This window comes from Nothoprocta perdicaria, unplaced genomic scaffold, assembly GCF_003342845.1.
Source record: "Nothoprocta perdicaria isolate Ctin4 unplaced genomic scaffold, notPer1 scaffold_170, whole genome shotgun sequence".
NCBI classification, from domain to species: Eukaryota; Metazoa; Chordata; class Aves; order Tinamiformes; family Tinamidae; genus Nothoprocta; species Nothoprocta perdicaria.
Genome location: NW_020454872.1, coordinates 859,709 through 919,855, shown reverse-complemented (window position 1 = coordinate 919,855; position 60,147 = coordinate 859,709). Strand labels below are relative to the sequence as shown.

Genomic DNA, 60,147 nt, shown 5'->3' with positions numbered 1-60,147 from the left:
CGCCCCTTTTCTGAACAGTGATTTACCACTATTACAATTAACAGAATTATTCTAAGTTTCTAAACTGATTCAGCAAGGGGATTTTCTCTTTTTCTTTTTTTGTAAACATCTTTCGTAATCTATCCTGATGTAATATTTATATACACACACACACACACATATAAGCAAACACACACACCTACATGTATAGATAAATAGCTGCACACGCTGACTTAAACATGAGCTAGCAATACGCTTTGTTAGCATTCCTAATCTAGTAGTCTATAAAATAGACTCAGTGCTGATGTATTAACTCAATACCCTCCTTAGAAACCTACAGCGTTCTAGGAATATTAGGGCTATGGCTAAAACTTCGATAGCTGCATTAGCTTATGGTCATTTATTGCAAAGCTATACTATGTTATCCAAAACTATGTTTAGTCCTGTTTTAAATGACTAAAATATTCTGCCTTTGCTGCTTCCTGTAGGAGGTTATTCTGCAGTTGATCTTGCCATTATTGATTTATTCCTGGTGTTTTAGTCTTTCCTTTGCTTTAACTTCATTACTTGTCATGATATCTGCTGTCCCTTTGAACACCCTCAGCCTTATAGATCAGAGACCTTGTTCTCCACTTCTACCCTCCCTTATAGTAGCACAGAACGAGGGGTAAACGCTAGCAAGCTGCACTCTGCTGTGCTCCTTCCAGGGCACAGGATCAAGTGATTAGAGCGCCAGGGACACAACAGGGACTCGGTGCTGCCCTTCTTTTCCCTGATTTACTATGGAGTGGTAGACGCCACTGTCATCCTCGTTCATAAATGAGCAGCTTGCCTCTTCGGCCATTAACTTAGCAGGTATTGCCCCATGCAGTCACTAGTTCAGCAGAGACTTTCAAAAAAGTGTCAGACAAAATTAAGGAAGTCTGAGCCTAGAGCAATGAGGCTAGGAATATTTTTAATGGAGATATTACCTCCTTTAAAGGCTGTTTTGAAATAGWCTTTGAAATTCCCAGACCAGGACTCTCATTGAACGATCATTTTCTCCAGTAGTCTTCACTAGTTTTGCCCAGTCCAACCAACATCCCCATCACTACTGAGATGATACCTGCACTGTTAGGAGCACACACACACACAAAAAAAAAAAAAAAAAAAAAAAAAAAAATCCACCAAGGAGATGCCCCTGCAGCCTCAGTCATACCTGGTGCAGAAGGAAGGGAGCTGCTTCAGATATGCTGCACCCAGGAGGAGAGGCAAGCAGAAAGACGGGTAGGTTCTGCTCCTGAGGAGTTTCTGAAAGGCAGACAGTGCAAAAAAAAAAAAAAAAGATTAGTAAGACTGCTCCAACAATAABGGTAACTGTGCATAACAATTCATTTCAAAAGCCTTGCTCTTCCTCCCAGGTCCTTGCAACATTTTGTAATCTTTCTTCATAAGATAAAAATGGATTGTTTGTACAAAAAGCAAGTAGAAGGGGCTTTTTCATATAACAATGTTAAATACCAAAGGAGTAACACCTTTTTCTGAGCATTTTGTTTTCTCTGAAAAATCCTTCTTGAGAGAATAGTCTCTTCTCCCATTTTCCACATGTGCTACTGATATATTTTTTCTCCCCTCACCTGGCCATAGGCTGCTACTAAGACTGCACACCTTCCATAAAGAAACACACCCAACTGGCAAAGTATAAAAACAAATACCTTTCCCAGATAGACTTTTACTGCCATCTACTCTCTCTTAAGCCAACCTCATGTAGTTTTCTTTTCCTCAAGAATCCTAGGATGTTGACAAAGAGGCCACAAAAAACATCTTAGCACATAAAAACTAACAACAAAAAAGCGTAATCCACCGCCTGCTAGCACCAGATCCTTCACGTCAATATACTGCACTGCTTTTTCCAGATCAGATTTTAAATTCTCCAGGGAGAAGACTCCCACAGCTTCTCTTAAAAGCTTATTCCAGACTAATAGACTTTATTGTCAAGGAGTTTTCCCTTGATACTCAGCTGTAATTCTTTCCTTATTTTCCTTCCCTTGTTGTCATTATACTCTCGCATCATGCTAAATTATCCTGCTTCCCACACAGCAAGTTAGCCACCTACAAACATTAGAGGAATATAAAACATTCTATAGCAAGTCCTTACACCAGAGTACTTTTGTATGTCAAAAAAATATCACTGTAAAAGTGAACTGGGGAAAATGTCAAACTAAGTAACACAAAAGGCCATAGAATGAAAGCAAATCTGTAATTCAAAAGGTTAAACTGGAAARTCACTTTTTTTTYCTTCTTTTTTTAAAGAGATCTCAGAGCTCCTAATTATGAACAAATGCTACTTATTTAACCTGAAATAGTTGGTAACATCCTGGTACTGCAAATCAGCATTTACCATTTTGATTTAGATGGTTTTAGAGGCATATGCATGAAAGCCAGCTAAAGGAAGCAGTGTTTCTTCAAATATTTTGCTTTTTTATGTAGAAAATATATAAACCTATTGTATCTTATAGATACTATAAAGCAGATTCAGTACATTAAGAACTGCAACATCCCTTTGTTTCAATACATTATCTATGCCAGACTATAGCAGTTACAAGTCAGCATTCATGGGTAGTTTCAGAACATGCCTCAAAATGTTGCAGCTTTAAATTGAAGATTTTATTCTGCCTTTAGAGTTAGGTGAATAATACACCTTATCCACGCAACTTATCAGTCAAACATATCTTAAYTCAAAAGTTACTTATTTCTTCAACATTTTGATCAACTGCACTAAAAATGATTTCAGAACTCAAATTTTTAGGCTTCATATTTAATGATGCCATAAATGCCTTTTTGTACTAGTACTATCCTTCTAAAACTTTAAAATGAATCCCAAGGCGGTGTGCAGACTGACTACAGCTAAGGAAATTAGCATCAGGAACCTACGTTCTACTGCTGATTGTCTTGATGAATCACTAAGTGACCTCGAAGAAGTCATTTCACCTCTCTTTGCCAGTTATACAAATTATACAGAATTTAATACCTCTTTTCCATAAGGGAAGTTTAATTCATGAACACTTACAAAATACTCTAGAGAACTTTGCAGRAAGTTTAGTAGAGAAATACTACTACTTACATTTAGAGTGTAAAAACTGTGCCGGAAAGTTTTTGGGAGGATCAAAAGACCAGATGACAAAGAGTTTGTGAAAATTCCTTCTGAAGTTTTGTTTGCAGTCAATAGTCTGTTAGTTTTGTGTATATGTGTGCACGTGTTTCTTTTTATTATGATTTTAACTACTGCTAGGCATTAGTCACACAGTTGTGTGGGTGAGAATAACCATTGAATGCTCTTCTCAGTTGTGTTGCAACTATGACTGGAGCTCCCACTGGCTCCTTGGACCAATGAAATACCTTAAAAAATGTGTGATGGAATATTTTTGATAATTAGTAAGGCATTCCAATGCATTGGTGTTTTCTTTAGGAGTTTCGTCATAAGCTCTCAACCTTATTRTTTTCTATTTTCGTACTATAAATGGGCTTTGCTTACAAACATCAAAAAGGACAGATACAAAATGTACTGTATAAAACTGCAGGTAGCTTCATTTGAGAACAACTTTCTAGAAGAATCAAGTTTCCTGTTGTCTTCTTTTGGAATTGTAGTGCATATGTTGAAACTTGTATATCATTTACAGTATTGAGTCTTGTGCCACTGCTGTACCTGATGTATCCAATCTGGATTAAACAGAGTATGTGCCACAAATACCAAGATGATGCTGTAGATTCCTTCTAAAATATTTGGGAGAGTTTTTTTGGAGTATTTTGGGTTTTGACACAAGTCACTCACCTCTGCTTACTTAAAAGCTCTTAGTATTTAAAACTATCATTATTGAGAACAGATTGATGACTGCTGAAAACAGACATTATAGGTATATACACACTGCTGTGATAAGTGTTTTTCTTAAAGCAACCTCCTTTTGAATGTCAGTCGCAACAACTTTGTTGTGACAGAGAGGCACAAATAAAATAGGAAAAAAGGGGCAAAGAAAATCACTTTTCCTGAAGTGTTATTAAATTAAAAAAATTTACCTTACATTACTGTACACCTTACATTACTCTCTTAAAAGGTAGTCTGGTCCTACATATTCCTTTTAGGATGAAGTCTTGCATTCTATTCTGCAGATAGTCAGCTTGCTTTAACTGCAAAATAAGTTAAATTGATGTCATATTTAACCATATTATAGGGAAACATCACTTTAAAAGGCATTAATTATTTAAAATTGTCAAAATACTCTATAAACTAAATCTATTACATGAGCTAACATCCCCTGACAGCTGCTATTGAACATCATAGCAACTTACGTTACTGCATTTTTATTACTTGCAGAATAGCCTGACACCCACTAGGTGACACCATTTCCTTACCTAAAAGTGGAGGAAGAAAATACCCCATTGCAGAGGAGGATAAAGATCCTACTCGCAATTTTATGCTGAACTTCCATGYTACTCTTGTGCTAGTTTCGCAATTCTCCTGCAGAGTGACAACTCTGCAATGAAGACTACAGATTTTGGACCCACTACTTTACAAGAAGTTCTCAAAAGCAGTACCAGGACCACCACAGAATTTACAGCTAATACTGTGATTTATTTAAATCATTTGAATTAAAACCTACCACATTTCTCAAAATGAATTCTGCTTCCCAAACCAAACAGGAAATATTAATTAGTTTCAGTATTAATAGGTACTTTCCTATCTAATTAGAGCCATCTAGTAAGTGTTGCAAGTCTGATAAGACTGCATCCATAGAGACAGATCAATTATGACAGCTGCAATATACATAATTAAACCATCCTCTACTGCACAGCTTGTGATATACCTAGCTGTTACTTGTATAGTATTAATTAACCTAAAATTATCAATACATAGAGATGCAGAATGTCTGCTACTTAACTGGCATACAGTCATTGCCTACTGTTAACTACAGAAAACAGAAYGACCTCTAGCTCCGAGCAGAAACTTTTGTGAATTAACGTTCATCTAAAGTTTATGGGAAAATCAAATAAAACTGATTAGTTTAGATTTTTTCCTTTTCTACTGAAGCTTCTTATATGTAAGTGGCTGCCTTCCATGTTCATTTACCTCTTATTTTAAAGACTGCAACTGAACATCCAGCTGTATCATTCATTTCTGTTTATTGAGAACTTGTGACACCATCACTGGAATGCATAAAAACATTTGCCTAGAAATAATTTGCTTTTGAAAAAAGACAATATTTGTTCTTCAAACTTAAACAACGCATCCCCGGAGTGGCAGAGCAGTTGCATTTTCAGGTAAGTCCATTCTCTGCAGCAGCCAGTCCAACAGCAGCACCATCAATCATCACTTCTCAGCAGTTCTTGCAAATAAACCGAGTTGACGTAATAGGCGTTCACGCAGTTGAAGTGGCTGTAGCTGTTCCTGTAGTACCTGTGAGACACTGCAGCATAGTAGTTCTGCCATGCCTGATAGTAGGACTTCCAGTAGTTCCTGTAATTCCAAGATTCATGTGGAAAGCCAGGAACACAATCACCCCAAGGGCTGCCCGAGCAGTTGTCTGCGGTTTCTCTCACGGGTGGACTCGGGAATCGGTGGTAATTGCCTCTCTTTTGTTTAGCATTTTGTTTCGGAACTTTCTTTTTCATTTGATTTGGCTTTRGCACTTGCGATGGCTCCTGAGGCTTCTCTGGCATAGGAGAGAAGCTCTGACCTGTGCTGGCAACATTATTTTCTGGTGTGTCTGAAAATGCTTCAAAGCAGGAGTTATTTTCCCTGCTGTTAGAGGAAGCCCTAGAACTGTATGAACTATCACTATCCACAGACACATCATCATCTCCTACTGTCTCTCTAGGATCTTCCAAATCKTTACACTCTACAGTACCATTTATGGGAAGTTCACATTGCTTTTCCGGACCTGAATAACTTCTTAAAATTTCAACATCCCTCTCCAATCCTTCTTTAAGGAAATACTCATAGTCTTCAACAAACTCTGAGAAGTTCCAGGAATCGTTGTGCCTTTGGGTTTTGAAAGTTGACAAGCATGGAATTTTGGGCAGATTTTTTAACACATCCTCATCTGCAGCCTTAGTGATATTTTGCTTCTCCATTGTGGAGACAGCTCCTACTTGATTCCTCTGTTTTGTGCTGCATTTGGAAGCTTGGAGGYTACTTTTTTCCATATTTGCAGAATTTGTGCATCGTTTTGTTTTTTGCTTGGRAGGCTTCTTGGGTCTGTCTACAGAATTATCACTTGGAAGATTAGAATGAGCCTGAGGTATCTCTGCCAAGTTACTTTGGTCTAGTCGCTCTGTTGGTTCCTCTGGCCTAAGCAGCACAGCACCAGAACTCACTGAAGCTTCTGGGTGTGCAGCAGCTTTGACTTCTACCTCCCAGCCTTCAAACTGATCCATCATTCCAGGAGGAATGGGCTCTGCACAAAAGGGAAACAAGCAGGCACTCGGTAAGCGCAGCCTTCCTTCTAGAATTCCAACAATAAAACCAAGTTTTACAGAACCACCAATAATACAGTAAAAGATGTTAAGCCGGGGCTATAAACTTATCTTTCTCTTTCTTGAAAGAACTCAAATAGCCAGAATATTTTCTTCACAGAAGTCCTCAAGAAGCTTGAACAGTACAATAAGTACTRGACTACTAACTGATTTTCTAGCATATTGCACTCCATCAGATAAAAACAGAAGGAAGGATAAGTAAGATTCTGGCAAAACACACCTTCTGACAAGGTCAGTGCAGCAAGTCTTTGGTCACTCCAATTATTTCTTCCTTTCACTACAGCCTGAGAAAGGCTTAGTACWAGTCAACAACTGCTGTTCTGTACCTTGCTTCTGTGCTAGGACAGTATCTGGAAATCCACGTAGCTAAGTGGATGCCTAAACAGCAGCTGGATGCTGAGCTCCTTCCAAACCCAGACCCAGTGACATTCCTTGTGTTCCACTGTTCTGCACAGCTGCAGCAGTTGCCCATTCACAGCAGGTCATCAGCCCTGGGTACAAACGATCTGACTGTACTAAACTAACACAGCTGCCCTCAGCAGGGGAGGCAGCTCTCAGTTCTCTAGGGATTGCTCTGAATTAGCAGCAGAAAACAACCAAGAAAACACCACAGCTGCACTCCCAGGGCAGAACATACCTGGCAAGGGAAGAAGTTGAAGATTACATTTCTGTGCTATTTTCATCATCATGTTTTCCTCCTCTCCACGGCAGCAGTATGTCACAGACAAACCTAAAGTTCCTATGATATACAGTGGAAATAGTTATCTAACCAGCCCAAAAAGAGAGATCAAGCTTGACAACTCCACATGACATTATTTTACCAAAGCGTCCAGCTCTGCCAATCCGATGCATATATGTTTCCCAATCCAAAGGAACATCCAGATTGATGACTAGATTCACTTTTTCAGCATCAATTCCACGAGACGTCTTGGGAAAAACAAGAGAAGGAGGTAAGTGAATATCCTAAGCAAATCTTTTAAGAGATAACAAAACATACTGAGGGTTAACTGCTTTTCTACTCACTTCTATTCACCACAATACACTACATGACAGATGCAATTCTGCTATCAGCTTTGACACACATAGAACAAGGATATTACGCCAGGACTGTGTGAGCACACAACCACGCTTGTCCCTTCTGCACAGAAGCATACAAATGCATTTCTTCCCAACCCCACAGCATGACAGAACCCCAAGCTAACAAGTGAAGACAAAACCCACCAGTTCCCATAAAAGCTACCAAAGTCTCAGACAAGAAACATAACCCCTGCTCCACCTAAAGCCGCTTGAGGTTTTCCTGTGGCRAAACATACTGCACAAAAACAAGTTACTATGTCTTGAAGCCTCTGCTCAAAACAAGCACCTCGGCTGTAAAAATTTCCAAATCTCTACAATTCAAAAACAAACCCTCCTTAGCTGTTTCAAAAATAACAATTTCTCTATTGCACAATTAAAACAAGTTATGTTTAAGTTGCATTTGATTCCAAGTCAAATTGAATGCTGTGAAATAAATTTCTATGCAATTTTTACATATGCTACCAAATATCGACTCACCAAGTCTGTGGAAATAAGAACTCTACAGTGGAACTGCTTTAATTTAGCCATAGCATCAAGACGTTGACTTTGATTCATGCCACCTAGACAAAGATAGGTTTTCAGAAACTGATATAAGCAGTATAAACAGATTATCTTCCCTTCTTTCTCATGTGTATTTCCAAATACACTTACCTGAAATGCACTCTGCAGGAAAGCCTTTGGATGTCAGTATTTCTGCTAGATGCTGAGCCCTAACAGGATAAACACAATAGAAATGGTAAATAAACTATTTGCTTAGCGGTATCAAAACAATACCGGGCATGACAGCCAATGTGTCCTTTTTAACAACATGCGATTATTTACAGGAAAGTATTGCATTCCAAAATTACTAGTCTCATCTTACATCCACATCAGTTGCCTTAAGTGCAACAGGATGTAAGTTCTCACATTGGCCTAAGCAATGTAGAAGGCACCTTCATGACAAAAACATTCCTTTCTTTTCAACATTTCATACTTATTTTACCCATTGTGACTACACTGCAGTTGTGAAATTTGAATACATCTTTAGGTTTGTTTGGAGACCTTTATAAGTGATGTTACATGGCTATTATAGCTGCTCCTGTCAAGTAKTTTTTCAGATTTTATTTCAGATTTATTACCTGCTATGCAGATTTGAGAAGACTAAGGCCTGATTAAATGGAATCTTGCTGAACAGCTCCTGCACGTGCTGGACTTTTTCCTCAAATGTCTTATGAGGAAGCGGATGGGAATTCACAATTTTGTAATACTGCTTCAGGCCTAAGGGAAAAAAGCATCAGATTACAGTACAATGCAGATTTTTAATCAAAGACATTATCACTTTAAATTCACATGTTGTCACAACTAGAAGAAATGCCAACTTAGAACAGAAGTATCAAGAAAGAACCTACAAGGTTTTATTTTTTAGAAGAGTGGAACATTTTAAGTGTTGGAAAAAACAGAAAGTTAACTTCATCACTGTTTTTTTTTTTAAATATAGCAATACTGGGAGTAAACAGTTGGTGAACCCATTGATCCTCTACAAAGAAAAATGGTAAGAAATCGTAAATGTCAAGGTGCATCTTTTAGTTTTATTATATTCTTATTAGTCTATCTTACACCAAATAAATTTTACACTTACCAATGAGACTCGGATCAGTCGGGTTCAGCCTCACAAACGTTGGCTCTCTCATGTATCTGGTCAAAGCATTAGCTAGTGATTCAGGATAAGTAGCTGAAACAGCCAGCATCTGTTTGTTGACCGGCAGTGAAGAATAAATCCAGCTACAAAAGAAGGATGGTTATGAGAAAGACTGGCAAAGATGCATCTAATCTTTTAGGTGCACGGGATAAGCGTTTTTCTCACTTGACTTGTTCCTGAAAGCTGCCTTCTTCTAGAAGCTTGTCTGCTTCATCAAGAATGAAGAGACGGATACTGGCAGTATTTAAGTAATCCAACTCTATGAGTTGTTTTATTCGACCTACAAAAGAAAAAAAGTAATCCAGGCTTCACAAATGTTAACTAAAGCATTCTAATCAAGAGACTTTTAATACTTAGTCTTTTAAAAAGGTTTTGCAAAGGTTTGAGTGCTTTTAAAAAGGCACATTCAGAACAATCTCTAACTGAAACATTAAGTCTAATCTGTTAAGCACTGGCCTTTGAGACTCACTTCTATTAATAAAAGACAGAAAATACTAAGATTTCCAAAGTACAAATTATTGCAGAGTGAAAGGTGTGCAAGACACTTCAGCAGACTGAGGCTGCCCTACCTGGGGAGCCAACTGCGATGTGGCACTTCTTGAGCCTTATCTTGTCCTGGTTCAGGGGAGTCCCGCCAATGAAGACRTGGCACTCCAAGCCCTCCATTTTTATTCCGATGGCCATGATGACTGCGTGAATCTGCACGGCGATCTCCCTCGTCGGAGCCAGGATGAGAATCTGCAAGGGGCAAAGGGTGAGCCTTGAAAAGCAGCAGGACGGTTCWGAGGATCAAGACACCCAGTCTGGGCACTTCCATTCTCACAAYATCACAGACAACAACAAAACTCCCTACTAGGGCCTCAAGCCTGTTGCTTATCACAAAATGACAAGGCAGTGGTAAGAATGGGAGCAACTTTTACCACGGAACACGGCGTGCAGGGGCTCTGGGGGCAGCGCCGGGGCCGGCCCGCGCCGGGCTCACCTGCGTGGCGGGGCTCTCCAGCAGCAGGGCGTCCAGGGCGACGGTGCAGAACACGCAGGTCTTGCCGGTGCCGGACTTGGCCTGCACGATGAGGTCTGGAAGAGAACGGCACGAGGGCGGTGAGGGCGCCGGGCCACCCCGCCGCCCGGCCCCGCGCAGGGCCCCGCGCCTCACCCAGCCCGCAGCGCCCCAGCGGGATGGCCTTCAGCTGCACGGGCGAGGGCCGCTGGAAGCCGGCCGCCTGCAGCCCCGCCAGCACCGGCGCCGACAGCAGCAGGGAGCCGAAATCGGAGGGGCCGCCGGGCACGAGGACGTCGCGCGTGCGGAACGGGCCCGGCGGCGGCAACGACTCGCTGGGCGCCGCCATCTTGAAGGCGGGAAGGCGGCCCCGCGCCGCGCACGCGCAGTGGGCGCCGCCCCGCCCCGCGCCGCCGGCGGGCGCTGATTGGCCCGCGGGGCGCGGCGACCGTTAACGGCCGCGCGCCGGGGCGGGCGGAAACGACAGGGAAAGGCGGCCGGGAACGGGGTTGATGGCGCCCTTTAGCCGGGAGGAAGGGCCGAGCGCGCCGCCCTGCGGCGCCCGCAGGTGCTCCCCGCGGTGGGCGGCGCGGCGAGCCCGCCTGCAGCCGCCTGCGTCCCGCATKCAATAACCTGGGCTTTCAGTAAACTGCAGATTCATTACTGATTTACCCCAACCAGCAGATTCATTGCATTCCAAGGGGAAGGTTAATTCTCACCGTGCCTTTCTCTGTACAGCGTGTATCATTTCTGATTTTATAAGGACGTTTTCCACTAACTCTTTCTTACCTAGTGCCACTGCTTGCTACCCATTGAGATAACTCCTTTTTTTATACATATAAGACTTCAAAACCCTCTCCTTTTCCTAACAACATTCCTTCTTTYTTGCTCCTTTCCCCTTCAGCTTCCCTAGGTGATGCTCCTGTCATGTAGATAGCCCGTGCTTGTGGGTGAAGCTGTGAGGTAACGCGTAGCCCCCGCAGCTCAGAGCTCCCTCGGCACGGAACGTGGAGCCTCGTGGTCTGTGCAGCACTGAAGACAGATCCTGTTCAGTCACACGGCACTGGCTGCTGCGCCCACACCGCACGTCCTGCTGCTGCGCCCACACAGCGTGTCGGCACGCTTGCCCTTACCCTTGTAGCTGTCCCAGTTAGGAACTGGATATCTTAAAAGCGAYGGAAGCAGATAGTCCCTTGGCGGGATCAGAGGGTGCCTGCAAACCGCCCAGCTGCCGGTTTTCCTCTGGGAAAGGGGACAGGCTCTGCCCCCGGCAGCAACTTGGCTGCCTCTAGCCCAGCCGCAGCCGGGCTGCCCGGGGTCATAATTACAGCAATCTTTGCAGCTAATTTCCTGGGAGGGACAGTCCACCCACATTAGCATCTGCTGTTTACTGCAGCAATGAGGCTGTGACTCCCCACTGTGCATCCCAGAGGTGCGTTTAGCCCCAGAGAGGCCATTAATGACTCTGTGTATAAAGAAGCAATCCTTTGGACGCAGACAGATAAACCCGTTCTGCTAAGCAACCTTTCACCCACTCCTGAGCAACTTGGTTTTATGAACAGCACAAGAACCTAAACATAAATACTACAGAGGAGGAAACCTCTCTGGTACCGGAGCGGCTGCAGCGCGGCAGAAGGCTGCGCCGGGGGATGAGAGGTGCAGAACTGACTGCGCTGCGAGAGCCGCGTCTTGAGGGTCGCCGGCTGCATTGGCTCCGAGCTTCGCCGGCGTCGGGAGCCCCTCAGCTCTTCTCCTGCATGGAAGTGGCACCAACGCTTTGTTTTGGTCCCTCTAGTTGCAGCACTCGTCCTGCCTACCACCAATGAGTTTCTTGTTAAACACTCCAAGTCTGGGATGCTGGAACTGTAATAGCCCAGCATTCACTGCAGCGAAGGCCCCATGTATTAGTCTGTTGTATTCACACTACTTAACGCCTTCTTTAGAGCACCTATTTTAAATTGTGTTTAAATTAAACATATCAGCTTTTATTGTCATTGCAGTTTAGAGCATCCCACAGTAAATGGGATATGAAAAGTCTCAACGGTGGCTTCCACTGCATGAGTACACGCACGGCTTCGTTATCTCTGCACTGCCAGGCAGCCTGCGTGAATTTTAACGGCTCTTGGTCCAGCACAGTCTCTGTGAGTCTTTTGAAATTCCGTCATATCACTGATAGCAAAAAAAAAAAAAAAAAAAAAAAAAAAAAAAAARGTCTGGAAATTCCTATTCACATTAATTACGATCTTTTTACACGCACGTGTGAGTACCAGTCGAGAGCAGGGCCCCATCCTGTCCCGCATGGTATAAATAAGAAGAGAGTTTGTGCTTTGGGAGCTAAGCTCTGCGGGCAGGAGGGACAGATGGCAGGGGAGAGGAGCAGCCACCAGGCAGAGGGAGTGGGAGAGCAGGGCACCAGCAGCCTGCTAGTTCCAATTATTTTTCAATTTTTAGGTGGATATTCCCAGTTGGTCCTAACGGGGAAACAAGTCTCAAGCATGAGATAATTATCTCTGTATAAATCTAGGAGTAGAGACAGGCAAGGAGACCTGGACGTAACAAATGGTTTRATTAAAGATAGCCTCTCATAACCCCTTTAAATTGATGTGATTTAAACAGGCAGTGAAGAGCAGCCCAAGTATCGGCACCCATGGGGGAGGCACAGGGCAGCAGTGACAACAGCTACATCTCAGGAGCCGCTTCCCTTGGTGCTTCCTCCCCTYGGCCTCTTTCCCCTGGGATAACAGGCGTGTTGTGGCGCGGCCCAGGTGATTCGCACACACAACTCGCTGCTCCCGCAAGCGCGGGGAGACCGGAGTGCCTGGCAGAGCAGATGCTCCCATCTCGGAAGCTCTTGAGCTAGGTCAGTCCATCTAATGAAATCCAGCTAAGGCCTCCGCCTTAAACCCGATACCTGTGGCAGATTGTGACYCTACAGCCGCTGACTTTACAAGATGTATGTTCTGCCGTGAGCCAGGGTGCCTCTGCCTCTGTGCTTCAGATGCAGAACATACACGAGGTGCCTCAGAATGGTGATTATTGGGCACATTTTGCCTGAATCGACACTCTGACACAAGTGAACGAGGTAGGGGCGCAACGGGATCTTTAAAGATCCTGAATACAAACAGTGCATGCCACGAGCAGCCTACTGGAATAACCAGTCACTTTTTGAGGGGCAATTTGTCCCCTCAGGCACAAATAAAAAGAACCGAATTAAATTTTTGACATTACACTCCTACCCATCTGCTTGTGCCTGGCTGGATTTAAGCAAGGATGGATGCAATTCAGGTCACGGCACCGCCTCTGTGGGAAGGAATTGTGAAAGGTTTGCCTTGGTGTGCAAGAGAGGGAAAAAGAGGGAAACGCAGAGAGAACCGTGGATATTAGTTCAGCCCAGAACAGCCAAGCGCAGGCACTGAGAAACAAGATCAATGAACTGAAAGACAACAAATGAGATAAAGTCACTGTCGGCTGTGCGGGGAGGGATGTTTTCTGGAATAGGAAGGAATGAGGCATTTTATGTAAGCTGAATACATTGCTCTGAAGGCATATTCTATTTTTTGCCCAAAGGTCCCAGTTTTTCATTTCATGCTGAAACAAGTCCTCACCTCCTGCCTAAGGAGGTTGCTGCTCCGCTCTTTTCTTCGCAGAGCCCTGGTTTTCCATCGCACGGCGCCATCTGCTCCCCATCCACACCGCTGGCAGGGAGTGCAACGCGGAAGGGAGCGGAGGGCCTGGCACCAAGAGTCACTGCTGCTCCGAACCAGGCACCTGAGCGGAAAAGAAAAATGTTGCTCGATGGAGAAGGTCTACTGAGGGAAAAAAAGACAAAATCTGAATTTTCTCTTCTCTYGCAAGTTCCTGTCAGGTTTGAGCCAAAAAGAAAGGGGGGTTAAATGAAAGCCTGGGCAGAGCACCAGGCTCTCCATGGAGGCTGCTCCATGGCCTCGTTCTGTGCAGGTTTTGCCTGCTGAAACGCTTCCCTCCAGGATAAGGTTGTTTCTTCCACTCGTCACTGCACGCGCTGCCCCAGAGCAACAAATCCTTGGAAAGAGACAAACAGTCACAGGAAGCGGAGACCCTGAAGAGAGCTCAGAGACAGGAATGTTGCCAATAAAGAAAGGGATGCTGCAAGAATCAATGTCCATTAACCCTAGAGCACYGCCCGAATAGGAATGAAGGGCCAGGTCACAAATTTGAGAAATAGGGCAGGGAGAGGATGAAATTCTGCTCTGAAACTGGAGCGGGGCGAAAACTGCTGCTCTGAGGATGGAGCAACGGGAGAGGCTTGGGCAGCTGTTCCGGGGGTTTGTGCAGCTCTTCCTGGGCGCTCGCCATGCGCTGCTCCGGGCAAAGGGCCCTCGAGGGTGGGGGGCTCTGTGGGTCCCGCGCGGGGCTCAGGGCTCTGTGGGTCCCGCGCGGGGCTCAGGGCTCTGTGGGTCCCGCGCGGGGCTCAGGGCTCTGTGGGTCCCGCGCGGGGCTCACGGCCCAGGCCGGGCAGGTCAATCGGCCCCTCCACGCGGGACACTCTTCCAGCGCGGAGACCCCCCTGCGGCTCCCAGGGCCCCGCTCGCGCGGGGGTGTCCGGGGGGGCGCAGGGCGGGCGGGCGGCGGAGCGGCGGCCGCGGGGGGGCGCGGGGGGCGCGGCGCCCCGTCCCTCCCGCCCTCCTTCCCTGCTCCCTCCGCCTCCTGCCCGCGCTCCGCTCCGCATGGAGCGGCCGCGGAGCCCGGCATGGACCTGCACCTGCGCCGCCTGCGCCAGGAGCTGGTGAGGCCGGGAGGCGGCCGGGAAGCGGCTGGGAGGGAGCCCGGGAAGCGGCCGGGAAGCGGCCGGGATGGAGCCCGGGAGGCGGCCGGGAAGCGGCCGGGATGGAGCCCGGGAAGCGGCCGGGCAGCCCTTTGTGCGGGCGCTCGGCGCGGCCGCGGCTCCGCCGGGAAATGGCTGCTCCGGGGGTCCCGGCTCCGGCTCCGTCCCGGCTGGCGGGCGCGCGGGACCCCCGGGCAGGGCGCGGGGACACGGAGCCGCCCGCGCGGGGCCGCCTTTGTCACCGCTCGGGAGCGCGGGGCTCGTCCCGCCGCCCGGGACGGCGCCTCCAAAGCCGGGAAAGGGGCAGGGCGGGCGGCAGGACTTGCTGGGCGCGCAGAGAGCCGCCCGGTCAGGGCTCGACGGGAGGGGGACCCCGGACGARCGCTGCACGAAACGCAGCGTTCCCGCGGCACAGCCCGGCGCGGGGCGCGGGCAGCGCCGAGACAGGCAAAGTGCCCGGGATGAGGGTCCGGGATGAGGGTCTCCCTGTGCCCGGGATGAGGGTCCCTTGTTGCCGGAGCCCTCCTGCTCTCCCACTTGCTCTCCCGCTTGCTCCCGGCGGAGCAAGGAGCCGAGCGAAGCCGAGCGCGAGCGGCCGCTCTGCTTCACCCCGCGCTGGGAAGGGGGCTGCAAGGGGGGACGGGGCCGCGGAGCCGGGGGGCTCGGTGCCCTCCAGGGGCTCGGCGCCCTCCGCGCTCTCACCTGCAGCTCCAGGGAGCTGCAGCTTTCAGTTACTGAAGGCGGGACCGTGTTAATTAAAACAACCGCAGATGATATCCTCAGCAATAATCGGTTTAAAGCAATCAATGCTGTCCAGCCAGCGGGGAATGAAGATGGATGAGTGTTTGCCCAAAGCGGCGGGAGCGGCCGCGGGGCAGCCGGGCGCAGCTGCTGCGCGGGCAGGGGGAGCGGAGCCCCCGGCCCGGCCGCCCTCCCACTGCAGCCACCACCGCAGCTCCTGCCTGTGGATTTAAATGCYCCCGAACCGGGAATCCTGGTTCCAGGGGCATCAGGACTCGGCCTGACGCCCCGCCAAGCTCCCTTGGATAAATGTGGGCCATCGCGGGCGGTGAGAAAGCTGCGATCCCGAGTGCGTGTTTTCCATGGCAAGCGGATCGCTGCTGGCACGTGCGGCATCCCTTTGAGCGGGAGCCATTGAGAAGCTTCCGCACACAAATGCTTTAAAGCCCGGGGAGTCTCAGCTGACACAGCCGCTCATTGTAACCGAGTACGTGAGCGGGGAACAGCACCGGGGCCGGGGGGTCCTTGTCCCGGCGCTGACGCCAGCCCCAACGCCCTGGCAGYGTCCTGCCCCTCGGCAGCTTTGCTTGTAGAATAAAGGAGACCTTATCCGCCTCCTCGGGGAAGAATCTTGACATTTACGGACAGAGTGGGGAATGTGAGGATTCTCATTGCTGGGTTGCAGGCGCTGAGCACGCCGAGCTGCTCCACTCGGCTGCCTTCGCATCGCGATGGTCAGGGATGCCAGAGAGCTCGAATCTGCCATCAACACAATTCAATCCAATCCTAAAAGTCCCTTGACTTTATCAGCTGGATTCTAGGTCTGCAAACATCATTCTGAGGCAYAGAAATGTGACCTCAGCTAAAAGATCCGATTTAACGAGAATTGTCTTGCACGGGGATTAGAACGGAGGAGTTTCCTTTCCGTGGGTCACGCTGTGGATGTCATTACCTCTGTAAACAGGGATCGTTTGCATTTATACATAGTAACATCAGCATATGTACAACAGGATTGGGTTTTCAAGGCTCTTCTGCAATGGGAAGAATAAATCATTTATTATTTATCTAGAGACTGCTAAATCTTTGGCATGGATTTATCCTACACTTGGGGTTTGCATGGCTATAAGGGGTGAGGGGTTGCATCAAGCTAGCCACAGCTGTGCCTTTACTTTGCACACTTGGACCTTTCTGAAGGAAGCTATGGAAAATCCAGGCTTTGCACTGGTTCTTCTAGGAGAAAAACTATTACAGCAAGGCTTTTTATCCAAAGCACCACTTGAACTTTGGAACATTCTCCCTACACRTTCATCACGCACCAAATGGTTGAGTTTGATAGAGAGCCTGTCTCCCTTCCCAAAATAAAYCACATTCTGGTAGACGGTCCGATGCTTCTCGCCGGGAACGTCCTGCAGGAGCAGAGAGCGTGGGGCCTGAGCGGGGAGGTTCAGCCGCCCGTGTCACCCTCCGCCTCCCGCTCCGGTGGCCGTGGCCGCGCTTTGGAAGAGCCCTGCTCTCCTCRCCCTCGGAGCCGCCTTGGGCGGGCGCCTCCGCCGCGCCCCTGCTCGGCTCCCTCCGGGCACGGATCCACTCCCGCGCTCCGAGGGCTCCGGGCGTCTCCAGGGCTTCCCGGAGCCTTCTCCTTGGTGCCGCCGGGAGGGAAGGGGCTGTGGAGCCTCCAACCTTGGATTTCCTGTCACACGTAACCTGGGCACAGCAAAAAGCCATCAYGGGCTTTTGTTTGCTCTTATTCCCYGAGAAGACTCCGGAGGAAGCGCGTGGATTCCTCTGGAATTGCAGCTGCACGTTGGAGAACTTCAGGCCCAGGTAGCGCAGGGCGAGCAGGGGCTCGAGCCTCCGGGTTTCTCCCTCCCCTTCGAGAGCGAAGCCAGTTCAGGTGCAGGCGCAGGCAGGAGGGAAGCGCTGGGCCGCCAAGGGCTCTCGCTCAGGAGTTAAACCCGGCCACAAATGTGGACTCGTTAAAGATTAATCCCCTCAGCCACCCAAAGGAAGACACGGCAACAATATGATCAGCTCAGCAGTCCTAAAATAATTTTGGTCGCTCTTATGTCATCCTCTTTAAATACCACTTGTTTGTTGCTGGGTCTGTTGCCTATCAGCACTATTATTACGAGCWGCTATTTGCCATTTGCTCTTTCCTGTTCTCTTAGCAATCACTTCCTCTCATTGCACTGCTTTTACCTAAGACCTGGACATCTGTCTTCCTCCTCCTCCTCACCACGAACCTCTCCGAGCTCCTCTTGTCTGGCCCCAGCGCTCGGGGGTAGCTCTCCTGTCTCGCTGGCCCTTCTCTTCCCCCCAGTCAGCATCAAAAAGCTGCTGGAGTCCCGGGCAGGCCAGATGTGCAGCGGGACTGGGAATGAAACCGACGGCGGCTCCAGGGCTGGGGGGAACTGAGCTCTGGGGCTTGCTGAGTGCAGATGCTGGCGGGAAACCCTAAGTTCCTGGCGGGTGTTGAAAATGTATTTATTTTCCTCTCGGATAGGAAGTGGCAGGTGAAATGTCCCCTTTGCGCATGCCCCAGSCGCCCGGCTCCGAGTGTGATCGAGGGCTGCGGGAAGGAGGTGCCCGCTGTGCGCAGAGGCACCCGGGGCACCTGGGCACGTGGGGTGTCTGCAGGCCCCGCACGAAGCGCTTCTGGCTCCGGGTGCTCCATCGGGAGCAGCCCTGGCTCCCTGCTCCCTGCCTGGGATAGGGATCTGCCGTCCCTGCGGGTCGGACGCTGCCCGCTCTGGTGGCCCCAGCGGCTCCCCAAGCTGGCCCCGTGTGAGCAGACTAAGCCACAGGGCAATTGTGGGTGGCTCTGGGCTCTCCATGGCTCCGTGAAGCCCAAAGCATGTCCAGTGAAGCACCCAGAGCTGCCCGACCCGCTGCCGCCTCTGCACCCGTGGAGCTGGACACCGGCCCGCGGAGGGAAGGCGCTCGCGACCACGAGCCCCTCGCTGAGCAGCCCGGAGCCCTGCAGCCATCGGCACCTCCCTGCCCTCCGCTCTGCAGCACGGCAGCTCGCTCGGCTTGTTCAGCAGCGGGGCTGGGATTCGGAGCCCAGAGCACACGCGAGGCAGAGCGTGGCGCCGCTTGCGTAACGGCGCTTGCATAACCAGCGGGCGCAGCCCGCGCCTCGCGCCACGGCACGCTCGGGCTCTCTGCGGCTTCGCGGCACATTCACGCTCTGTTTGCAACGGCACTTCTGTTCATCACGACTTCTGGTTCCCGCTACACAAAGCGCGTGCCCAAAGAGGCAGCGGGGCTGCCGGGGCTCCTYGTTTCGCCTTCGCGCCCGTCACCTTCCAGTCAGGGCTGCGGTTCCGCTTCCCGCCCCGGCTGCAGGATCATTTGCAGTCTTTGTAGTCACATTTCCCCCCAGCAGCCCGGATCGCTTAACCTCGACCCTTGCCAGGGAGCTGGTCCCTTCTCTCAGTTGCTCAAGGTGCTCGGGAACACCTCGGATGCCCGGGCATCCAGACTCTCGCTGGGAAGCAGGAGGGAGCGGGAAGAGCTGCCGGGCGGCGCGTGGGACGCTCTGCGCAGCCCCGTCCCGACCGGAGCCCCCATCCCGGCGCTGCGGCCCCAACGAGGGGCCCCACCGCCTTCCAATCCAGCCCCTCGCAAAGCCCCAGATAAAGCAGATGCCCTTAATAAGGCGGGCAAGGTTAGGGAGCCGCATTACTGCAAAGCTGGACGTAAGGTGATAGTTCTGTCTGCGGCGGGCGCAACATATGGCCTGGGCTCTCGCAGCGGAAACCTGAGCGCTCCGTTGTGTGCACGGGGCGAGCATTTGCATACGTGCAGATGTAGAGCTTTACTTGCTGAGGTTAATAAAATTAGAGAGTCGGAGAGGCTTGATAATGGAATCAGAGCTGAGCACAGATCTTTTCCAGACTGTCGGAGCCGGGCTGTTCGTCTGGGGAAATCGGCCTCTTTCTTAGGAGGGAAGCTTGGAAAATCTTTGCAAATCGGGCGCTGGGCTTTGCGGCGGAGCTGGAAGGTTTCGTGCAGAAGCTGCCACGTTGGGCAGGCTGCTTACGCAGGATCACAGGTCTGGACGACTGTGATCAGGCTCCTTCTGCCGGCTCAGACCTCGGCAAGGAGACGGCCAAAGAGCAAATAATTCAAGTAACGGAGCAAAAATGAAGGCGAGGGCAGAACAGACGGCCTGGCAACGCAGAGCAGAACGTGAGGTGCCTCTGTCCTTCCCCACGAAGAGCTCTGCCCTTACGCAGAGCCGCGACAGAGCCCGAGAGCCGCTCGGCGGCAGCAGCCCCTGCAAGGAGCCGTCCCCGCTGCAGCCCTCGCCGGCTGCTGCCCTGCCTTCCTCCCCACGGCCCCGCTGCTAAAGGGGAGCGGAGCCGGGACCAGGAGCCGGTTCCTGCACAACSCCGGGAGCAACCGCGGGAAAGCCAAGAGGGGCCCTCGGCAGCTTTGCAAACCAACAGGCGTGTTTGGAGTCTCGCRCAGAAAGTTAGAGCCTTATTGCACATTTTACGGATGCAGCGGGGCTGTTACTAATGGTCTTAGTCGGGAATCAGCAAGATTGCTTTCTAGTGGAAATAATTTCAGAGGTTGTTGATTGCTGTTTTTAAAAAAAATTAAGTGCATTTGAATTTATTTGATTGTCCTCTGGGTGCGAGATGCCTGTAATTAGAGCACTGGAACCTTCAGACGTATTATATGGTAACATAATGTGATTTTTATTAGTGCTGATTATTTCATTTTTGCGTTTTAGCGCTGCGCTGCAGAGCGACATTCCCAGTGACAGGTCTAGCCATTATCGCGGCTCCTCATTCCAGGGAGCTGCACAGCACAATAGGAACAAAAGCGGCAGCAAACGCGGAGCGGGAGGCAGCCCGAAGCCTCCTCCGTGCTCCGCCTTGGGCTTCTGCCAAGCAATTAACAGAAACTCAAATAAACAATTTGTTTTTGTCGTCAGGTCAGAAAACCCACTACTTCTGTCGGCTCCGCTTATTCCTGAAGRGTCCGGGACGTTTCCGGGCCGGGCGCTGGAGGCTGCGCGTCGCCGCCGGCCTCCCCAGCTCTAACTCGGCCTCTCCTCTCCCTCCGCAGCTGTCCATGAAGGAGGTCGGGGACGGGCTGCACGAGCAGATGAACTGCATGATGGGCGCCCTGCAGGAGCTGAAGCTGCTGCAGGTGCAGGCGGCGCTGGAGCAGCTGCAGATATCGGGCGGCCGGGGCGCGGAGCAGCGCGTGGCCCCCGCTCGCCCCGACAGCGGCCGCCGCAGGGGCGGCTCCTCCTCCTCTTCCTCCTCGTCGCGGGGCTCCCGCGATGAAGACGCTTGTCCAGCCCACGGCCCTTCCTCAGGCTCGGGCAGAGCCGAGCGGCTCCGTGCCGGGACGCCGGAGCCAGGTGGGAATGCCTGGGATGGGGCGGCGGGGACGCCGGGACACGGGCAGCGCCAGGGCGGCGAGGACGGCCACGACTGGACATCCTCCCTCCTGTGCCAGAGCAGGACCCGGCAGCCGCTCGTGCTGGGGGACAACGTCTTTGCGGACTTGGTCGGCAACTGGCTGGATCTGCCGGAGCTGGAGAAGAAGGGGGAAAGGAGCGAGGCGCCGCTGGCTGTGAGCAGATCCCAGGAGCTCTGCAGGAAGTTCTCCCTCACCGCCAACATCTTCAAGAAGTTCCTGAGGAGCGTCCGACCTGACCGCGACCGGCTGCTCAAGGAGAAGCCTTGCTGGCTCCCGCCCGAGGACAAAGAGCCGGAGATTTCCAAGAGACCCAGGAAACCCAGCAAGCTCAAAGGGACCTTCTACCTGCCGCTGCACGGGAACACGCTGGGCAGCCACAGCAAGGCGGAGAGGGGCCCACGCACGGACAGCGGCAGCGACCAGCCCCAAACCGGCACCAAGAAAGTCCCCGAGAGCATCGAGTACCCTGCGTGCGGCTTCGACATTAACACGGCGGTCTGGGTGTGAGCCGGGCGCTCGCACGGGGCCRGTGTGCACGGGAGACGGGCAGGGGCCACGCCGAGCTCCTGACCCGGGCCGAGGGGCGAACGGCTCCTCCGGGCGGCGTGTTCCGCAGCGGGGCTGCCTGGGGCTCCAGGAGGCCACGGTGTCCGCGGCAGCTCCCGGGGCGCCGAGGCCGCCGGCAGGAGCCCCTGGAGCCACCCCGTGACCAGGACTCCGGACCCGGCCAGGCCCTCGGGAACAGCGGCAGCACCTGAAATCCACTGTGTGTGCACCTGTGTATGTTTGTTCAAATATATATATATATATATAATTTTTTTAAACCTACTTCTACTGATGTGCACTTAAAACGGGGTTACAGAACAGGCGATCCGAACGATGACCTCATAGCGCTTGTTATTTAAGTTGAAAGAAAGAAAAGCCTGACTTTATGAGACTGCGGGACTGGAGCTACTGCCGGYGTCGGACGCGGGTTGTGGAGCTTCAGCTGCCTCCTCCGGCGCCTGCCCTTCCCCAGGTGGGTCCCCCGGAGCCGAGTGCTCCCTGCGCTCAATGCAGAGGTTCCTGGGGACATCCCGGGGTTCCTGCCAGGTTGGCTCCCCTTCCAGCCTGGCCGGGGCGTCACGCCAGGACAYGTTGCTGCAGCAGACCTGTCACTGTCCTCTGCATACGCTCTCGTGTCCAGCTCTGCTCTTGRAAGAGCACAGTTCTGGGGTGTCGGGCTCTCCAAGGGCACAAATAAAGCGGCGTCGGTCCCGAGGTGGTGTCACAYGCTCTCTGACAGCGGCAACTGCAGGAATCCTTCCTTTGGGAGGGACAAGGGGCCTCCCGGGCGCTCCCGTTGCGGGTCCCGAGGATGGGGACGTGTCCAGGGCTGCCCCGGGCACGGGGGCACGAGCAGAGGGTCCGCAGCACTTTTGGGGGGGTTCACACACAATCCCATTCCCGTTTTAACTTCCCAAGGCAGGGGCCCGCGCAGCCGAGACACGGACAGAGATTTTTTTCCCTTGGCAATTAAATATAGGCGCGCGGCAGGGCCCGGCGGTGCCCATACAAGGCGAGGAGCGGGGCAGCAGCTGGCAGCCACCTCGGCGCTTTGTCAGGAGCCCGACTTGCAGCCGAGCTTTTGTTCTCCTCCGCTCGGTGCTTAGGGCCAGTTGTTTTCTCTCCCCTTCACTTTTCCAGGGATTTCTYTTCCTTTACGGGTGGCTCACCCTGCTGCTGGCCTTCCTGCTCCGCCAGCTCTTTCTGGAGGATTCCCAAACAGGGAAGAGGAGCATCCCAGCCTTTCCCAGCTGGATTTCCCTCATTTCCCAGCCAGCATCCCCTGGCCCTTCCCTTCCCTCTCTCGGCTGCCGAGCAGGACCTGCTGCTCGGCTGGGGCTTTTCCACGTCGCCTCTCCAGGGATTTCTCCAGGAATGACAGCGTCTTTCTCCGCTCTGTGCGGCTGCCACAAGATAGCTCTCCGTTATTAAGCGTGAAACCCACCTAATTAGCACACAGCCACCGCTAATGAGGCCCTGGCTGCGCTCTGCACCTTTGATAAGAGCAGCTAATAGCAAACCCGGAGCCGTAATTACCCAGCTGGCCGCCCCGCGACGCCGAGCCGGCTCTTTGGAGCTGCACCAATTTCTATTCTTGGGCCGTGCGTGGTCCAGGCCGGATCAAGTGCCTTGCGCTTCCCGTGACACCGATAACAGCCACTCGCATCCCGGCCTTGCGAGGGGGGCGAGGGAAGCTCCGATTCCCTGCGCAGCTGCTCTTCACGCCCAGCAGAAGGTTATTCCCGATAAACACAATCCTGCCTAYGGCAAACGCCTCCCAACACTGGGGCACCAGCGCCAAGTCCCCGCTCTTCCGCAGCCCCCGCACTCCGGCATCCGCCACCGAGAGCCTTGGGGCTCCCCATCCTCATCCTCCTTCCAGGAAAGGCTGCACGGGATCCCCCGGCTCCTCCGCTTCCCATCGGCACCCGCCACGGCAGGGACATGACAGGAGCAGAGACCCACCTCTATACGTGGCATTGAGCAGAAGGGAGACACGGGGCCAGGGAGGTGGCAGAAATAAAGGCTGGAAAGGTGCGGAGCTGCCCATGCCCRCGCGGGCGCCCCGCTCCAGCCCAGATGGCCTCCAGAAGGCTCTCAAATGTGCCCATAATTAATAAGCTCTTGTTTCCAARACCATTTCACAGCTTATTCCTCCGACAACAGGATGGGGCTTCGCAGGACGACAGTGAAGGAAACAGAGGGTCCAGGAAACAGAAGGAAAACAGAGGGGCCAGGCAAGCTCGGGAAGGCGCAACAGGGCGAAGCGCGGCCTGGGCAGGACAAACCGCCCCGTTCCCTCCAAACCCCCCCGTACGTGCAGCGTCCCCCCAGCCGCGCGGCCTCCGCAGCTGCTCGCGGGACTCCTGCCGCGGCGGCGGGGCCGGCGCTCGCGGCTCCCAGCTGCCGCGGGCCCTTTCCAGGCAGCCCCTCGGGTGCCCGGCCCCTCGCGGCAGCTGCGGATTAATGGGCGCTTTGATAGCGGCGCTGCCCACGGCCCCCCCGGCGCCGCCGCCGCTCCCCGGCCGCGCTGTCCTTGCTGCTGGCAAGGCTGCTTCTGAGCACAGCTCTCCTATTTTTTTTATATATATATATATATATATTTATAGAGAATATGTATAGAATGCTCTTGGCCGCAGCGGAGTAGGGCTGGGCACCCCCTGCACGGCCCATTTGGTTCCTCCGCAGGCCTTTGTCAGCTCCCGCTTTCCTTGGGATGCAGACGATGGGCGATCCCGCGGGAATGTTTAATTAACACCATTAACACCATAACACCCACTAGGAGCGGCGGCGAGGTTGGCACCGGGGCTGTCCCCGTGCTGCAGCTGCCTCTGCCCCCGCTCCTAGCGGGTGACAACAAGGCAGATTTTGCTCTGAGCTTCTCGTTTGGCTCCATTAGAGCCAGAGCCTTCTYGCAGGGAGCCCTTCCCCACCAGGGCCGTGCCAGGCACCGGGCAGGGACGCCCCTGGAGAGCCCCAGGACGGGGCTGCTCTCTCCCTTTCCCAGGGAACCTGATACCACAGCCCAGAGCTGCGGCTGCACGAGCACCTACGCGGTCCAGCTGGCGGGAGCAGCAGCCAGGGAGCCAGCCCTCTCCTTCCCAYGGCACGGGCACGTCCCCAGCTGCTCCCACTCACCACCCCGGGGCTTCATCACTTAGTTCTGCCCCCACACTGCAGCTTACCTCGGCCGAAGCTGCCTCAGTCTCAGCCCTGCTTGGGAAGGAGAGCCCCAAAGCTGCTGGCCCACATATGCTAGGTGTGTGCTCCGAAGCGCCCTGAGCCTCCATCCCGCTCCTGCGGAGCCGGGGGCTCATCCCACAGCAGCACCCACCAGAGCCACGACTAGCACTGCAGCCTGTCCGGGGGTTGGCGGAGCCCAACGGCGCCGCAGCAGCTTCCTTGCTTCTGCTATCTCCAACCCAGCGCGTTCTTCCTTGTCCTGGAAAACCCCGTGAGATCTGAGCGAGGAAGGAGTCAAGGCCAAGGTCTCCGTGCTCCTCGGCTGCGGGGACTCGCTGCGTTGCACTGGGAGCAAAGGCTGCAACACGAGAGCAGCTGGAGCTGCGCGGGGTTGGAAAGAGCCCAGTCGCTGCCGGGGCCCATCCTGCAGCCCCAGGGAGCTGGGGCAGCGCCACGGGCTGCCCGGGCCCCGCTCGCTCCTAGCTGCTCCCTGGCACCTCTTTGGCACCTGGGCAAGGGCAGCCGGCTCCAAGGAGGCAGCTCATCCATGTGCACGGAGCTGCTCCAGCCCCAGAGCAGGCGCCAGGAGCGACCCAGCCCTCACCAGACAAYGGGCTCCTTTAGCCCCTCTGCGCACCACAGGCCTAGGGATTTTTATGGCAGAACCAAATCAATACACTTAAATGAGAAAACTTCACTCCCCAGCCAATAAAGCCCGTGTTATCGCTTGTTCAATTAGGGCACTGGGCATACTGACAGGAGAAACAGCTCCCTGCAAGACAGTCATGCACAACCGGGGCTGCTTTTAGTTGCTTCCATGGAAGTTGGGACGTGGATGTGAAGGGACTGTGGAAAACAAGCAGCCCTGTCCACCTCTGCAGTGGGGTGACTGGCCAGATTGCTCCTTGTGCACTGCACAGCACTGGGAGTCACTTACCAAGCTGCATGGGGAGAAATCCATGGGTTTGCACTGTACAGGGCTGCGCCCCTGCCCTGCGCCCYGTCCTGCGCCACCGTCAACGCGCCCGCCGCCCCACGCAGCCCCTGCAAGTCTCCCTCGTTTCAAACAGCATTTATCACAAGGGATTAGCCCCCGGGGGCGCCTGGGCAGTCACATTTAATAATGTACGCTGCTTCAAATCAAATGATCTCTCCTTTGAGCTTAACCCGCTGTAACGCAGCAGCATGATGCTGCTTCCAAAGCTAAATGAAAAACAGTAGCCRTGCACTGGAGCTCTGCAGACCCTCAGGTGTTTAAGCACACACTAGGAACACTGAGGAGAGGTATAAGGGTCCGYGGCTACTTGGCCTGGTGATCTGTAACAACCTGCTGCTTCAGCTGCATTTGCTACAGTGGGACGGCCCCTCTGGCTCGAGCACCGGGCCACARTTCCCAATTTTCTGCAGTCTGGGACTGCACCACGAAACAGCGACTGGCTGCTGAATTCCTGCACCAGTAACTAATTCACATGAAAAACCCAGGGAATCCCAGAGGCACCCAACTCATCCGAGCAGTCCTTCCGCGCAGATTGTTCTTTCTCGAGTCTCACCGAACCTCTCCAAGCGAGACTCGCAGTCTATTCAGGCACCCGTCGCATCCAGCAAAGGAGCAGTCTTTGCACCTAGTGCATTCGGAGAGCACGAGGCAGAGGGAACGTGCGTCAGAGCCGGCTGCGCTGGATGAAATATTCAGAAGGCAGCAGCCGGGAGCGGGGCGAGCCACGTGCCAGAGGGAGCCGCGGGGCTGCTCCGTGCGGAGCGGCGCTTCCCGGCACCGCGTCCTGGCGCCCGCAGGGGCCTCGTTCCGCCTGGGAACGCGGCCTGGGCGCAGCTGCGCCACGGGCGCCTGTTCCCACAGCGCGCTCCCGCGCGGCATTCCCTGCGGGATCGCACAGTTGCTTCCACAGATGTGCCAGGATGCCAGGGCCGCGTGACTTGGCGGAAGGCGCTGGCCGCGAGCGCTCGGGAAGGGCCCAGCTGCACCTAGCGGGGCYGGGGGACCCGAGGGGCCCCGGTGTGCCCGAGAAGCGCCCAGCACAAACAGGGCCACCAGGCTGCCCYGTGGAACCCCGTTTATTCCCCCATAAAAACTAAAAGGAAGCCTCTGCATCCTGCAAACTTCGCCCCACAGCAGAGGGAAGGGAAGGCCTTGGTGAAATACAACTTGGTTTGCTCCCTGCACTCACTCTCACAGAGAGGCACCGGGGTCAGGACGGGAGGGCTTGCACCCATGAGGCTGTCAGGTTTGACATTTAACATTTAACACTCAGAAGCTGCTGCAAATACCCAGAATAATCCCACAGTTTCTTAAGAGAACAACCTGAAAACACCCCTCAGGCATGACAGAAGTTGTACTTTACCTGGAAGATTGTTCACAAATTAGTTTGTACCTCAAGTAAAATACTTGCTGTGTGTGGAACTAGTCAAACCTTTGAAAAACAAGAAATCTTTCTCTCTACAGACTGTTCCATCATCTTAGCAACAAAACAGTAAAACATTCAAAGGTTTATCTTTGCCCGTGCAATTAAAATGTTCACAGAGTGTTTATTTAAGATTTTGCAAAGCTTTTTTTACTTATATGGCAAAACCTGCTGAAGAGCTGGAGCAGCCCGTGCASAGCGCGGCAGGGCCGGCCCCAGCGCCGGGGGCTGCAGAATGAACCATCCCGGGGGGTTATTTATGTCGGGGGGAGGCCGGCACGACGCGGGGCAGCCAGGCCCGGCACATCCCTGTGCAGGGCACACCAGCTGCTGTGTAAAAACCCAGTTTCACAGGCTCACTGAAGGGTGGGATAAATGCAATAGGATGCAGTAGGAATAAGGCTGTTATTCCGAAGATGAGGATTTTATGCTTACCAGAAACAGGGCAATCCTTCACCAAGAGACCYGCACAGGGAGGCGTTGCGATTGCCCCATGCACGTCGCTGCGCTCCTGCTTCCCCCTCCTTGCAACACTTCCCTTGGCATCTCTGCAGGAGCTGTTGGCAATAACAAAGCATTCTTAAGCATCAGATGCAAATCATTAGCAGAAAATTAGTAAGAGATTGTTTTCTGTGAAGATTCCTGTCTGCATTTTGAGCAGTATTAAAACACAGGGCCCAGAAACCTGAAATTCCTTCCCTGTTTTCCTCTCTGCCGTAGCGAGGCTGTGCCGGTGCATCCCGCTCCGGCGGCCCGGCCAGCACCCCAGACCCACTGGTGCTCCCGGCCTCCTGGCACCGCGCAGGGCCGGCCCAAACCCCCAGCGCTGCCCGGAGCAGCGGCCGCTCCGCAGCCCAACGCAGTCCAGCCCCTCCGGTTCCCAGTGCTGGCAACACAAACCAGACCCACGTTAGTTCTGCACCGGGCTTTGCATTAAGGTCCTTGTGCTCCGGCTGCACACGAGGCCCCTGTGCACCACCGTGCAGCTCCAAGGAGCAGATCCAGCGCAGCAGGATCGGGGCCCTCCCCGAGACAGCCTGACAGCCCCTCGCGCAGCTCCCGGCGCTGCTGTGCACTTGCATTACAATCAAACTTGCAATTAGAACTCTCTGGTAAGGCAGATCCTACAAGATTAGGCAGTTATCATCTGATCTGACATTAGACGGGAAAACATGTTTCAAAACCTTTACATAACACAGAAAATGAACAGATAAGTACGGGCTGATGAAGTTTGAAGAAGGGCGCACTTGCAGAGACAGCAGTGAATCACATAGGCTGAATTTGTGCATAACAACTCAAATGGGTGGAATTACATCCCCAATGACTCTGGGGTCTGCGTGGCTTAATTGAAATTTCAAATGTGCTCCTTTCCTAGCAGCAAATGTTGCTTTATATGCTTGGATGCGGGTCGAGGCAGCAGCCTGCAGCTCCCCTTCCGGCAGATTTCTACTTTAACCTCTCTTAGGACATTCTCGAGTAAATCCATATTGCAACCAGTGAAACGTTAAACATCACATGCTGGGGGATGATTCTCTTTGGAAACAAGACTAAGTAGCATATGCTGGAGTATATCTAAGGGCAGAATTTGGGCTATTGTGCTAAAATCCATTAAATACAAAAATAATACCCACTGACATGGCAGATTCATTGTATAACACACAAAGCAAGAGCACCCAGGGCAGACCCTTCACAAACAGGGCCATCTTCCCAAGGCCTCTGCTCTATCCCCCGCGCCSTGGCAGCCTCGGCTCCTTGCAGCACAGGGCACCGGTGCCAGCCAGCACTCCTTGCAAACTGTTTATATTCTTACTTAGCTGCAGTAATTAAAGCAGCTCTCCATCTGCTCCCGCTTCAGTTGGCTGTTGTTGGCAGACACCACCACCTAGTGGCAAGCCAAGATATATTTAACTGCTACGAAAACCTCTCTTCTCTTGTCCCAGGGCTATTTTCTATTTTGCAGYCCAAACACCACAGCACCAGCTCCCCCCGTCCCAGTAAGGCAGCACTCACCCCAGGTCTCCCCTGCTCTCCAACTTGAGCCCTTCCCCAGAAAGGGGCTCACACCACCCAGTTGGGATTAGGTTTCTACTTTCATAGAAGAGACATCTAATAATAATCATTAAAATTACTTTATTACTAAAATATTTTACATTTAGTAAAGATAACAAACCTGCAAACACCATGCTTCTGCTCCTCCTGAGAAACGAGGCACACACGCAGGTTGAAGGCAGCCAACTAAGCAACTAGCAGTTGTCCTACTAACATGTAAATAGGCAGATGTTTTCACATTGCCATCCAAATATTTAGATCCAGTCTCCTCTGGGCTGCATTTAGAACCTGGGATCTGTTCTAATGCAACAGCTGCATCAGTAATAGCTTTGGAAAAGAGAGAAATTTCTCACACCTGGTTTCCAATAAAACTACAGAAGGGATCCAGGCCATTCGGGACAAAGTCCATCCTGAGTTTTCTCCACTGTGATGATACTGTTCTTCTCACTTAACTCTGAAGCGAAGCAGGAACGAGCTCTCCAGCACCGACGCAGTCTCAGCAGTGCCAAGCTGAAGATGCAGTTTGGGCCCAGCAGGTCCCCAGAGCGGTGGTGGCTTCACTGCTGTGCACAGGAGGCTTGGGGCTGACCACCCCCAGGCCTCTTCACACCCTGCTCTTACCTCTAGGAATTGAAAAAGAAAAAGCTGGAGGGGAAGAAGGGGGTAGGAAATGGGGTAACATCCAGAATTAAGAGAAAACCCTTTGGGCTCACTGTGTAACTCGGGTAACACTAGGCAGGTGTAGAGCAGCTGTTTGCTTTGGTGGAACTATTTACTCGGAACCAACTCTCCACTGCAGTTTCGTTTTGAGATGCTGATGGTAACTTGTGCCCTGCAGAACAACATTGACAAAACAGGGGGTCTGCCACTGACGTGTGTAACTGCAAGAAACTGAAGAGCATAGCAAAAGTCAGACCTTGATATAGCATTAAAATAACTTTGTACATATTAAAGAGGAAATCTTTTCAACAGAACACCATCTTTAAACAGTCAAATAATGTACAAAACTAAGAGTATCCTTCTGTACTTGTGTGTGCAGTATGATTTCTACACCCAATAAGGAGTGACGTGAATGTGAAGACATTTCACTGGTATGACACRTTCCTTCATCTACCAGAACGGAAGGGAATTCACAAAACATTTATAAAAACAAAGCCTGGAAACAGTAACAAAAACACAGAAACAAAATGAAAATGTACTAAAATTTAATCATTCATAAAAGCTGTAATTTAATCTGTGACAGTAAAACACAAAAAGCAATATTAGAGTTGGTTTAGTATATTATATATTTCTGCTTTTAAAGCCATAGAAATCAGTTACCCCATTTTTTCCTATAAAAGACCCATTTTTCCAAAGCATTATGCACAAACATTTTTAATTAGAATATAATGGCAGAATGAAATAATGATATTCCATAACTTTTAAATATAAAATGAAGTCAATGACTCAAAGTTATTTGTTGCAGTGAGTTCAAAGGGAAATCTCAGATAATATATATATATATCTATGTAGTTATAGATATAAAATATAATGGTGGAACATTTTTAGTGCTTGATGGGGAGAAATTATGATAAAAAGGTCAATATGAAATTTTAATTATAGTAGCAATACCTAACATTTGAAATGCATCCATGCTCCTTTGTATAATTATACACTAGAGTCAATTATATTTATTTTCACATCTGTTAATTGCTATTGCAAAGGAGAAATACTATAGTCTTAAATTTCCAAGAGATATACACAGAGCAATTTCGTTTTCCAGGGACTGTGTGCAAACCATTTTAAGATCTAAATTCTTCTCATAGTATACAAAAACAGGAGAAGCTTCCTCAGATATGCTGTTAATTTCTGTAAGGTTTTGAAATCTGGAATGCTGGCACTTTCCATTTAGGCAACAGTTCTTCATTCCTGCGATCTAGAAAAAGCAAAAGGAGACGATGGGGGAAATATTTCTCATGCTCGAGACAAACGAATCTGAAAGAAGGCCTGAACGTTTCCCCAAATAACTGCCCACAAACATGCTTGTAAAAACATGCAGCATTTCAGCAGGAAAAGGTTATCTTACTTCATTATTATGATTTGTTCCTACTGTCCTTTGAATTCTGAGGTACAAAAAGAAAAAAAAATCACTTTGGAGACAAACTCATTCAGAAGCAAGTTCTTGTTTTACCATGAGTGCACAAAGCAGTAGGAGAGAGCTGAAAGGCACGTGAACCTAAAGCATAAAAACAAGAGCCTGCAGGTTACTACTGGCTCCAGTTGTCCTACACCTAGGCTAAGCCAACGTGCACCTAGGCCATGAGCCTCAGAGGGCAGAAGGGCARAGAACCCTGCAGTGATTTGCAGTTCTCCACATTTCTGAACGTTCCTTCCTTCTGTGCCAGAGGCTGTTGCCCTTATCCTGGGTGYCTTGCCACACACTTGGTGTGCCCATACCAACGGCTCCAACCTACGCTGTATTCCTGGGAAAACCTGGAAACCTGCAGTTACAGAAATGCTGTCTCCCTTCAGGAGTGCTTTACAGCAGCTGTAAGCACACAGCGTACCCTGCCAAGATACACAGGAAGATTATTTATAGCATGTCTCCAACCTTGGGCTTCTTTTTTTTTTTTTTTTTTTTTTTTTTTTTTTTTTTTTTTTNCTTCTCTGCCATTGAGATCTATGTCCCACCCACAGAAAGTCACAATTGTCCTCAGGTCACCACGCCAGCAGCTGCAACTGCACCACGTTGCACAAAGGCTACTAAAATTCAGAGGGGAAAGAGGAAGTAAAACTGAGCCAGGGCTGCTGAGCCCTCGTGTCACAAGACGCAGGGAGATGCTCCCAAGTGCAGGAAACCCTTGGCCAGATCCCTCTGTGACCTGATGTTACTAGTGAACCCAAGCAAATGAGAAAGAGAGAAACAAGTTGAACTGTTTTCTGCTAGGTCAGTGAGAGAAACTGCCTTCCAGAAACATCCAAAAGCAACCGACCAGGAAGGGATCTTATAYGGGAGCGAAGGGAAGGAAGAGGGACAAGACCCCATCAATGAGGATGAGTTCATCTCCAGATTAACCAATCTGGACAGCTCTTACCTGGCTCAGAGCTGCTGCGCGATGGGAGTCTAAAGCAGCAGACATGATTTCTTTTTAGGCTTCTTCTTTTCCACTGGTGTTTTTCTATTTATCTGTCTGACCAAGTCATAAAAGATCTGGAAACAAAAAATGCAAACTGAAAATCAAAACACTATCAAAATGTCAAAAACCAGACAGGCTGACAACTGGAACTCTCATGGTGATGCAGTTTTCTATGTTCAAACTGATTGTATTGATCTCAACATATTTCTCWAACAGCTGCTCGTAAGACAACAGAGCACAGTGTTCATATGAGCATGCAGAAAATAAAGCTGTAAACTCATATTTGCTCTTCCCTGACCCTTCAATCTAYGTGCCCCCTTCAGGATACAAGCAACAAAACCTTCAGCAGAGCATGGGGGGAAATGCAGCAAATCCTTTGCTTTGGAAGAAAGCTGGGAAATGACAGAACGGACTTTTCCAGAYTGACCTAATATCTGTATGGGGGATCCCTTCACAGGTGGTTGCTAAACGGATGAGCATCCCTGCCAGCAGCAGGGTTTGCACTGTCTTTACACACAGCTCCCACCTTCAAAAGCAGTTTTCCATCAGTAACCGCATGGGAGGTGCTATTAGCTTTCCTATTTGCCATATGGTTTGGAGTTGGTAATAACTTACTCCACCTTTCTGCTGATTCAATCTATTGTTTTTTAATAATAAATTTGCCCAGGAAAAGCAATATATCTACCATGGACTCCTGACAGTTCCAGAAGGGCTTGATTACAGGGGCCTCTCAAGTCAGAGATGAATTTTGTGCAAATGCTTTCACAATGAGTYGGTTTCCCAGCAATACATTTATAAGAAAAGCTTTGCAAAGATGGAGCTATTTCATGGTATTGAAGAGAAATTTTTAAACTTTCCAAGAGCCCCACCCTCCATTCCTTGTTTACTTTCCTCCTTCCTGGAGTGGCTGCTGGCTCATAAATTCTTGTTGATATCAAGGAAGTTCAAATTAAATGAACTATATCAAACTGCAACTGAAAATTAAGAATTTTTCCAAGTATCACATGAAAGGACTAGCACATAGCACAGCTATTCCAAGTAATACATTGTTTRGTTCATGGTTTGTTCCTTCTCTTTGATTTTCTCAGCTTTTGATTTTCATAAGCAGACAGTGTAAAGTCATCCTGGTGTTATCTCCAGTTTACAAAAGTACAGGATCTGTGGCAAAACATCCTTTGTGCCTTAGCTACCAGGAGCCTTGGAAGTCAGAGTACCTTGAGGCCTTAACAAGTTTAAAACAAGCCATTTTGTGACAAGGTGACAACGAAACAGCCACGGTTAACAAAGGCCCCGGTGATGCAAGAACTCAGCACATATTGGACTAGAACACGAAGATCACAGAAACCTTCCAGAGCAGCATTTTCTTGTGCACGGTGCCTCTCCCTGAGGCAGTTGCCATCCCAGGAAAACAGACGCTCACACATTACACTAYGTAAAACCCACGAGTGGCCGTGTGTGCCTGTCACAAGCCAGCTCACCACGCTGCCCACCAGCGGGAATCTCTGGGCTGGACACCTCTGGCTAACAAGATCAGTCTTTAGCAGAAATTGKGGAAACAGAGCAAATTTCTTTCTGTAACATGGCATGATCTGCTCAGCAGCTTTGGCCACCAGTTTCTTTGCTAACACAGTTTTGATAAAGCACAGATAAAAGGCAAGGAGTTACTCTTTGCAGCATGAGTCCAGCTCAGCGAGCCATATTCACCAGGTTAGGTCAACGTGCACGTAGCTAGGCTGCTCCCCAGCATGGGAGCTGCAGCTCACGCAGCTCGGAGTTGCCTTTCCTTTCAACCTGATGGATGAGGTGCTGGGCACTTCCCCAGAGCTGCCAAATTAATTCTGGGTCCAATCCAAAACCCCACTGCTTCTCCTTATCACACAAGCCTCCTAAATGGGCTCAGTTATCTCTTGGCAACAACCCAGCTCTGCTCAATGGAGTCACCTTAGTGTTTGTGACTGAAAAACTGGCCTCTATCACAGTCAGAAAACTCACATGCAGACTAAGGGCTTGGTGCCCGGTGTCAAGCAGAGCTCCATTAGCAGAACCACACTGCCACAGAGTACAATAAGAGGCACACCTATTTGCAAAGGTGTTTCTCAGCTCAGCACAGGGACTGCTCAGGCATATGTTTGGACTCAGTTTCAGTAAATTAGCAGCTTACCAGAGAAGAACTGTGATGGGATGTCTGTTTGAGCAGCCAGATGTAGCAGGAATGTGAAAAGCAAACACTTTCAAACACAACAGCCAAGAGCGTGCAACACGACAAATAATACAATGGGGCACAATCCACGTTCTGAATAGCAGGACTTATCTTAAACTTTAGCTGAAAAGGATATCTTTTTATCTCAGGTARGGGTCATCCAGGGAATTGCACTTACTCAGCACCTTCTGCTATTTATGCCCTCTAACACAGACTGTACAAAGCCTTTACCTGGAAAGGTCTCCCACCCTTTACATATAAAAAGAGCAGATTTCCTTACAGCAAATCACCACTCTAAATAGACTGCATCCTAACACTTCCTTAGGTCGAGACTCCAGAACAATCCTGAATCTTCAGGAGCAGCAAAGACAAGAGAACAGCTGACAGTTACCTCATTAACATTGATTTTAGACTTTGCAGATGATTCTAGGAAGGCACAGTTACACCACTGTCTTGCTAAGTTTTGACCCTGTTCTTTGCCGACTACACGCTCTTCTTCCAGGTCACATTTATTGCCGACCAAAATCATTGGAACCTGGAGAGGCGAGAAAGAACAAGAGGTATTAGCGAAACTCAATATATAACGCGGACCACTCAAACAAAACTATAGTTCACAAAGACCATTTCTTCCAAATGTCTGGTATTTTCTACAGGGTTGACCAGAATCCATCCTGCAGCCACCCCGGCTCAGTAACAGCTAAACATATGAAGGACAGCCACAGATATTTCAACAAAATCCTAAGTTAAGAAGTATCTACCTTCTGGTATTTATATCTAACACTGTTCTACTAAATATCCCTCAGCTTGGTATTATCCACCAAATTAACTTATTTCAGGCAGCAGTGTATAAAGCATGTGCCTAGAGATGCACTGTTTTGGCCCTTTTTACACCTATGTGCATTTTTTTAGCTCAGCAAAGCATAACTTAAATGTTCAAAAAGTTCCCAAACTTGGATTCAACAAGTAATATCCTGTTACCACAAAAATTAATAAAAGCATTTTAATAACTAAATCAAAGAACCAAAGTAAAAATTTAAGTAACAGTCTCCACTGTCTGTGAGCTTGCCCAGCTTACAGTGCAAATTCTCTTGCAAACTGCACAGCTGAGTGAGCAGTGCAGGGCTTTGACCTAGAGGCTAATAAAAGAATCATGTAACCAGGGATTTAGGCAAACATAATCCCCACATAAATGAAAAACAGTTTTACATAAATAGAAGTCCAGCCTGTTAAACCAAGGAGGGTACCAGAACCCTAAACCACAAGGTAATCAAGCTTGAAGAATGAGGAAGATCAAGAGCAAGGATAAACTGCAGGAGACTACCCTCAGTTTCGGAGCACATCAAATGGGGGCTGTGCAGTTCCAGAAGCATTTCCCTGAACAGCTACTTAAATKCAGTGTACATGCTTTACCTGTGCTTTGGCCTACATGTGTGTCCTAGCCCTGTTTATTGACCATCATCACTCCTAATTGCAAAAAAAGAAAATTGTAAGATTTCTTAAAAAAAAAAGAATAAAGTCTCTTCATGGGGGTTTACATTCTCTCAGTAATGAGGCTGAGCACCTATCCTCCACTTGACAGGTCCCTGGGATAGTTACTGGAGAATTATGGCCTCTCACAGTTGGAGCTGATTTGTGATCTCTGCTTTATTCAAGCAGCTATACAAACCAAACCAGCACAATTATTGTAGTGGGTTCTACTTCATTCAGTAAGACCAGAGCTATTTAACAAACCGTTAAAAGGTTCAACACTTCCCTTGCTATTGACAGAGCTGAAGCAAAGGCAAGTGAACAGCCCCTGCCCTCTCAGTCCTTACTGACACCTCCCACTTACACAGTGGCATGAAATGCACTAGCATGCATTTCATGCAGTGGCATGAAAAGCCAAAAGCATTCCTAGGAAAAGAATTTTTGCTCATGTACAGGTACCTCTGTTTACTTACAATAACACTTGAACCATTTTCACAAAGTATTTTACTTACATCTTCAGTGTCCTTAACCCGTAAAATCTGTTCCCGCAGGTCCTGTAAGTCATTAAATGTGGACTGTGCTGTAATAGAATATACTAGTGCAAACCCTTGACCATTCTTCATATACAGATCCCTCATTGCTGTAAACTGCTCCTGTAAACAAATATTAAAAAAAATAGTCAGTTAGCCATTAGACATTTTGTAGTGTTTTCATTTATTGTCTGATCCAACATGATTTCCCCAGACAAAGGGGATTGTAAATGCAGTTTCTCCTCTAATACAACCCTGAAGAAGGTCTAGGTATCACACATCTTCATGCCTCATTGCAGCATGATTCTGTGGGAAGCAAGCATCAGACCACTTCAACATGCTATCTAAAGCATGAAAAGAGCTTCAAGGTTCAATGCAATAAGGACAGAACTGCAAGAGCAAGCTCTAAGACCTGTACTAGGTTGCTGTCTTTGGTCCAGTTACTTTCACAGAAACTGTGTAATTAAACATCCTGTTTCTGTGCCTTTGTATTATTGTCAGTGAAGTTCAAAGCTTTCCAAATCAAATAGTAACTGCATTTTAGGAAGCACATACTCTCCCTGTGATGTTCACTCTCCTATTACAAGGTCTATTTATTTACTGTCCTGCAAAATCCTATTCAGTAAAGTGACATTTTTACTTTAAATGGCAAGGAGAGTTTCAAGGATTTTTGCTGCTATGAGCAGGCAGGATGACAYGAGCCTCCTCAACACAGTAAAAGCAGCATCAGGAAGAGGTCATCTAAGTAGAAGATGACAATTAGAAAATAAGTAGATGATTCTGTGAAAAGTACACAGTTTTTGATGAATTTCTCTCCACATGGACTAATGTGACAAGCCCAGAGGCACTACTGAAGCATGGCCCAGAAGCACCTTCAACTCACATGAGCTCTAGACACAACCTCTTTTCTCCCCATAGGAAGAAACTGCTGTTTGCAGCAAAGTCCTTAAGTGATCTACCTACTGAAGGAAGATGTAGAAGAGGCTAAAAGAGTGCTCATAGAGACTTGGTTTTAAGAGAAGCAGCTGAAATGATTCAGCACTTCAAACTGCCCACAATTAGCTACAGAAAGATGCTATCTTATTGCTAAGTTCTTTTTCTCCTTTCTGCCTTTCCATCCAGCCCATCAACTGATTCTCCTTGGAAAGGATTAGGAGAGTAAGTGCTATTCTTCACACCTCATTCTTAATGGGAAAGCTATGTATCTATTAGAAGAAAAAGTTATAACTTACTGTCCCTGCTGTATCGAGGATTTCAAGCATACACTGTTGACAGTCTACTTCCACTTGCTGGGGAAAGAGAGCAGAGAAACAGTTAAAGTGAAGTCTGAAATAAAGAACTAGGAAAGTGGTATTTCACTTTAGACGTAGAGCAAACGGCTCTAAGCCACTTGCACTTTTCCAACAGTCCAAGAGGCACTTTTGGGAGCGGATAAMCTGCACCCCAGGTTAGACATTTGGGTCATTTCATTTGCGGTCCAGGGCTCTACTGATCATAAAAGCCTAAGTAGCTCATTGCAAACATTTCAACTCAAGTGAAACAAAACCTCACTCTCACAAATTAAAGGGCTTCACTTTTTATTTGCTTGGGCAGAAGAGGGAAGGAGAAAAAGAAATCAATGATTCTTACAGCTAAGGCTTTGTAAGTCTTTATTTGCTAAGAAATGCTGGTGATCAAATAGGGGTAATACCAGAAAAAGCAAATAAATTTAACTACAGAACTGTTTACAGCATTTATACGCAATTATTGCAGGCACAAATAATACAAGTTTTTTGTTTTCTGCCTTTTGTGCCTTTAATTATGGCAACAATCATGCTAATCTGCAAAACAATGGGTTACTTGACATCGGTTTGCRTGAAGAATGCAGCTCTGTGATAGAATTACATAACACCCCAGTGTCAAGGCTTCTGACAAGGGCTTTTGCTCGGCAATTATAGGCCTGCACCCAAAAGGCTGTGAAGATTTTCCAATGTGTTATGCTTGGTTTGAAGGCATATAAACTACATAGTGAAACAGGCATTTCTCAAAGAAAACAACAGAAAGCAATTATGATGCTACAGTAATAAAATCTATGGTGATGAATGATGTACATATATCCTTTGTAACAACTTCTGCAGCTATCAAACATGACAAATGCTGATGTATTTATGTTTTGAAGTATGAGACTTGAAAGAAAATCTTGTTTTACCTTTCTGTATGAATCTTCTATTGTTGGGTCATATTTTTCAACAAATATTCCCTGAACAAACTGTACAGTCTAGGAAAGAAAAAAGTGAAGTCAACATGACCAGTAATATTTATCAAAAGCATCTTATAAAAACCTAACAGCACAAAAATTACTCATCACTAACCATTAATATTCAATTATATGGATCAGAGATACRACATACACAGAGTAAAGCTGTTTGCTCTAGAGGAGATTTTTACTCTCATTACAATTGGGAAGAAAGCACTGCCCAGGCAGCAGTCAAGGAAGCTACAGTAACTGCACTGCTGCCTGTCCAGGGCTTTCGCTCTGTGCTGCTCACCGGGAGGCACAGTCGGTGTCACAGTCACTGTCACACAGGCACRAGGGCTGCGGACAATGGGACGATTTGCAGTGCAACAAACCAAACTGTAACCTAAGCTCTGGTGCAAGCCCAGGGCTGAAAAGAAATACCAGCTTCTTCGTTGGACTCTTCACTTTATATAGTTCAAAAATACATTTAAAGTGACCACTGCAATATTTTAAATCCCATCTTAATGCTTAGAAGTAAAYAGTGACCCTGGTAGCTAAATATTATTCTCACTCACCTGCCAATTGATACTCTGTCCTGCTATGAACATCTGAGATCACCACTGCATATGAATTACAATATACAGTTACAGAGTACCTATGCTGTCAGAAAGGCCTTCAGTTTTGCTTATCAGACCTTTTACAATGATCCCACCAGCAGTGTGTGTGTATATGTATGTGTATATGAACAGCTGGTAATTCCTCCCCTTCCCTGTGATAATGGCAGGGTGTATTTCCTTGTTTTAGATAACTTTACACTTGACCAGCTCTTCACCTTTCTTGCAGCAGAAAGCTGCTTGACTGACACTTGATAAATAGGTGTCAAAAACTCTTAGAACACTTTCCTATCAACTGTGCAMGGTAAGCCCCTTACAAGAAATACTGCAAGCACTCAAGGAGTACAAGTGTGGGTCTGCATTCACCCTTCTGCACTGCAGACACTGGAAGCGACTTGTTCTGCCACTGTGCTTTGAAGCCAGGCTAGCCACCCAGGTTCAGTCCAGGAGAAAGGACTTTCTTCTCCAGAAAAACAACACTACAGTTCACAAATATTTCAGCAGTACAAGGCCAGTTACTGCAAGCCACTCTGCATTTTTAAAAATAACACACACCTTAATGTATTCAACGAGCAATAACTGCAATAAGATGGGTCAGTTTTGAACCCTGTGTATACATATATATTTGTATGAATGAGTTGCAGAACCACTTCCTAACAAACTCACCAAAGCAGACTTGCCAACACCTCCTGAACCAAGGACCACTAGCTTGTACTCACGCATGATGCGGTCTGTTTAAATACCGACAATCTGCAAAACAAGAAATAAAACCAAGAATTAAAAGGCTACCCACACATAGAGATTTACGGCACCATCTCCTGAAGATAATGTTCTAGCTCTTTAAATACACATGACAGCAGAAGTCTCTTTAGTAATAGCTAAGATTTATTTACATTCTTAGTACTCAAATGCAGATGCATTATTCCAACAGCTCCAGTTTATTCCAAATTCCAAAAATAACTTTCAAACTAAAGATTTTGTCCTGCTAACACATTCAAGTACTCAAATGTACAAACTATGTTTGATTCCTATATAGGATCTAATGTTCTTATAGTGAAGTAGAAAAATTGATGCCTTTTTTTTTTTTTTTTTTTTTAATGTGTCATAATGCACCTAAACTATTTCAAAGTTTGCCCTGGAATTCACTTCCTCCTAAGTTTCACCATGCCGGAGCTCAGATTTGCCAGCAATGGAGGCAAATCCTTTGCAAAGGAGGAGGCTCCAGCCATTCTGATGCCGCAGCCTGCGGCGGGTTGCACGTGAATCCACCCGCTAGCAGCRCCGAGCCTTAATCCTGGCTTATGCCTCCTTGCTGCTGCATTGCCAACTTCACAGCAAAAAGCTGCGAGTATTAAACAGAAAAATTAGGTTAGTGAACTACAAGGGCAGAGGTTTGCTTCTCCCACCCACCCCAACAGGGAATGTTTTAGGTCAGTATTTTCTCTCYGGAAAAGGTCAGGCCCAACTCACAGCTGCCAAGGCAGAAACCTCTCTGCTCTTCCCAGCAAAGCCTGTGCCTTTTTATGGAAATCTTTCCACTCCCTGAACTCACCAGGCAGCACCAGAAAATTTCTCAGTCTCTTCAAGATTCCCTGACAAATAAGGCAAATGACAAAGCGGGTGATAAACATTTTACACTATGTTTACATAGGAGCGGGCCCGGGCTCCGTCCCCATCGTCCCTATCGTGGCGCCGGCGCAAACAATGACATCAGCAGCCAGTTATCCGCTCCCGCTCCGAACGCCTTTTCTTCCCAAGTAAGGATTCGGGAACACAAGCGCTCTGAGCTGCTGCTTTCATTCCTCAGACCCTGCAAACCAGCCTTGCCAGGAGAACTGTGAGTTGGACGGTTACAATTGGAAGACTGTTTCAAAAATGAAAGTGTCATTTTATATTCTCATATTTGCTACGAGAAAATATCACCTGTGTTGACTTCTGCTAAAGCAAGTGTGCAAGGAACACAGATCAGGTGTTTCACTTCAGTGCCACTTCTTTGCAACTGTGTCACAAGTCAGGGTTAAAAACTGTGCAGTTAGAGAAAAACGCACATGAATTCCACGGGCAGTTTAAGTCCCAGGTTAGGTCTGGACCCAATTTTTAAAACCCCAGGTCACAACAGAGCCCACCTGCCCCAGCTGGGGCATCTCCAAGTCTGCAGCTGAGCTGGTCTTCCCTCACCCAAATGTCAGAGGGAGGGAGAGGAGCGCTGAAGTCTGCAGCAGTAACCCACAACTTTGAGCACCTTGAAGCTGTTTTTCTTCAACTCTTGAAGTTTGAGCTGCAGTCACTTAACTTCATAGAAATTGAGAAACCAAGTCAGCTTGAAAGGGATTTTCCAGTGTGGTAACTCTYAGCATCTAAAAATAGCCCAAGGAACATATATGCCCTATAGGAAGCTGACAACACTTGGGTTAGAACCCGGGCACCTGCGAGGGCCCATCGAGTGCTTCCCTGAGAAGCAAATCTGAACTTCCTTTTCACAAAGCTCAGGCCCTCGGATGGGAACGAAGGGGAACTCCAACCAGCCGGCCTCCCTTCCTCTTGATAAGACTCCTAAGTCTTCAAAACTGAAGAGTCCCTTGTTTTCAGTACAAACGCAGTTTCGCTGATCCAGTCTTTCTTCACATCCCTGTGGCTCCACAGTCTGTTCCTGCCAAGAAAGCCCCCAAACTAACCAAGCTAAGGGTTAAATATAGCCAGGAACTCTCACTTCTTATTTATAGTAAAAATACTTGTGGGAAAGTTTCAGCCGAGAGCAGCATAAGACTAACTTCTCATTTCTTTTCTACAGTATCTGATTATGTTTTTCAGGTGCAACAGGAAACCAAGATCCTGAAACACATGAGCCTTATTGCTGTAAACCCCACATGCCTTAATTACCTTGTAGCTCTTTCACAAGTGTGTTAATGCTACTTGTTTATACAACATGAATAGAGCACTCAGGAAATTACTATGCAGCATCCTCGCCAACTTACATTTGGCAAACTATTTATGCCCACCTAAATACGGTTATACACAGCACCATTCATTTCCACCCAGAACTCTGGCACTGGTAGCCTGCTGTTAAGCAATGGATGTTTTGAAGCAGTATAAAATTGTTCAATTTGAAAAAAGAGTATCATGGGGCCTGGATTTCATCCGTAACAATGAACAAATCAATCCTGGATCCCACCATGAGAAACACTTGACATCTCAGGATTTTCTCTTCCTAAAATTTATTCACGCAATATCGTCAAGAAGTGGCACATGCTTCTAACTCACCTCCTTCAATCTCCAGAAACACTGGAACTGAAACAGTGGGTTTTAATATTAGAGCAGGACTATCTTTTCTGCTACCACTGTCACCAACACCTATTACCTGGAAAGTGACAGCAGCTTTATTCAAATATTAACAGTACCAGCCACGACCTGTTTGGTTCCTTCTGGAAGAAGGAAGGTGGCTGCTCTGTGAACACAGGGATAAGCCAAGAAGAGAAGCAGGACACTTGGAATACACCTGAATGGAGCACACAGCGGGCAGGACAGCAGAAATGCCTCTCTGAAGGACTGACAGACGGCTATGAACACTGCCGAGGTGTCAGGCTGACGCTGCAGCCTTACACCTGATGCCTGTGTGTGCACTTGCCCACATCTTTATTCAGCAAAGCAAGGGCTGCAATTTGAGCACTGCTCTGAACAACAGGAAGCTGCTGCACACGTGGCCACGGCAGACAGGCTTCAAATGAGAAGTGAACCCTCAGACACGCGCACTGCCACCGGCCAGAGGCTCCAAGCGACTGTGCTCCCGCTGTACGAGGGAGCTGCTTGGGAATTACACAACAGGGTTGGCCCTAAGGGAAGTTAACTGCTCTTGTGAGAGTCTCTCCAGCTCGTCATGGGATTTGTAGTGTGTGATAGTGGGGGAAAAAAGAACGACGTGAGGAGGAGCAAATGTGGCACTGAAAACAGAGCACAGGAATCTCACAGTAACCTGGGCGTGACCTGAACCCTCAGAAATACAAGCGCTTGAATACAATACCATACTTCTGAGGAAGATGATTTATGCTTGTTAGTTCCCTTTTCCTCCTTCCAATGCAGCTACATATATCACATGAGGTACAGGTATTCAGCATAAGGAAGACTGTAAGAGCCCGTGGTTTGATGGATTTGCAGAGCCTGACAAAATACTAAGCATAGCTGCCAACACGCACCCCATGAAGAAAGGTCATGGTAAGCAGGGACACTTCTGACATATCCAAAAGAGCAGAAACTGTGGATGGTTCTGACAGATTTGTACTCCGTGCAAGTGCAGGTGACACCAGGAACGGCAGCACGACTTCGCCTCACTACAGGAAATACGTTTCACACAAACTATTTCAAACAACATGCACATTTGTCAGTTTAAATTCATTCCAACACCTAATAATTTCATAACTGGTAATTTCACTTGAAAACACATTAAGAAAGTTAAAAAAGTCTTACCTTGGCATAAAAGATCTCTCATCAGTCTTAACAGCCTTATGGAAGGATTTTCCAGGCTCCCTACAAGGGACTAAAAAAAAGAATTCATCAAAACGTATTTTAAATTAGAGTGTCTATGAGCATACGATCAACTCAGTTTCAAACCCAAACATGATTGCTACAGAAATTGCCCTTTGCTTAACCAAAGCAATTCTAAGCCATTTCTACCACTGATAGAACCAAGTTAGCTTAAATACACAAACTTTAACATGATTTCATCCTGCATCTGGAGCAGTGAAAGGCCTAGGTGGCAAGGGAAAAAAACCTGACAGTTTTCTTCCAATGCTTTCCAGTTCCAACACTCCAAAGTGGGTGCCCTGTCCCCGCTGCACGGGACCGTCCRGAGGACTGCACTAAGTGCTTTACACCCGCAAGCAGGTGGCACTGGGTCAGTGAGATAAACACAGAACAGGCCAGAACAGTTTGAAAACTTGACAGCAGTCCAATAATTATTCAAGAAAAATACCTTGAATGTTGGGAGAGATTAGAAAGCAGGAGTCTGTGGAATGCCTGCAACACTCCTATAAGCAGCCCAGAGCCTATCTAACAAGCACCCTCGGCTCGCACGTGTAACCGAGGGCTTGCACGTCCAGCTTCAGTAGATAAACACAGAAGTTGCAATGGGTCCTGTTTTGGTACTAAAAAAATTAAAACCCACTTCATTTTGCCCCAGGAGGAACTGGCAGCACAAACAATAGCAAACCACAATTTCTACTTGATCGCACCACTAAAAATGCTTCACCCTAACTGCAACTCCAGCTTGTAAACTATAGGAAGACAACATAAAATTGAAGTCTTGTAGGCTAAAAAAAGCTCAAAGCAGCAAGTTGACATTTCTATTGAATACAGAAAGGCATTTTCCTTGGGGAGCCAGAAGCAAGATTTGTGTTATGCCATTTCTGGAGCAGTTTAACCAGCCCATGTCCCAAGTTCAATGAAGATGCTTCAGTCTGAACAGTGACAGTGACTGCCCACCTGCCCTGCAGAGGCCCCGGGGCCAGCGGAGCCGGGAAAGGGGAATTTTGTCTCGGAGAAGCTGCACATCCAGCAAAATACATTTCCAAAGAACAAGTTGCAGAGAGCAGATCAACAGGGAGATTTTTAAAAACTGAGTCAGTAATAAATGAGTCATAAGCCAAAAACTTGACCGAAAAGTCAGGGGAGGAGGACAGGGCAGAAGGGTGGAGGAATCTGCTCATACTTAAACTCCCACATATTGAAATGAACCTTTTAAAACACGCACTAATATTAAATGGCTAAGACAGCCAAAACAGAGCAGGAAACGATACTCAGCATGGTGACTAATGCTTGAATCAAGCTTTGAATACACAGCAAATAGGTAGTTTTAAACAGACATGACCGTGTTTTAACAGATTAACGTTTCTGATGACCAGAATTATTCACCTACTCAGCTGGGAGTCCCATGCTGCCAAAGTCCAAGTGTTCAGCAGCTTTGTGCATCCTGCAAGGTCCTTATTCCTCTCCCCATCTTTGTTTGCCTTGAACAGGACAGCTTTATCCCATGGAAAATCCACCATGCTCCTGCAGGACATTTGCTCCCTAATATATATTGCACCAAACTCTCAAAACTTTAGCTGAAAGATGCAAAGCTGCCACCTCACTAGAAGGGCTCAGAGGCAGGACATGCACAGAGCAGTATTCTTGCTGTTTGCAGTTATGATTGAGGAATTTCAATGTAAGCAATGAAAGCTCATTAAACACACACTCTAAGAACTCTACATTAATCTAGGTGCTCTTTCAACAACTTATACAAATCTGGCCTAGYATCAAGAAAGGGCCCCAGAAACACCACTTATCTGGTTTTCCCCTGCATCTACTACACAGGGACTGCACCAACTGTCTCACTAGTCTGAGTTACAGCACACAGGGGACACGCACTTCACATCTGTTCTGTCCACCATGATTTGCCTTTTGCACCCCAAGAGGAATCTGGGGTTTCAGTTACAAAAGACAAATTGAGAATAACCTCCTTTCAAGTTATTTCAATGCTACAACGCATTTTAAGAGATGAAAACCCAGCACACATCCTCCTGTAAAGAATGCATGGGAACCGATGAAGTGCTTTGAATGCAGCCTGTTATCTGATGCATCTTAGAGCACGGAAACTCAACCACACGCACTGTGGATCCCCACTGCTTCTTGCATCACCTGTAATTATTTTACAGCATCGCAGTGCGTGCCCTTCTGCTGTGAAGGCATCACCTGCAAGAGCCCAACACGGCTGCTTCTTGCATCACCTGTAATTATTTTACAGCATCGCAGTGCGTGCCCTTCTGCTGTGAAGGCATCACCTGCAAGAGCCCAACACGGCACGGAGCTGCCCTGCAGGGCGACAGGAGCCCTGTGCAGGGACAAGGTGCCACGTGCGACACCATGCAAAGGGCATCCACAAACAGGCAAAGAGGATCAAGGGGAGCAGCAAGACACCAGTCTGGCAACAGGACACGTGCCCAGAGCCACCTYGCAATGAAGCATATGGAGGACTGACTCCCTCAACCTGCTCCTTGAGGGAGCAGACACCCAATACAGCGTGAGGGTCCCCAATACACCGTGATACTTGTGGTAGCACAAGGCTTTGTTGTTTAGTACCGTGTCATGGAAGCTCCAGATCACAGCAATGCCCATCACTGTACGCTGCTTTTGGAGGATGAAGCGGGTCTGTTCTGATGCTGTCAGTGCAGAAATACGAACTCCCTGCAATCAGCCTCCAGACATAACAGGAACAGCAAGAACATCCAAGTTTGATATGAACAAAAACCATGCAATTGTACGTAAAAATGTAACAAAACAGTTGAATGAAAACTTAACCTTCACCCCCAAATATTTTTTAGCAGCTCTGTATCCAAAACTCGAGGCAAGAGGCAGTGTCACAGACAGGTAAAACCTCGCAGCTGCGGAAATCAAGGCATTTCAACAAGAGATAATCAGGATGCCATAGTCCTTGTTGAGCATTTTTCCAAATACGAGTCAACAGCAGAGCTGAGTTCACTCAGGCTGCTCTTGCTGCACACATTTGCCCTGATCCAAGCCACACACATCTGAAAAGGGGAATTTTAGTCCAAATGTTGACAGTCTCCCCTACAGCGCTGAGGGCGGCTGACAGTTCAGCACTGCAACCTGCATCCTCCCTGAACCGCAGCACAGCCCCGGCTCAGAGGGGTGAGGGGAAAGGAACAGGAGGGAGGCGCTGAACAAGAGCACAAGCATCACAGGCACCAGAGCCCAGAGAAAACCCAAAAAGGCTCCCAGAAGGGAGCTCTAGCTGCTCGCACTGTTACCCTGGCAGGTGGTTTGTTCTCTTACGATCACTTGAAAGATTCAGTCCTGTATGACTGAGATACAAATCAGGAAAAAGGAGACAGGCAAGGGGAGCAAACAGCATTCAMGGGGTCTGGGAGCAGAAACGAGACAATAATCTGCTTTTGTACCAGCTTGCTCAGCATCTGCACCTCCCTTTCTCTAATGGTCCAGTTTTCACACACGGAAACTCAACCAGAAACATTAGGGAAGCCAAAGTATTAGAGGTTTTCATGGGGAAGTATGCTGCGAGCATTTTACTGAGTAGGGAGAAAAAGCATACAAATTATGGCCTGAACTTCAGCATCTATTTCCAATGCCTGTCCTTCAGAAAGAGCCATCCCTTTCTGCCTTTCCCTAAGGCTCGTAGATGCCGGGAACATTATAACCACACAACTTGGTTATTTTTACCTTGGCAGTTAAATATGGAATCACAGCTACTATAAACAAGCCCATTTAATTTTSAACTTGTTAATATTCTTTATGCCAACTTTTCTTTAATTACTATAAACTAGACCATGAAAACGCTCTCTCCCCATTTCTATTAAACACTACTTAATTCTTCACCAAAATTCCTTCATTAATCACAGCTGTGCTCTCAAACTCAAATCAAGCACTTATGCAAGGGACAGATTTACAGTGACTAAAAACCATGCTAAAACTGACAGGTTCCCTTTACAATGAAGGGGCAAGAGCAGAACGCGAGGCCTGGAGCTGACACCCAGGAGGGCCTGCGGTGCCTTCAACGCTGGCACCAGGCTCCCACACTCCGTGTCCAAGGAAAACTCCCATTCACCATCTGCTCCTTAATTAGGAAGTTGTTTTACACCATGCTCGTAGATACTGAATCGCTCAATGGAGTCGCCGGTCCATTAAATACTTGCCGGTGTCAATGCAGGCCGTGAGCGGTTGGCGTGCGCCTGCTGCCCCACGCAGGGACGGCACGCGGGACGCAGCCCCCGGCTAATTAGTGCAGGGCTCCCCCAAGAAGACCGCAAGCCCCGTCAGGGCCCGGCCCCGCTCATTAGCGTGAGCTTCATTAGCAGAATGGGAAGCGYTGCCACCCGCTCGCCGGCCCAGTCACTTACCCGGCGCTACAACCGCTCGTCTCGGAGGCTCCCAAGTCTCCTCGGCCCTGCCTGGGGCAGCCACCCCACAAAAAGGAGCTTAAAATAGAGCACGACTTCGGGGGATTCGGCCAGTGCAAGAGCAAGGTGACAAGCTTCCAAATGAGTAATTTTCCGTCTGACTTTTATTGCTTATCTTTACAATATCTGATATCTAAATAAAATTTTGTATTAATATCACATATATTCTAGCAGGATCATTTTATGTTATTACAACAGAAATCAATCCATTTTTCAAATTCAACAGTAGAAATCAACATTTATATCGACTGTTTTTAACATCAAATCAAACAAAAAAATCAATGCAACAAGCATATAATTAACCACATGCATAATAGTGTTGTGGGATGAGTCACTATGCAACTACAGTGTTACTCCTTCTGCAGTATATACTCAATTCCTCTGAGTTCCTAAGGTTTTCCCTCTATCAAATTTAACCTAATTTAACCTTAAAACCTAATTATTTTTAAAGGCCTGTTTTTGTTTGGTGGCTTCAGGGGTGTTTGACATTCAGAAACATGCATGTTCCTCTATACAAGTTTGCCAATGAGCAGCTGATAAATAAATCTGATTCCCCATCATAAGGGCTGATCATTGACTCTGATCCTGAACCAGTGCTGCACTACAAAGGCTGTCAATAAAGCAGCTGTGAACTGAACTCAGAGCAAGCCCAAACTGCGTGTTTTGAGCGACAACTTTCCCCAACAATTTCTAATTCACACGGCTGAAGGCAGCAGCATTTTAACTACTCATCCTGCTCAAATCAGGGGCAATCACAATTTCTAACTGACTAGACATACTGCTTTGCTTCCGAAATACAAGATAAACAACAAAACAACAAAAAAAGTTGACAGACGCCTACGTAACGAATGAACTAACGACATGCCCCAAACCAAACATTTTCTGCATGCAGAAGTGGCACTGCTGTCAGGTTTCACTGCTTCTGRAGGGGTTATGGGCCCCCAAGCCCTGGCCATTCACAAACTGCAGGGTTCAYCTCTGCTCCCCAAATCACAGCAAAGCAGCAGTGAGTTTCTGCACAATTTCACCTCCCAAGACGTGCATTGAGAAGGTTACTGGTCCAKGGCCAAGGCCATAAAAGCCTCAGCTGGGAGTAAAGTCCTTTAGCAACCGAGTGGCCCTTTAACTTCAGCTTTGCTGCACTGGGACTTTCAACAAATTAACCACAATACAAACAAGTCGGAGYGCCAAACTTCTTTGAAAATAACAATTACTCTGTACTTTGAAAAAGTGCTTTTACACACCACACAAGCATATTGGGACTGATCTACCTCCATCTGSAACCTTTTCTTCATGCTGAACATGGAATTTTTTAAATATTGGGGTGTTTACCTCTACTGAAGTGACTGCCTGCTTATTCACTTTAATCTGCTTTGATGGCAAAGTATTTCAGAAAGGGGCAAGCACTTTGGGCAGCCCAAGCCTGCCATGCTCAAACAGCTAATTTATTTTCTGTCCTCCTGCTCTGCAGTTGCAGAAAGCTGCTAGGGACATGTGCCAGCCCCACAAAGGCACTGGCAGGGACGCCAGAAGCCAAGCTCAAGGAGCAACACTCACTGCATCCCTAAATTAGAGCAAACCACCACGTCACTGCCTGCCTCGCCTCCAAACGCAGAGCACTGCTGCAAATTTAAACGAGCGCCCAGCTGCRGAGAGGCACCCACCTGTATTCTTCACACTCAGCAAAGACTAAGTTTTCAGTTCATGCAGAATTAGACAGCAGCTCTGTAGGAGGGACTGCACAGACGGTGCAGAAATAGTCAAACTACACTAATTCCTCACAGACACAACCTGGCAATGGAGGCCCTCCCGGGCAGCAGCACAGCAGCACTCAGCCCCTTCTCTCCCTTGGGTCTGGAGCTACTTCAGCATCTTCAGCAGAGGGTTCCACACAACACAAGCCCTCGACTGCTCTGCCTTTTTCTGAGGGAAGGAAGAGAGAAAAATGTCCCCCCTCCCTTTCTCATCAGCAAAGCATGTAAATGTTAAAGGCATGAACATTAGATACAGAATCAATTTATGGGACTTCCTCCCATCTGTTCTCCTCTGCACCCATTGATTTTAAAGTTGTATTGTGTTTTGTCCACATTTAGTGGGGAAAAAAAAAAGAGCCTGACCTTTCTAAACATGAGATTAAATTCCAGAGAGAATCTAGGAGACTCAATCACAGCAAAAACAGCAACTACATTACACTTGGTAAGAATAAGTTGTTGTGCTGATAGTAGCTCGGCAACATTCTTTACTACGTCCTTCCTGGTTTATGTAATTAGAGTAAATAAGTGACACAAGGCAGGTGGACTGTCACTGCAAGTTTAGCTTTCATTTTAAGCAATTATTATTTCTGTAGTGATACCGACCACACAGAGCAAAAGCAATGTGCGACCAACTCACCTTGACAGCACTCATCTTTAGTCTAACRGAAACAAACTTGTGCAAGAATATTTTAACATGCCTTAGAGGTGTTAGAAGTGAAACACTGTACAAAGTACTGTTTAGGCAAAAAAAAAGTTAAAGGATCATATGCCCCAGCAGCTGAAACAGCCCAGGACAGCTTATTCTGCTCCAGAACCCCTTTAAATTACACTCCAAAAAGGGTGTTTTGCCGATTTTTGGTGCAGTGTGGGGCTGGAGCGCCCGGGGGGCTGCTGGCAGCCTGGCCTGCAGCACTGGGCAGCTCCTCCCGGCCCGTGCCCTTAGCACGGCTGCACACACACGTACATTGGGGCAGGAGGAGGGGGGAAGCCACCSTGACCACAACTGTACTCCAAAATTACATCTTTCATAACACCCTGCCTCTTTACCAAGGTCTTTAACTTCTTGTTACAAATGCAGAGAGAAATGACTTTGGAAAAAATCTTTTCTATCCATAATTGATAACCAAGACTAGTATTAAGCCTCTAAAATGTGTCCTGCATTAGTTTAGAACACTGCTCAGYTTCAGGAGACTACCAGATAAATTCCAGAAAAATATGAAAATTCTTCACATCTTAAGAGCAAAGCTGCAACAGGCAGCCTGTGTGCACACATTTGATCTGACCGTGGTGATTGATCTAAAGGTCAAGTTTGCATATGCAGTCTAGACATTTTCACTGCCTTAAAAACACTTATTTGTTCAGTGTGCATGTCAGCCACGGGCAACCAAAACACCTACTGTTCTCTCACACAAATAAGGCTAATTAAACGCCTGCTTTAACCGTTATTTTTGAATGAGGAGTCCCACTTACCATATGGCCACATTAATATGTTGTTTATCAGTTTATAATAAGCACTTTGAGATGAGTGCCCTCAGTACCTAACTCAAGTTAACGATGAATGTTTTAACACCCTRAAGTTGAAGCACAGATCTTTAAATGTTTCCACAGCATTTTTATAAACTTGATGGGAAGGTGATTAGCAGTAAGTTAATTACTCCACAGAAAATGTAACAGTTTCATTACCACTTGTAGCAAAATGAAGTTGTTTAACATGATACTTAATCCTTTAGCATTTAGCTCAGACATTTAATGATGCTCCCCAGCACTCAATGAAAACAGTGAGTAAAAGTTGAGCTTTGTTTGTTTACAATCATAAATATTTTTACTCCTACATGAACACTTTTAACTGAAGAAATACCCAAAGTTTGAGGAAGACTTCACTGGACTCTGAAGATCATCCTACTTTTAGGGTAGAAAGATCTAAACTGAATTTCTGAAAACTCTATAAAGGGTATGTTACTACATCAGCACAGTTATTTCTCTGAAGTTTTAAATCCTTCAGAATCTGAACGTCTTAAAAGGACAAATAACTTTGCCAATTCATCCTAAAASAGCGTTCATGGATAATAAAAGATAGCACTAACCCTTACAGGAAATAGCTGCTATAGTAGCAAGTATTTTTATGAGCCATCACAGAACTTAAAGGTCAGCCTTGATTACAAGCAGATTAGATTATTATACAACTGTTTAAAAAAAAATCATGGGCAGTTGGACTCTTGCGTTCAGGAGAGCTGCTAAATTTAACCAAGAAGGAAGGGAGAACTCATCCTACAGCGACTAACCCAGGAACAAGAGCGTCACCAGCATCATCCAGCCCTTCCTCTGCCCCTCACCAGCAGCCTTGGACAAAGCGTCGCCAAAACCGGCACTTCCAAGGGTAACTTGGGGCGGGCAGCAAAGGCAAGGTGCTCAAACAGGAACGAAAAGCAAATTTTCAGCCTTTGAAGTGATGAACAAGGCGGCAGAAAAAGCTCCCTCCCACATCAGTATGGGAATCCTTGAAGACAAAGCTGGAGCCCTCAGCACACAGGGCTCTGCATTGAGCATTTCGYGCTGTTAGCTGCTACTCCTGCACCTTCCACTTTGGTTAAAACRTCTTCCACTTCCCCTTAATCTTTTCAAAGTTAAACCCCGCTTAAATACTTTTTCTCGAGTCCCTCTACAAATGCCAAACCAACCATAAGAACCAATGTGCACTACAGTTTACCAGAAGGTATTATACCCTAGAAGGTATTTAGSATTAAACCAGAACAAAGCCCCCCGTGCTTCTGCCCACAGAGTTGGGGTCACACTGACGTGGCAGGGAGACACCAACAAAATGTTTTSGACTCAGAGCTCTGTGCATGTTCCTTAGTCGTGTCCAACACCTGCTAATGCCATGCTCAGCCATCTGCATTGCTCCAGCTTCCATATTAACCCGAGCTTGATTTTACAGTTATGATGAGTTTTTGGGCAAACAGTTCACGAAACAAGAGCAGGCAACAATGGATGGAAATAATGCAGTAAGTGAAAGCCACATTCTCAGAAGGCACACCACCCAGGACCCTGCCTTGGAGCATGACAACAAGTATTAGAGCATTTGTAGTGAGATTCAAGAAAAAGCTTTATTCTGGCTTTGAAATCTATTCATTGATCAATAGGCCAATGCAATAAATTCATGAAATGATACACASTCATAAGGACTGCAATAGTGTTTTAAGTGACCTGATGGGCAAAAAGCCTTACGTACAAGAATAACTCATGAAAAAGTGTCCCTTGAAATAACTGCAAGCTGTAATTTTATCCTCAACATCGTTTTCAATTACTATGAAAGTTACAAGCCAAAGCATGCGAAAGCAGCAACTGCCTAAGTTTATTTTATATTCACCTGTATTTTATAAATCCACCAAGATTCCCGCTCTTCAGGACTCATAACCAGGAAAGGTTGTTGAGCAGAAACCCAGCGCACGGGCTCGAGTGCAGCAAGATGGGCCGGAACAGGCTACTTGCGCAAAGAGAATTGCACCAGAAATAACCTTACCCAGTGACCTATGATTTACTTCAAGCTACCACGTGGTAGGTGGTATATAAAAGGCAATTACTCTGCGTGTCAGCTGTCTGTAATGAAAGGTTCCTTTCCAAGCAGCCTCTCCCTACAACTTCAAGTTTATTTACATTAGGAACACTACATAAAAAGCAACATAAGAAAAAAGGCACTGCAACCAAAACATCCAGCCCAACTGCTCTTCYCACACACTCAGGGCTTTCCACAGTAAGGACTTATTTTCAACTAATGTGTTAAAAATGTTAGACACATCTGATTCCACAGAGATTAATGGCTTGGAAAATAAGTAACAGYGGTCTTATTTCTGGACTTGCTGAGCACCCACACCTCCAGCTGAAGCCAGTGGGAGCTGCGGATGCTCAGATCTTACAAAGCGCAGATTTTAAAGCTATGAGTTCACATGCAATACTGTAATTTAAATGACAAAATCGAATTTTTTCAGTATTAGAACACACCAGAACATAGCATCTCTGCATCCAAGCAGGGTTCCAACAAATAAGAAACATTCCAACAAGCCCTTAATTTGCAGTTTTAGCCCCTAAACAACGAGATGCAACTAGCCTGCTTTTTCTGCAAAGCACCAACAAGCAGCAGTTATGCAACGCAGCTGATTAGCAAACCCACTGCGCACGATTTGTTGTGCTGCATTTCCAAAATGCAGTCTCTCCCAGTAACATCTGACAGAGCAACATTTGACAGAGCAACAGCTACCTATTAGGCTCGTCCTGCTCCTCACATGAGTGCACAGAGCACTTGGGCGCGTGTATTTTTGGTCTCGAGTGATGAATAAAGCTCTGTTTCAGTCCTAACACCACCACTGCTGCGAACATATTCAGACCACTTGCTTCAGYGCCCAGGAAGGACTTAAACACCTTCCATCTTATCAATATCCCCAAAAAGTCACAGCTGAATGACTCAAGGCCACCTGCTCGCCGGACTCCTTGCCCGGCTCCCAGTGTTTGCACTCACTCAGAGCAGGGGCAGTGAGGACAGCCAAGTCAAGMATCCACAGCCGTGGCCTGTGAGCAGCAATGCATCCTGTTTCCACCCTTTGCTCTGCAGTACCTGTTCCTCCCTCCTTACAAAAGCCTGTGGAGTGTCAAATTTTCCCCCAAATATGGGGTTTTGTTCAAGTACAAATTTACTTCCAAAAGTAGAGCTTCTCAAAGCACTACGGTCTGCTTTTCTCAACTTAAAAAATTAAATACGTGCTTTCCGCCAGGTTCCCATCAAGCCGCTGCGCRTGCACTGAGGAAGCGCCTGTTCAGGTAGAGCAGGTATTTCCCAAGAGCAGTACACCCGACCTGCTGGGCCGCTTGCAGCGTGGCAGGGCAACACACATCAAAACACTGTCTTCATGTGGCCACGTTGGGATCCAGATCCACCCTGCCTGCCCCCAGCGGCTTGGCCCTGTCGTGCACCCAGGACCATGTCCAGCACAGGAGCAGGAACAACAAACATCTCTACTGCTCATCTCTAACTCAGTGTATTGGCTACTACTGTGTTCCAAGCACAATCTGGAAATACCAAACTTACAGAAAAAGCAATCAAAATCAAAGAATGCTTCTCATGTCCCATTTCTTCCCACACACTCCTCAAACAAGTTTCCCACAGAAGATGAATGCAATTTAAGCTTAAACACACCATGACGATTAGGAATGTAATACTGGGACAGTGCCTCCTCCTCGAGCACAACCCGTCTCCCCACAGCCTCTTCATTTTAATGTCATTAAAAGGAAGACCTTCTCCAGCCTTCATCCTTGTACCATCTGCAAGGGGAGAGGTGATCACYAACAAATTTGTCTCATCTAGAGTTTGAGAGCAAACTTCCTTCACTGGTCCTGRCAGTGAAATGGCATTAGTAAGTGGAGCTTATAATAAAACACARGAATAGCTGTTACCAAGAGCTGGGAGTTGGGTCCAGCCCTGCACGATGCTTCACTGTCAACTGTCTGTACATGTTGTTCTTGCCCTCTTCTCACTTTAGAAACAGGCAGATCAGGCAGCAGACGATTCATAGCAAAATTATCCCTGTCACAGGACAGCACTGGCTCTAACAGCTCTTTCTCGCTCTCAAAGATTTCATTCAGGCAGCAAACATAAAACTGACTCACAGGTGATCTCCAAAGCCTCCATCCGAGCAAACTCGGCTAAGAAACAAGCTGTGAAGGCTGTACATTTGTCACAAGAGAAAGACAGTAAGATAYACATGACATACATTCCCACAAGAGCACGCTCTTCCTTGCCAGCAAGTCTGCTGGCACTGAAGACAGACATCAAACATTCACCCSGGTATCCACCATGGAGAAAAACCTACAGATAAGTGATTTCTAGGTGTAACGGGGCAGATAGATGCCGCCTTACCTCCACTACACTCACAGCACATGTCTGAAATGCCCCAATGGAAGTCAAGTGCAGTCAGGAACTGCAGTTTGTTGGCTATTTTAAGTCAGCTGAAGTGCTGTCAGTGACATGTAACCTAGAAGAATTTATATGGGAAACAGCCCCCTGTTCCAAACAGGGCTGGCTTCAAAGTCACACCAGGTCACGTCAGACCTTGCCCAGTCAAGTCAGAATATCTCCAAGGTCACAGACTCCAAACTTCCTGTGCAGCCTATCCCAGTGCTTAATCATTGCAGGATTTTTTTCCCTGCATTTAATTGGAATTTCCTTGGCTGCAATTTGCAATTATTGCCTCTTGCCCTTTCACTGTGCAGCTCAGGGGCGAATCCCGTTAGATGACCACTGTGACCCCCATCAGAGAGCAGAAGACAGCAATTAGATCCCCCTCAGCTTAACCTTCTCCTCTTCAAACTGAATAAATCCCATTCCCTTCTGTTTCTCCTTAAAATTAGCATATAATCAAAAGGCAGCAYAGACAAAAGAGGATGCTGAAGCCCTACCAGACTATCAGGATGGCCTASTAAAGAAACTGTCTTCAGTGCACTGTGAAGGCAGGGATTTCACAAGCTGTCAGCCTGGAAACAAACGGTGCGAGGACAGGCACACACCTTGTCAGCAAGACCTCAGCTCCGCTTCTCCCACGGCCGAGTCCTTGTCAGGAATGACTCGGGAGACAGACAGGGTCAGTCACCGAAACGCCCRCGGATGGCAGCATGAATCAAGCACTAAACACTATTTTTTGTCATAGGGTTTTGGTCTGCTGTCTCCATCAGCGATTTTAGAAAGCTCACGATTYAAGAGAGCCAGCTGAGCTTTTAAGACCAGTCACGTGAAAAGAATCACTAATTACAAAGATCTGTTTTAACAAGACACTTATATTAATCCTTTCTCCTTTGACATGTTATGCCACAATTCTTCATTTAAGAAAGGTGGTTTTTTTTCCTCATTTTTCCTAGTATTAGTGATTTCTTGAGGCTCTAAAATGTTTTGGATTCCTATTCAATTCTTGCTTCCAAGCATTCCCAAAAGCTCAGCAATAAAAAAAATTCAACAGTGAGAAAGTGAAGGAGTTAAATCCATTTCCTGTATGATACRATTAGAACTCTTTAGCAACCGTGGAAACAATTCAGAGCTTCTAATCAAATGGTTAAGTCACCATTCTTGGAAATGTTTTGCCCATAAAGTTGTTTCCTCTATAGGGATGATTAACAAAAAAATCATTTATTCATTTGTATACGTAAGATTGAATTAAAATTATCTTTACGCATTCTTGCTCCATTTAACCGTTGCCATGAACCAAAATTTAATGAATTTCATTACAAGCAAGCACCAGAAAGCACATTATACTTCCAATCATACTGAAAAACAAAGACCTTAAAGCTGTGTTCTCATTCCAAGGTAGCCTGTGGACTTTTTTAGACATTAATTTAGACTCAGAGTCAACAGAGCAGTCTAGGAATCTGCATACTCAGTGCAGGAGTAAATAAAATACCTTACACACACACTTCAGCCTCTGAATAAGGCAGATTGTCCTGAGCTATTTTGTTTGATCCAATTATCTTTTCAGCTTTCTGACATCCCAAATTCTCAGCCATGAGGTATTAGATTCCAGAATCAAAAGCTCYTGAAAAGATAAAAAGATGCCCCTAAGACTTATAAGTACCCTTTTAAGATGATGCTCCCATTACCATTCTTTAATTTCCAATAATCTATTAAATAAAAGAAACATTTCAATGAATGTTAAAAAAAAACCAGTCAACTGAGCATAACTCCTGGATGCTGCCACAGAATAAGCCATTTAATCACAGTAAGAAAAAACAAAATAAAGATCAGGTTGATATCTACTTCAGAGGTCAGCATAAAACAACTTTGAACTTTAAGCTCAAAAAAACCCCACTATTTCCTCTTGAAAGACAAACAGGGCTGGGGGAGGTGGCAAGATTTAAACTTCACATATGCTTGAAAGATTCACTTCCTTTTCCACTAGGATAGGAAGACAAGATGTTCCCGTTACCAAAATATTAGGATTTTCAGTTTGGCAGTTGACTCTGTAWAAGGTATAAATCTACAACATTGCGTATGTAACTAAAGTCCCTACACAGACAATTTTTTAAACCTCTCAAGCTGCACAGAACAAATCTGCTTGGTGAATGACAAGTTCAAAGCGACACCGAGGACGCTGCACACTGGCACGGTAYGAGACACAAACACTGCTGCAATGTATCAGCACAAACAAGTGTTTAGAGTTGTTTATGCCTCAAGACTGTGATTCAATATACAATTAATACTTTTGCATTAAAGTACATCCACATGTGACACTGCTGACATCTAATTAAGTTTCATTTAAAGAAACCAGCCAGCACCCTCAGACTGGATGAGCAGGCATGAAATGCACCACAAAATGGTCTAGGTCTGCAGAGCTGCAGCTTAGGGTTTCAAACACAAGCCACTTTGATAAGCCACGTAAACACTAGGCTCAAAACACAAACATTAACCTGCCAGGGGAATTACCCTGTGCTTGTACCCTAGACCTCCTTTGGCCTGCAGTCCCCCTGCAAATCTTTGCAAAGCTCCTTACCCTGAAAACCGCCGCACCAGAGCCAAGACGCGTGATTAAAYACACTGCTTTTAGTTTCATTTGAAACCTCCGAATTCTAAACCTTGGTCTTCCAATGCCATCTGGCCTACTAAATGCTATCAAACTTTTCCGAGTTTATTTTTCCACCACACACAGTCCTCCGGTTAGACCAACTACAGTCCTCGAGTAGGTTTTTTCCTCTAAAGTTTATACAGGACATAGGAAATATCTGCTGTTAAGCATAACTCACTTTTTTTGCGGATGATCTCGGTCCAACAGAACCCGAATCCTCCTGCGCTGGTGCGTGATCGGGAGAAAACACTGCGCATGAAAAGAGATTATTTTTAGACTCCGTATTTGGGAAGCGGAGCCCTTCACTTCCTGTGAGCTCCACCTCACAGCGCCGCGCGCGTTCTCGTTGGATTTCCAAAGCCCCAGCATTTCACAACTTCTGCTACCAGGACACAGCGACGGGGCCGGCTGCTGGGGCTCAGAAACGGGAACTCGCCGTGTTCAGCTCTGCTCTAAAAATCTCCCCAAAAGTTGGAACGCAACGACYGTCCTCAAGGGGAAGGACACAACGGCGCCTCCTCCTACCGCAATTAGGAACAGAACCTTAAATATTTTTTATTTCTAACGCCGATCTTGCCCATGGCAACGGGGCATTCCCGGCGTGAGGGAGTTGCTATGGTGACACGGCCGGGATGTCGGCGGGAACACAAAGTTTGTCCCGCTCGGGACAGGGCGATCCGCACGGCTCCCGAAACGCGGGCGTTAATGCGGCGTTCCCGCCCGCAGCCATCCCAAGTTTCCAGCCATTCCGCCTTAAAAAAAAATATATAAAAATCCTTCAGAACTGGAGGAAACTTATCACAGGTGAAAATTAATGGCATGTCAATCCATTAAGGTGAAAAAAAGGCAGGAAAAAGGCAAAAAAATCCAAAGGAGTGAGGTGTTTCAGGGCAAGGCCATCATCTCCCAGCCCGTTCCCTCAGTTTAGCTGTTCCAATCCCTCAGTGCCTCTTTCTCCTGCGAACATTGCTACTGAACGGACAAAAACGGGGAAAAGCAGCAGGAACAGGAAGGGAGGACGGGCAGCGCAGTGCTCGGAGGCAGCCAGGCCTCTGCAAACGCACGGAACAAGTATTTTAAGAAAAAAAAAATAGTTTCCTTAAGTCATGGAAAAGGGGAAAAAAAACCAAAACCAAATATAATTAAATAAAGGCCGCAGTTTGCCGAATTCGCCCCTCCTGCGCGCGGCTCCTCACAAGTTGCGACTAAAGCTAAACCGCCCCCCCGGCCCCGCTTCCCGGCCCGCCGGCACC

The 60,147-nt window shown here is 47.7% G+C and overlaps 3 protein-coding genes across 3 annotated transcripts; 1 reads left to right on the top strand and 2 right to left on the bottom strand.

Moving 5' to 3' along the window:
- Positions 1-5,123: 5,123 nt before the first annotated feature.
- DDX20 (DEAD-box helicase 20) lies at positions 5,124-10,600 on the bottom strand. Its single transcript, XM_026036028.1, has 11 exons — positions 10,401-10,600; positions 10,227-10,321; positions 9,814-9,982; positions 9,410-9,524; positions 9,185-9,327; positions 8,685-8,823; positions 8,218-8,276; positions 8,044-8,126; positions 7,311-7,416; positions 7,127-7,228; positions 5,124-6,410 (listed from the first exon to the last, which is right to left on the bottom strand). The coding sequence occupies exons 1-11, from the start codon at positions 10,591-10,593 to the stop codon at positions 5,317-5,319; spliced, it is 2,298 nt and encodes a 765-aa protein (XP_025891813.1). The 5' UTR covers positions 10,594-10,600; the 3' UTR covers positions 5,124-5,316.
- A 4,373-nt stretch (positions 10,601-14,973) lies between these two features.
- INKA2 (inka box actin regulator 2) lies at positions 14,974-21,741 on the top strand. The gene is made up of 2 exons (XM_026036132.1): positions 14,974-15,009; positions 20,872-21,741. Exons 1-2 carry the CDS (start codon positions 14,974-14,976, stop codon positions 21,739-21,741), a joined length of 906 nt encoding a protein of 301 aa, XP_025891917.1.
- An 8,135-nt stretch (positions 21,742-29,876) lies between these two features.
- RAP1A (RAP1A, member of RAS oncogene family) lies at positions 29,877-59,234 on the bottom strand. Its single transcript, XM_026036031.1, has 9 exons — positions 59,073-59,234; positions 44,039-44,108; positions 40,244-40,327; positions 38,934-39,002; positions 37,978-38,034; positions 36,728-36,868; positions 35,140-35,283; positions 32,507-32,622; positions 29,877-31,347 (listed from the first exon to the last, which is right to left on the bottom strand). Exons 3-8 carry the CDS (start codon positions 40,298-40,300, stop codon positions 32,536-32,538), a joined length of 555 nt encoding a protein of 184 aa, XP_025891816.1. The 5' UTR covers positions 40,301-40,327; positions 44,039-44,108; positions 59,073-59,234; the 3' UTR covers positions 29,877-31,347; positions 32,507-32,535.
- Positions 59,235-60,147: the final 913 nt, after the last annotated feature.

What these genes read in the sequence shown, in the direction of transcription:
- RAP1A (XM_026036031.1), bottom strand. Translation starts at nt 40,300, where the DNA reads ATGCGTGAGTACAAGCTAGTGGTCCTTGGTTCAGGAGGTGTTGGCAAG. An exon ending in TCCTCGATACAGCAGGGACA is followed by an intron (nt 36,869 to 37,977) that starts GTAAGTTATAAC and finishes ATTTGTTTACAG; the next exon opens with GAGCAGTTTACAGCAATGAG. An exon ending in GGGTTAAGGACACTGAAGAT is followed by an intron (nt 35,284 to 36,727) that starts GTAAGTAAAATA and finishes TCGCCTCTCCAG; the next exon opens with GTTCCAATGATTTTGGTCGG.
- INKA2 (XM_026036132.1), top strand. Translation starts at nt 14,974, where the DNA reads ATGGACCTGCACCTGCGCCGCCTGCGCCAGGAGCTG. An exon ending in GCCGCCTGCGCCAGGAGCTG is followed by an intron (nt 15,010 to 20,871) that starts GTGAGGCCGGGA and finishes CTCCCTCCGCAG; the next exon opens with CTGTCCATGAAGGAGGTCGG.